This window comes from Vicia villosa, unplaced genomic scaffold (assembly GCF_029867415.1).
Source record: "Vicia villosa cultivar HV-30 ecotype Madison, WI unplaced genomic scaffold, Vvil1.0 ctg.001416F_1_1, whole genome shotgun sequence".
Taxonomy (NCBI): Eukaryota; Viridiplantae; Streptophyta; class Magnoliopsida; order Fabales; family Fabaceae; genus Vicia; species Vicia villosa.
The window spans coordinates 137,391-209,479 of record NW_026705610.1 but is presented as its reverse complement, the minus strand read 5'-3'; the positions used below and the strand labels follow the sequence as shown (position 1 = coordinate 209,479).

Here is a 72,089-nt window from a genome sequence, read left to right as displayed (position 1 = left end):
CTATTTCACCACGTTTAACTGTTGCTTATGTGCTTTTCTATAAACTAACATGTGCAAAATATTCGCAAATTTTCAAAATTTGATCACATTTTTGTGACATGCCATGTGATGATTTACCATAAATGGAAACCAGTTTCAATCAACGTTGTATTTGTTTGTATTATCTGTTTTGTGTCATTTTATAGACCACAAGTTTTTGAGTTTGGAAAGGTTTTGTGATGTGCCAACTTTAGCATTTATTCTTGTAAAAGATTCTAATACGTCCATTATCAAGAATTCAAAAGTAGCTTCAGCATTTCAAAAGTATCTTCAACAATTCTTAGCTGGATACAGTCTATATGTTGAACTCTTACAGGAAGTTTCTTTGAATTGATCTATCAAAGGTATGAATCGAGGTGGAAATGCATTAATAAGTGAAACCATAATTAGGTCATAAGCCCTAAGCACTTATAAGTTGTTTTCATAAATTAAATTTTCATGGAGTAAATTGAATTATGCAGCTGTCAAAATCTAGCATTCAACATGTAGGTGACAATTAATATAAATTAGGAGTTATAGAATAAATTGCGTTGTTATCTATAAACTCAATTAAAATGACACAATATTACTATATTTTGCATGAGCTTCTAGACTCTCAGTAACAGATCAAATAGTATGAAATTATTTTAATTGTTCAAATGCTTTTTTCATATTTGACCACTTATCTGAAGTAGTTTTGAGGACAATCTATCTTACGTAGAATCGTCTTTTATCGCGTAAAAAGCCATCTACAACACAAAACCTCACACTTTTTTTATAATTAAGTTATGACAAAAAGAATTTTCATAATTTACAATTATATAGCCCCTTTTAAAAAAATGATTTCATTATTAAAATTTTAACGAGTATTAAGATACACTCTTTTCATACATTTTCTCTAATTTAAATTTATATAAATCTCACTAAATTATATAAAGCTAAGATAACTATTAATACTTTTTGGGGGTGGTATTGCTATTGTCTCTTGTAATCAAGTCAAAAAAAAGAAAAGTTGGAAAAGTAATTAATTAATTAATTATAACTTGGATTAATATAAGTTTGATATTATGGATTAGATCTTATTGAAGTACACCAAACTAAGTAACTAACCTAGCCATGGCTACGACCTATGTATGTACGTATGTCCTAAGCTTATAAAAGTGTGCCATAGAATTCAGAAAATAATAATGTAACTAGAAGACAAAAAAGTTACCATTTAACACTAAACATAAGAGATTGAGATTCTGTGGTTGATACAAAGTGAAAAAAGTTACAAGAGTTGTAATACAACAAGTACTGTTAGGCAAGAGTGATGTTATTGTCAAAACATTTAGGTACTTCAATACAAGATCATCAACTCCACATCTATCTTATCTCTTGTCTTCTATCATAATCAACCAAAAATAAAGAGAATTTCTTTATTGAATCCTACGGGGTGATCTCCAGCGAAATTTCCAACTTGCCCCTGTTTCGAAGATATATCTCTAAAGTAATTTTTTTAAAAAAATTTTCAGACTTCGGAAATGCATCTCTGAAAACACCAAAAAATTAGTGTTTTCGGAGATGCATTTCCGAAATGCATGAAATTTCAAAATAATACGTTGGTTTTAACAGTCAGGTATTATTTCAGAAGTACATTTCCGAAATAATGTGTTCATATACCATTTTCCCTCCACTATTTCATCATTTTTCTCCAAAACAAACGTAAACCCTCTCCAAAACTTCCATCAATATCAATCCATTTTTCGTCTCAAAATCAAGTTTCAAACCGTTGATCACGTTAAAGGGAGCATAGAAAGCTACAATTTGAGGTAAACATCTCTCATTTCATCCCCTATTTCACTACATTGTTGCTGATTTTTGTGATGAAAACTCTGCATGTTCAGAAGTTCATTTCTGAAATAAGTCACCTAACAAATTTCAGAAATGTACTTCATAAATAATGCCTGGCTGTATTAAAAAAACAGTTTTGACAATTTTTGCTAATTTTTGCATATGTTAGGTATGGTGCATCCGGACAACATTGTCGCCGATGACGTAGTAGTTCCGGAAGATGTCAACGTTGATAACGATCCGGTTAACGATGTTAAATCCATGATCGATGCGGTGGATGTACGACAATAATTTACAAATGATCGGAGCTTCGCTTGTCGTGAGCAATTGCTTGATTGGATTCGTAGTGAAGCTAGTAAACTTGGATTTGGCATTGTTATTTTAAGGTCCGACAATGGAAATAGTAGACGGAAATTTTTTGTCGTTTTGAATTGCGAGAGGGGTGGGAGATATGTACCAACAAACCGGGTGTTAAAACACGAAGACACGGGATCGAGAAAGTGTGGATGTCCGTTTAAGTTGTGCGTGACTCGGAGGATTGATGATTTGTGGCGTTTAAGCTTCATTTGTGGAATTCATAATCATGCCATGGATGCCAAGCTACACGGGCATCCAACGGCGTGTCGGTTGTCCCGCGAAGAGAAGAATGTTATTTCGGATTTATCGATAATCAAAGTGGCGCCGAGAAACATACTTGCCGATTTGAAGCGAAAAAAACCGGATAACGTTTCAAATATCAAGCAAGTATACAATGAACGTCACAATCTTAAAGTCTTGAAAATGGGTCCTCGGTCGGAAATGCAACAACTTTTGAAAATATTAGGCGATAACCAATACGTGTCAAGCTTCCGAACGTGCGATGACAAAGTTACGGTGCGTGACATTTTTTGGACTCATCCCAAAAGTATCAAATTGTTCAACACATTTCTAACCGTTCTTGTGATGGATTCGACGTACAAGACCAACAAGTATAGGAAAAATTTGTTTGTGCTTGGACGGATCGAGTAAGACATTTTGGTGTGACCTCGACGGACAAGACATTTTCGGTCGGATTCCTTGACAAAGTAAAGGAAAAATTTGTTTGTGCTTGGACGGATCGAGTAAGACATTTTGGTTGCACTACAACTAACCGAGTTGAATCCGCACATGCGGCATTGAAGAAATAGTTGGGTGATAGCAAGGGGGATTTGTGTCGGGGATGGGACACCATGAACCAAATGCTCGAAAATCAATACAATGAAATTCAAACATCTTTCGGTCGGAGCAAGACGATTATGGAACACCGGTTTAAGGGCCAAAATCTATTCTCGCAATTGATTTACAACATATCCCGTTCGGGATTGAACTTTATGTTTATGAAGCAAAGTGGACGGAAACAACGGGTCCAGATAGTTCTAAATGCGGGTGCACAATTAGAAAAATATATGGGCTTCCATGTGCTTGTATACTTTCTAAAAAAATGAAGTTGAATTCACCGATATGCATGGATGAAGTAATCGGCCATTGGAAGAAGCTCCGTTTTGATGATTTCGAGCCGCCGAAAGAAAATGATTCCAAAATCACCATCTCTGACGAGTTGGAAGTGATAATGGATAAGTTTATTAAAGCGAATGACACAATGAAAAATGCACATAAAAGAACAATTGCGAAAAATTGCATTTCCGGAGACCACCGATTTGAAACCGCCATCTCAATCATTTAAAACGAAAGGTGCGCCGAAAAGACCAAAAAATACCCAAGAAGACACATCAATAAAACGATATCCTTCCTACTTTGAACATGTTGATGCATTGATCTCAAATTCACCAACACCAAAGTCCAAGTGTAGTGGTAACAAAGGAGCGCGTATTTCGAAGCCGCCTCGCACACCTCCAATCAAAAAATCTCCCATGATCTACATTGATGAGATGCCGCTTTTTATGCACAAATATATTGATAATGTAGTTGATGTTGGCACCGACGGCAATTGTGGATATCGGGCCGTTGCGGGTTTGCTCGGAAAAGGAGAAGAAAATCACACTCTAATTCGACGGGCACTTATTTCGTAGTTGACTTTGCATAGGGACATCTACGCCCGACTCTATGAAAATCAAGAAAACTTTGAGAAACTTCATGATTCACTTGTTCCATCACTAAACGGTATCGCCCCAGTTTCGAAGTGGATGTCATTCCCCGATATGGGCCATCTCATAGCAAGTGCGTACGATAGGGTGTGTGTCAATTTGATGAGATTTGGATTATGTGAGACTTTCTTTCCACTTCATAGTCGAACGCCTTTGGACGCGTCGAGCCGCATCATATGTATCGGGTATCTAAGATCGCGCCACTTCGTGCAAGTTTTTTTGAAACCGGGGTGTCCTATACCGGCTACTTCTTGTCAGTGGACGGCACATCATACAAATGAGGCGAAGAATTGGCCGGATCCTTTCGTTGAAAGAATGACGGAGTTTGAAGAAATGATGAAGCAAGAGCGTGAGGAAAATAGAGAGCAGTCGAAGAACATACCGATTTTAGATCTAAGCGCCACCGATTGGTTCGGCGAATTTTAGTTTTAACCGGATCGTTTTTGTTTGTAATGACCGGTGCGTGTCATTTTTTGTATGTATTATCGTTTAACATGTAAAATCAAACCGATTCAATACATATATAATATAAATATTATGTGTATTTGTTATGGTTATCTCAAAATAGAATGCAATGCACAAAATTTGGTTTTTCACCTCTGTTTCTGCAAAATTCGGAAGTTCATTTCCGAAATATAGCTGTTTTTGGATTTATTTAGGAAGTTCATTTCCGAAACATCCACTGAATGCAAGATAAGGTTTGTTGGGCCATTATTGCTCCAATAAGTCTATAAATACAACACAATCTTTTTCATCCTCATCACACCACAAAACACCAATGACACAAACCTACCCCCATCTAGCATTCGTCTACTTCACCAGTTGCTACCCGATACCGTTCCAATTCCGCTTCTCGCGCGACACGCCGTTTGCGGAATTGATAACGTCGATCGACACGCTATTGCAATATCCGGAAAATCGGAAGGTTGTCAAGCTTGAGTACCGCTCGCCATCGCTAAACAACGAGGGAGACGTTCAATTCACCCCATTTGAAGTCAAGAACGACAAAGATTTAGCAGTTTTGTGGACAACTTTCGACCGATTTTCTTCGAAGGGTCCGATCGAGTTGGATGTGAAACTTCAAAGATCGGGGGCCGACGTTATCAAAATGTTGACTCGTCCTCACCTACCCGTGTTTAACAATATGTAACTTTAATTTTATGTAATGTGATCTTTGTAATCTTCATCCTTTAAATAAATCGAATCGTTGTTGTTTGTTATTTTTCTTCTGTCTCGGACTTTATTTCGGAAGTACATTTCCGAATTCTTCCAAGGGGGTGAATTCGGAGATACACTTCCGAATTCACCTATTTTTTGGAAAAAAATATTATTTTGGATGTACATTTTCGAAATCAATTTTTTCATAAAAAAAAACATGTTTTCGGAAGTGCATTTCCGAAACCACTTTTTTCTCATTAAAAAGTGACTTCGAAAATACATTTCTGAAATAAAAAGGCATTTTGGAGTTTTTGTCACATTAATTTTATGTAATGTGATCTTTGTAATCTTCATCCTTTAAATAAATCGAATCGTTGTTGTTTGTTATTTTTCTTCTGTCTCAGACTTTATTTCGGAAGTACATTTCCGAATTCTTCCAAGGGGGTGAATTCGGAGATACACTTCCGAATTCACCTATTTTTTGGAAAAAAATATTATTTCGGATGTACATTTTCGAAATCAATTTTTTCATAAAAAAAAACATGTTTTCGGAAGTGCATTTCCGAAACCACTTTTTTCTCATTAAAAAGTGACTTCGAAAATACATTTCTGAAATAAAAAGGCATTTTGGAGTTTTTGTCACGGTGACCAAGAAGGTAGAGTGGTCAATAAAAAAATTCTCAAAATAAATGGAACTCTAAAATGGACACTATTTTAAAGGTACAAAATAATCTTTACACATTATTTTATATGTTTTTTCTAGACCAGTATAAAAATTTCCCCTATCCCTCTATTTTATTTATAAAAAATAATTTTTTTTTTAGAATTTATTAAATAATTGATGTATTTGACTCGTATATTATTCATATATATTAATTATTTAATATTTTTAAAATATAAAAAATTTATAAACAAAATAAAAATAATATAAAATACAGTTTTACATCAATGTAGTAAAGATGCACTTCTAGTAGGAAGTTTGTACAAGATTTTGGCTAAATTAATGGCGGCTAGACTTAAGAGAGTGGTTGGGAAACTTGTTTCGAAAAACCAAACGGCTTTTATAGAAGGAAGGAATATATCGGATGGTGTTCTTGTGGTGAATGAGGTGTTGGATATAGCAAAAAGGGAGAAAAGAAGTTGTGTGGTTTTGAAAGTCGATTTTGAAAAAGCCTATGATAGAGTGAGTTGGAACTTTGTTAGATATATCTTAAAGAGGATGGGGTTTGGTGATCGGTGGATGAGATGGATGGAGTGTTGCATATTTACCAATTCTTTGTCCGTTCTTGTCAATGGTAGTGCAACCAAAGATTTTAAGGTGGAGAAAGGTCTTAGGCAAGGTGATCCCTTGTCTCCGTTCGTGTTCGTTTTAGTCATGGAGGCTCTTACGGCATTAATGAAGAAATCTAAGGAAATAGGCGAATTCCGTGGATTTAGTTTCAATGGTGGAAAGGAGGTTGACAGGTTACAATTTGCGGATGATACGATTATTTTAGCCGAAGGAGATACCGCGAATTTATGGAGTGTGAAAACTATTCTTAGAGGTTTTGAAATGTTGTCGGGATCCCGTATTAATTTTCATAAGAGCAATCTTTATGGAATTAATGTGGGAGATTGGTTTTTGGAAGCGGCTTCGTCCTTCTTATCTTGCAAGGTGGGTTCTCTTCCGTTCAAATTTCTCGGTGTTAGGGTGGGTGACAATCCTAGGAAAATATCGATGTGGAAGGATCTCTTAACGATGCTAAGAAAAAGATTAAATGTTTGGCGAGGTAAATATCTTAGCATGGCGGGTAGGGTGGTGTTGTTAAACTCGGTTCTTAATGCTATTCCGATTTATTCCCTCTCTTTCTACAAAGCCCCAAAGAAGGTGTTGAACGAGATTAAGTCTATTCAAAACAAGTTTCTTTGGGGAGGAGTAGATCTCAAAAAATCAATCAATTGGGTGTGTTGGGATACGGTGTGTAAATCGCGGAAAGAAGGAGGCTTGGGTGTTAAAAATGTGGAAATAATGAATATAGCTTTGCTAAGTAAATGGAAATGGCGAATCCTAACGGACAAGGAGGCGGTTTGGCAAGAGTTGTTAGAAGCTAGATATGGTAACACGAAGCTTAAAGTCTTGATAGGGGATGTTTCGGTTTTGAATAAGAAGGATTCCTTTTGGTGGAGAGATTTAATAGTCTCGGATAATTATGAGAAGCTTCTCTTTGATAATTTCACGGGTGCAATTAAATGTAAAGTTGGTAATGGGGCTTCTACTCCATTGTGGTATGTGTCATGGGCGGATCAACAATCTTTAATGGAAGGCTTCCCCGATCTTTTCTTTTTGTCTGAAAATTATTTGGAATCTATCTTTAATGCAGGAACTTTCGAGGGAGGAAGAGGGAGATGGGTTTTTGAGAAGTGGTTTGGGGAGGGGAGCGATGCTACTGCTGCTGCCATGAGGGAGTATACTGCAACACGGGTGGAAACAGTGGAGGTGAGTGCTGCTGCCATGAACCTTGCTTCCGGCGCGGACAACATTTCTGATACGGGCCAAGTTGCTGGCCAGCTGCTGCAAGCTTCTGTGCAGCGTTTATTGGAGCTTCTGCAGCAACAGGCGGTGCACGAGTATATTGAGGACAGCTTCTCGTGGTCTTTGACATCGAATGGTTGTTTTTCGGTGAGATCGTGCTATGATCGCTTTATGGCAATTCTTTCCGGGCCCCCTATGGATGATTATAAGGTAAAGGCATTATCCTATCTTTGGAAGTGCAAAGTTCCTTCAAAAATTTTATTTTTTGGATGGAGATTTATTCCTAATAGAATAGCAACTAGGGATCAATTGGTGAGAAGGGGAATTTTGATGGAAGGTATTGATTCCTTATGTGCTCTTTGCTCTTTGGAGGAGGAATCTATAATGCACTTAACTCGGTCATGTAAAATTACTTCAAGTATTTGGAGAAGGGTTTATATGTGGCTAGATTTATCCGAGTTTATGTCGCTTGAGGAGTTTGTGGAGTTCTTCCATAATTGTGGTAATGTTCTTTGCTTGAACAAGAGAACGATAGCGGCAATAGTTTGGCTCGCTACGGTTTGGTCTATTTGGCTAAAGCGTAATGCGGTGATATTTAAAGAAGAGCTTTTTATTTTTACCGAGTGCATGTCGGAGATTGTTGATAATTCTTGAAGGTGGCTTTGTTCTTCTTATAAGAAGGTGTATCTTTGTAGCTTTTATTATTGAAATATTCTTTCTCTTGAGTACTTCGAGAGGTAGGAGCTTTCCGTTTTGTTTCGGGGTGGAGCATCCCTTTTGCTCCAATTAATACCATTGCTTATTTAAAAAAAAAAAACATTAATATTTAGTGAGCACAGTGTATTCTACTAAATTATAAATTGATAGAGGAAAATATTAGATTTTAAGTTTAATTGTGATTTAATTGGACCTTAATTTGATTTTTTTTTATATATGTATTCTCGTTAAGAGATTTAAAATCTATCAATTAAATCAAATGAAAATTTTTAATTTTATTAACTAATTTTGACGGTGCTCTCTTTTGTGCCTAGCATAAACAATATTTTAAAATTAGTTGTATAATAAAACAAAGTGATATTGCGTAAAATCTGTGCAGATCTATTAAATTTATACTTTGTACTTATCAAAATTTTAGATTTTTAAATAATTATCAATTAATTTTTTTTAAGCTTTGAGTTAGCTGACAATTGTCTTTCAGACTAAATTTGCCAAGCACCTAACCAATAGTAAAAACATGAAGGATTTTGGTGTCTTAATAAGAAACTCATAGTCAAGTGATAGATTGAGCTTAAAAACACAATCAAATTTAAATTACACCATTCATATTTTTATTTTATATTATAAAGATTATACATAAATATTCGGTAAATGGACAATAAATTAAGTAACTACTTTTTTTAATCTACTTTTTCTTAATGGTAAAATAACTTCTCTTAAAAACAATATTTATTGTCCAATGAGAAACAATATTACTATATATGAGTCATTGAATTTTCGGTAAAAGATACATTATTTTTGGTGTTAGAGAATTAAAAGTGACGAAATCAAATGGTATAAAAGCATGTTGATTGTCAAAGCACACTTTCTCATACTTCACCATTTTACTTGAAGAGGTTTGAAAGTTGATCGTCCCACAATAAAATCTCCAATCCTCAGTTCTATCAGTGGAGAAACTCCAGTTAAATCTACACATGCATGTCTCGCTCTTACCCACCCTTACACCATAACATCGGTTGCCGTAAGTGTCGATCTCCATTCATGTGGGTCAGTTAAGAAATTTATAGGTGCCTCTTTTTTCACAAATACCCCATCACACCAAAATATATCCAAAAAGACATCTGTAATAAATTCATGTCGGTATTTAAATCCTAGAAGCTCCTTACAATGAATGGCTTGTTCCACAAATATATATAAGTACGCCTTGCGGCAAATAGGGAAAACCTCATCAATAAGAAATAAGGGAATAATAAGCCGATATTTAAGAATGGCACGGTACTCTACCAGGGACATATGTTGGCCTAAACCATTAGTAGGGATAATAAGGAGGAAATCTTGAGCATGTGTTGCTTGCAAAAATCGAAAAAACTACTTTTTGTCTTGTGGTCGTGTCAAACTTTACATCCATGTCCTGAAACACTTTTACTAAAAAGAGCACTCACCAAAACATGTTGTGCTTTGGGAGGGACAATATCACTGCTAGTAAAACTACTAAGGTCAAAATATGGAAGCACAACACTAGGATTATCCAAAGCTCTATCAAAATCAAGGTTCACATTATATATCCCATGTACTTCAATATATGATCCTATAACACCCAAGATTGAGTCCTAGAAGGCACAAATGCGTATAAGGCAGCCTTTGCTGTCGAATACAAACTCAATCCCCCAACTGTAATAAGTAAAGAAGACACCATCCATTGAAGGTTCTCGAAGAAAGGATCTCCACCAACCACATTGTCTTCAAATATAAAAAAAAAGGTGTCTAATGGTTCATAATTCTTTAAAATGTTACAATTTTTTTAAAAAATAACGTGTTTAATAGAGCATGAGTACACTCTTAAATTTTTGGAAGTTCCCTTTTTTCTTAATTAAGGTTTTACACGAAAAAATAAATAAGAACTCTATTTAACTATAATTTAATATTAATTGATAAAATGTATTTTTCACATTATTCATCCAATCTCTCACTCTCACAATTTATAAAAGTTAGCTACAGTCATACATGCATATGCATGACAATCCACTCATATTGACATACATCAATACATATGTAAAGCTATCTAACTTTTTGCCTAAACTAGCCTCCTAATACTCCCCCACAAGCTCATGGAGGGGTGTGAGCTAAGCTCTTGAAAGGAAGTAGTTCCCAAAGGCTTGGTAAGATGATCTGCGAGTTGGAGAGAGCTTGACACAAGTTAGATCTTCAAAATCTTTGAAATAAAAAGTTCACGAACAAAATCAATGTCCAATTCAATGTGTTTGGTTTGAGTATGAAGAAACGGATTATGTGAAAGCAGAAGCGCGCTAAGATTATCATAAAGTAGAGTATGAGATTGAAATGGCACATAAGGTTTTGAAAAAGTGATTCAAGCCAAAGCAACTCAAGCTTAATATATGAAAGAGCACGATATTCGGCCTCCGTGCTAGAACGAGCCACCAATTACTGCTTCTTCGTGCTCCATAAAACAAGATTCAGACAAAGACATATACATGATCCACATGTGGAGCGCCTATAATTGAGATTGAATGTTTAGAAAACACTTAGAAGGGGGGTTGAATAACTTTTTCCTTTTTCATTCGCAACACCAACAGACAAAACACAATTATTTTTATCCCGGTTCGTTTGCAACTCAAACTACTCCAGTCCACCCGCCAAGGTGATTTTGCCTCTCTCAATCGAGGATTTAATCCAGTATAATCAAAATTGATTGCAAATGCACAGCCAACTGTTGTGACTAACGATACAATGCATAAGCCAACTGCAAGTGACTAACACCTCTAAGACAAACTAGTCTTAGTCCTCTTGAGAAATCTGACCCAACTGGTCTCTCATGGAATAATTACAAAATAACTTTAAATAATAGTGTTTCAGATTGCTTCTAATAAGTTTTAATCACAACTGTGATTTTTCGCTAAGTTTTTGTACAAGGAGTATGAACTCAGAATGTTGACGTAAAAATATTTTCAGCAGCGTAAGAGTTCAAGTTGGCTTTGATGATGTTCGTCGTTACTCCTCTATTTTATTTTTCAAGTGATCTTATATTTATAGCTTCAAGTATTTGTCCGTTATCTTGATCTTTGGAGAGAGCATTAAATGCTTGCGTGTTTTCTTTTTTTTGTTTCTCTAACGAGTTGTATGTGCGTTGCTTCTTCAATCAACCTTGGGAATTGTTCCATTTGAGTGCTTCAGCCGTCTTTTAATCATTATGTTTTTAACGGCATCTTATCTTGATTCAGAACTTTGCATCTACTCATAACTTCTGTTCTGACTTGAATATAACTTCTATTAGAATATGTCTACAACGGTTGGTGCATTCAGAAGTTACTTCATTAGAATTTCAGCGGCTTTTCTTTTCAGCGTTTGTTCAGCTTTACATAAAGTTCATGTTCTGATGGCACTTGTATTAGAACATCTTCTGAAATGAGAAATATATAATTAGAGTACCACATTTAATTATACAAAATTTATTTACTTGTTATCATCAAAACACTAAGATATGATTAGAACCAAACTATGTTCTAACCGAGATCACTCGCCCAATCCGAATCGCTATAGGCACAAAGTGAAAGCTTGCACGAGGGTGGTGTCGGAGAAATTAGAAAGCCTTTATCAAGAGTGCCACTAAGATTACATAAAGCATGTTTAACAGCTGCCCAATGAGTGTCAAGAGGGAAAGCCATGTATTGATAGGCTTTATTGACACTAAAAGCAGTATCAGGGTGAGTAAGAGTGACATGCTAAAGTGCACCAACCATGGATCGATACATGAATGTATCATAAAGAGTAAAAGATCCATGTTTGTTGAGTTTTCATATGCTAATCATGGTTATGGTGACACCATTGGCATTGCTCATATTGACTTTAGCAAGAAGATCACGAATATATTTATGCTAAGTGAGAAGAAGATTTCCTGAAGCTAAACACTTGATCTCAATGCCTATGCATGGAGTCTATGAGCTTGTGAATGATCATGGAGAAAGAGCCTACGATCATAATTTCATTCACATATACTGAGGCATAAAGAGTAACTCCTTGATGTGATTATATGAAAAGAGAGTGATTACATTTGTTGTGACTAAAACCAAACTGAATTCGGGCCTGAGCTAGCTTCTCATACTAGGCACGTGGTCCTTGTTTGAGCCCATAAAGAGCCTTTTGCAGTTTTCAAACTAGAGAAGGATCATGCTTCTCAAAACTGAGAGGTTGAACCATGCAACTATCCTCATTCATGGAGCCATTTAAAAAGGCATTGTTAATACCAATTTTTTGAAACTCCCATTTGGAAGTAATAGCTAAAGTGAGAATAAATCGAATTGTTACATGTTTAACAACAGGAGAAAAAGTCTCTTTGAAATCCAAGCCAAACTGATGATGAAACCCTTTAGAAGCCAATCGAGCTTTGCACTTGTTCACTAAACCATCAGGATTTTCTTTAACTTTGAAAACCCACCTATATACCATAGGTTTTCTATTTGATGGAATAGTGGTGAGTATCCAGGTCTGATTCTTTAGCAAAGCTTCATACTCTACTCTCATTGCCTCGAACCAATGTGGATTGAAGAGAGCTTGTTTAACTGACGTAGGTCCAACATGGGAAATAAGAGCCTTAGGCTTGGAGTGACTTGTCTTGGCACGAGTCAACATGAGATGTGCATTAAGCTGTTGAACTCAAGGAAGAAGGAATAACATGGGATTTTGACTCAGTCGAGGGACTCATGGTAGAACTCATTTGAGAATTAAGATGGGCCTGAGGATTGAGAAGAGGAGTTATCAAGGGTGACACGAGAATAGGTACGGGTAAATGAGATGAATTAGTGGGAACAAATTGAAAAGAGAGGGATGACAATTACTCACAAGCTAACTCCTTAGTTGTACTTGTGACTAAAGGATCATTATAATTCGAAATTGAAGGGAAAGGAATGAACTCATTGTGACGTCACGGTCAGATGGTTCACAAGTGGCAGAGGGAAACAATGTTGGATAAGGAAAAATGTCCTCACAAAAAATAACGTCTTTGGAAATATAAATTCAATTATACCTACTTAGACACTTGTAATCCTTATGCTGAGGAGAAACCCCCAAATACACACACTCATGACTCTTAAAGTCCAACTTATATTTGTTGTAAGGATGAGTGAATGAAAAACACAAGAAACCAAACACTCTGAGTGTGTCATAGCAAAGATACTTGCGATACAAGGCAAAGAATAGGGACTAAAAACAAGCAATACATGAAGTAGGAAATTGATTAATCACATGAATTGTAGATGCTAAACTATGTTCCCAAAAATGAAGAGGAAGGGAAGCATGAGATAGCTAGGTATGTGAACATGTGGGCCTATGAGACACACTTAAATCATTTAAATAATTGGTGAAGGATCAAAATTATCCCACATAATAAGATTGAACATCTTTATTGGTAGTTTTGAATTGAGTTTGAACAAACTTGTGAAATAATTTTAAGGCATGAAGTGTTTCCGACTTGTTAATAATAAAATATGTCCAAGTGTACTTGGAATAAGCATCGATAAAAGTACCATAGTAAAGAAAGCCTGAAGTCAAAGGGAAGGGTGCATGACACCAAAGATCTGTGTTCACTAATTCAAAAGGATAGTGATACGATGTTATAGATGTTAGGGCATAGAATCGATGAGAATTGCCAATACAACAAGATTTACACGACCTAGTCAAAAATGCCCTAGTCAAAAATGAAATATTACAATGCTTGAGAGCCTGTCGAATAGCTAGATAGTTGGCATAACCTAGTCAAAAATGCCAAAGAAAACTAGAGCTAATTTAATTACACTAGATATCGCAGAACATGAAACAAACATGGCATTGGTGCAGATAGAAGGCGAATTAGTGCATGACATAGAGGGAGGCCTTGAAGGCTCCACAACCAAGCAAGGAAAGAAATACAATTCACTTGAGTCACTAAAACCTTCAAGCAAAGTGAGCCTAAAAACCTTAGATTTTATGAAGCATTTGTCATCCAAGAATTCAAACACAACATTGTTATCACCTGAAAACTTAGAAACGAACAATAGATTCCTTTTAATATAAGGTACAAGTGTGGATGAAGGACACTAAGAGGAAGAAACAAGTGTACAAATGACACAGGTTATTTAGAGGGATTAGCCATTAGTAACACTAACACGACAAGTACCTGAAACTACTACGGAAAACATAAACAATGACAGTTGTGAAACACATATAATGATGCTAGAACGTGTATTGTTAGGTAGCATGTGATTGTATGTATGCTAGTTACCACAACGAGCGTGTGATCATTGTTATATATTACATAGCGTGCTACTTATAACTACGATATATGGAAACAACCATTGTGATGTTATTTCTAAACAATTCTCAATTATATCATACCAGAAACAACAATCCACATATTTTTGAATTGAAAATTTTATTACACCAATGATATAATTCCATTAGGAACCAAATAACCTACAAAGATGTAATGATTCAACAGCTCGAGATTAATTTCAAATTCCAAGAGAAGAAAATGTAGGGAATTAAAGAAGAAATAATAAGTAAACTTGACATGCGTGAAATCTTTTGGCTTTTAGACTTTCAAAGTTTAGAGAAGAGGAAGAATCATAATAACCAATATAAAAGCCAAATTCTTCTTTAAACCAAAATTAAAAAGAACTTCATCCAAAGTAATCAGAGATGAGGAAGAATCAAAATGAGTACTTTTGTTGAAACTTTCAACAATGTTGAGAGATTAGAAACTGATGTGGCAGTAGAGGCTAGAGCTCCTGTGCAAAACCCTCCTCAGAATCAAGAAGATGTCCAAGAACCTTGAGACTCAAGAGAGCTATCAAAAAGAGGAGATCAAAAAGAAGAAGGGTGAAAAGGCCAATCATCATCGATTCTGATGATGATGATGATGATGAAGAGTATACTTGGTCAAACTTTCTCTAAGCCAGAGCATTTAGATATGATTAATAAAAAAATGACTGACCTTTTTGTAAGTTTTCAACTTAAGGTTTATTTAATGAAAGTTGTATTCAAGAAATTCTTTAAACGTTTCTTATCTGTTAGTTTAATGAAACTTTGAGAGAGAGAGAGAGAGAGAGAGAGAGAGAGAGAAGGTCACTGTGTCGGACTCAAAGGGAAGGGTGGTGGTTATAGTTGTCACCAGAGGTGGCGGCTACGTAGAAAGGTGTCTGGCGTGTGAGAGGCAAAGGTTTGATAGTGAACAACTAAAAGGAAGATAGTTACGTGAAAACATATTGAGGAAGGAGATGTGGGTTTTTTTGTTAGGTTACTTTTGCTTTGTTTAACCTATTATTGATTTGGCCTGCTATTTACATTGTTTGAACTAAATTATGTAATTACCTAAATAAAAGAAATTTTGAAGCCTTTTTTTTTTGAGACTCTAGGTTGTGGGCTTATTAATTGCCCTTTCAAGCGATGATAGTCGATACTTATTTTTTTCGTATGTGCTGTCAAAGATCAATATCAAATAAAACTTGTTTATCAACTTTACTTAATTAGAAGGTGTCCAAATATGTCGCACAAAACATTCGAGAAATTAACTTGCCACCCCTAAAATTATATCTGGTACCCCCCCAAAATAAATGAAATGACCTAAATATCCAACAAAAATTCATTATCATATTTTCTAAAATTTGCGTGAAACACCAGATTTTTCAAATATTTGGGCGATACCAAAAATTTAAGGAGCGTACCGGAAATTTGGCGAAAACAAGTATGTTTCCTGTAGATTTATGAAATTTCCAATATTTTTTACTGGAAATTGTAAAATTTCCGGTATTTTGTACCGGAAATTTTAAAATTTCTTGTATCTTTATAAAATTATAGAAATACTTGAAATTTTGAAATTTTCGGTATTTTTTCCCATACCGGAAATTTTGAAAATTCCGGTATTTCTATTTTTTTTAAAATGCTATTTTTATTATATTTTTTAATTTTTTCAGTGAGGACTAGAGGCAGAGATGGTATTGTTGCGGGTCAGGCCTTTGATAAAGCCGATGCTCGTGCTCGTGCGGCTGCTGATGAGGCTGGTACCTCAGTCTTACATGCTAGACGCGTTCCTCTGACCGGTTCTAACCGAAAATGGAGGACTGAGTAGGCGGGTAGGGAGTTCTGTGCACCTCTCCGACGGGGTGGTAGAGCATCCACTACTGTGGACGAGCAGGTGCATCAGGATGAAGTTGCTGAGGTTGAGGCGGTGGTTGTTGTTCGGGAGTCCGTGGCTGTTGCAGAGGAGCTGGTGGTTGTTGCTGAGGAGCAGGTACCTGTTGCTGATGAGGAGGTGCCTATACTTGAGGAGCGGGTGGCTGTGGTTGAGGAGGGGGTTGCTGAGGAGCGGGTGGTGCATGATACGGACACCACCACATGTGCATCTACGGAGCCATCAGTACACACTGATGGAGATCTTCCAGGAGGACCTTCTGACAGGTTTGTATTGACAGGATATGCTGACCATGTCGCTTATAGGATATGTCAGGGCGAGGTATGTAACATTGCTTAAGTGCTTAATTTTTATTATGCCATTTTTATTACGCACTGTGTTTTAATTGTATTTTTTGTTACAGAAGCGTCCAATGATGAAGATCACTTCTCACGGGTCGAAGTTGAAGAATTTCCCCGAGAAACCGATGCTTAAGCAGGTGGCGAGCATAGTTTGCGACTTCCATTTGATGGACTTTGCTGGATGCTCCGTGACAATGTTGGACGCCCCTATATTATTAGCTTTTGTTAAGAGATGGAACCCGGAGACCACATCCTTCCATCTTCCATTCAGGGATATGACGATGACTCTGGATGATATGCATTCCCTATTTCACCTTCCGATTACTGGTACGCTTTTTACACCACTTCATAGAGACCAGGCGACGGCGGTGCACATGGTGATGGATGCTTTAGAGGTTGATGAGTTGGCTGTGCTTAAGGAGTTTGGTGACACTCGGGGATTTCACCTTAGGATGTCTTGGTTAAGGAAGGTTTATCAGGAGCTTGTCCATGTAGAGAGGTACCAGGCTTCCGCTATGGCGTACATGCTACATCTAGTGGCATGTACTCTCTTTGCAGACAGGTCTGGAGTTTATATAGATGTCCGCTATCTTACTCTATTCAGCGACCTTGAGACCCAATGTTGGGCTTGGGGAGTGGCTTTATTGACGATGTTGTACATGACGCTTGATGCCGCATCTCGTCCTGACACCAGACAACTTGTTGGTTATCTGAGCTTGTTACAGGTATATATTATTACATGGTTTTTTGTGTTTTTTTATAATTTACCTGGGCTTGATTATTTTTATTTATGCAGTGTTGTGCAGTTATTGACCCTTGTGCGAGGAGGTGGAAGGCCAGACATACCCATCCAAGAGGGGTGATTGAGTACAGGCGGAGGCTAGATGCTCTGATGCTGGATGATATCATTTGGACACTGTATACAGGTCATCGCGATCATCTTCCTTTTAACGTATCTTCTTTATATTCAGGGTATGTCAGATGGGAGAGCCATATGGCTAGACACTTGCCTGAGAGGTGTCTACGCCAGTATGGTTATATACAGGGCATCCCACGGCCGATCCCGAGACTACAGATAGTGGCATTGATCGCTGGTTTCAGAGTCACATCCTCAGTCCCCCTGTGAGATCATTGATATAGTTGTTGCGGTTCAGCAGCCTGGGCAGTGTAAGGATGGTTACCTGTAGTGGTTCCTCAGTGTGTCACACCCTAGGGTCATACCACCTGCCGAAACATCAGATGTTCCAGGGCCTTTAGGGACCAGGGGTTATTCACCACCACCACCACCTCTACATCCAGCTGGTGACCAGGACAGCCGCCTGCAGTACATCGCAGTTCACTTGGATAGCCTCATGGGTTTGGTGAACCCTGATGGTGAGGTTCACACTATTTTAGCTAGGTTGGCGGATGTTTCCCGTGGAGGACCTATGTAGATTTATTTTGTTATGATTGTATTATTTGTATATTTATATATTTTGTACGAACATCTTATGTATGAACATCTTTTTTATTGCATAATCTTTTTGGCTAGTACATGTTTTGAGTAGATAAAGAAAATAACACCAATAACAAACAAATATAGTTAACAAACATCAGATTAAAAACAACAAACAACAAACAAGCATAAACAGTACTCCGAAACATGAAAACCTAGGCACTACCGGAAGACTCTGGACGAATCAGTCACTTCATTATGTCGTCAACGGATCTTTGGATATGAGCATCCAACACGATCAGACCTTTCGTTATCCTACGGCGAATTGATTTCCATATGGCCTTCACATCTTCACTATTCTTCAACTCGATTAAGTCGTATTTCACCCTTCCATTTGTATCAATTCAGTCCTCCTGAAACTCGATCTTTGTCACCCTTCTGTTATCAGAATCTGGCAGCAAATTGTTCAACGTTTCTTTCAATGTGGCAAAGGGTTCAGGCCCATCTAGAATCTTGGTTTGAACAACAGGGTTGCGGCCATTGAAATACACTTCTACATTAATAAAATACTGAGTAAGAGGTATTTTGTTGAAATGATGTGTTGTCCAATAACCCTAAGACCCTATTTATACAAATGGTGGTGCATTCTAGACCACACAAGTATATCGGTGTAATCAGGACCCTCCAAAAGTGTCGGCAAAATCTCATCCGTTTAAAAAACCAAAAATTACAACATACCGGAAATTTAGTTAATTTGAAAATTCTGGTATACCAGAAATTTCAAATTAACTAAATCTTTGGTATGTTGTACCGAAAATTTAAAATTAACTGAATTTCCGGTATTTTGAACCGGAAATTTTAAGGTGCATACCAGAAACTTGTTTTGAAAATTCTTTGTTTCTCACATTTTTTCAACAAAAATAAAATTGAATTAAATAAAAATAGGAGAGGTGGCAAGTATAAAATAGTGGGTAGCAAGTAGATTTCTCTAGAGTCCTCCCGTTATCTTGCCCATTACACATACCTTTCTGATAACACGATTTTATATCGTATATTTAGCTTAAAATCCATAGATATTTATAGCATTTTCCGTTTATTATGTTAATTTATTATGATATTACGCGTGTATTTGCTTTGTTTCAGGTTTTACACTTCAATTACGACTATTTGCGAAAAGGAAAGAAAATTGAGCTTAAATGACCAATATTTATGCCTAAAAGATGAAAAGGGAGTGCTGAAGTGAAAGAAGGGTGCAATTAAGGACCCAAAGGCCCAAAAGAGACGAACCAGCCCACAAAGGAACAAAAATGCGTAGCCCAAACCATGCAAGCAAGTGGAGACGCACGTCTCCACGTTCTCTTCTGCCACGTCACCAAGAGGAGACGCCCGTCTCCAACTGCCCCTAGATTCTCTCCACTTGAGACGCACGTCTCAAGTCTTCCTGAAGAAGCGGAGACGCACGTCTCCAAGTCCCAGTCAGAAAAGCTCCCTCAATTCACGGATTCCAACTGCAAAGCCTCTCCTATAAATAGGACCTGCTATCTCACTTCCAAGGAGTCCGATTTCCTGCCAACGAAGTGCTGCCGAAATTGTACCGCGAACCGCTTTTCTTTATTCCGCTCTCATTCAACCGTTTATTTTCTCACAACGATTTCTACACTGGAAATTGTTGTGAACTTTTCGTAGATCTAGCCTTACGTTAGATTTATCGTTTTATTTCCTTGTTTTTATTTTCTGCCATTTAAATTCCGAAGAACGATCCAGCCAACCTGTGGTGGAAGTTCAGTACTTGAAGATCCAGTTACCATTTATTTAATTCAGGTTTTTATTTACCGCCTTATTCATATTTGTTTGCATGATATATTATATGCCATTTAATATGCTTATTATTATGAACCGAGCCGATTTATGCATGTTTAATCGTATTAATATGTCTGGCTAAATTACTAAAGGTGTCGGTATGTAAAGTAAGTTAACCGTAGGGATCCGAAATAAATTGGCTTAATTATGTTTTATTAATTATCACTTATTTTTGGTTTATATGTCTAATTTAATTAGTAAGTCTTAAAACCAATAGAGCGAAAGTTTGAGGGGTTAGGACGGTCAAAGGTTAAAATCAATAGAGCGAAAGTTTGAGGTCTTTAACCAGATAGTAGACATAGGACATTAGTTTTAAGGATGGCGAAAGCGTATTAAAACTAATTGGAACTTATTTATGTAGCGCCAAAAAATGCTCGAGGTGCTACACACTCGAAAAAGAACAGAGTCGCCACCGATCTTTATTTGTTCCAAAAAGGAAAGGGAAAATATCGAATAAAACCCATGAATAAAAACAAATGGATAAGATGGTCATTGCAACCAAATTAGGGTTCGGGAGTCGGTTAAGCAAGGGGAAGGTATTAGCACCCCTCACCTCCATCGTACTCGATGGGACCCACTTAGTTAGTTTTATGAATGGGTGTTTGCGTGATGTTTGCGTTCTTTAGTTTATTAATCAATAAAAGAAAAGGGGTTTTTATTTTTTTATTATTGTGCTCGCCAAGACGCTTGTATCTTGTGCCTACGTATTCCCTCGTGCAATGGGAAAGTCAGAGCAATCGTAGTTCGAATTAAAAAACTACGAGTTTGTTGGTTAATCTTATGAAGGATGTTTTTGGTTCAAAGGATAAAAGGTATTCAAGAGGTGTGCACCCCTTGTCACTTAATCAACTTTGATTTAATTAAGAAAGATGTTAATATTCAAAGGATCAAAGGTATTCAAGAGGTGTGCACCCCTTGTCACTTAATCACTTTGATTCAATTAAGAAAGATTTTTATCCAAAGGAACAAAGGTATTCAAGAGGTGTGCACCCCTTGTCACTTAATCACTTTGATTTAATTAAGAAAGATTTTTATTCAAAGGATCAAAGGTATTCAAGAGGTGTGCTCCCCTTGTCACTTAATCACTTTGATTTAATTAAGAAAGATTTTTATTCAAAGGATCAAAGGTATTCAAGAGGTGTGCACCCCTTGTCACTTAATCACTTTGATTTAATTAAGAAAGATTTTAATATTTGATTCAAAGGATCAAAGGTATTCAAGAGGTGTGCACCCCTTGTCACTCGATCACTTCGATTTAATTAAGAAAGATTTTTAAGTTTGATTCAAAGGATCAAAGGTATTCAAAAGGTGTGCACCCCTTGTCACTCGATCACTTCGATTTAATTAAATGGTTTTTGGAAAGAGACTCGACGTTGGATCGAGAGATTGTTTAATGAAAATCATTTTTTTTTAGATTTAATTTTATTGGTGAAATTTAATTAACCAAATTGAATATATTTAACTAAGTAAATTAATTTTAAAAATTGACTAACAAGAATTAATTAACTAAATAAATTTAATTAACTAATTAAAACAATCAAAAGTTGAATTAATAAAATTAGTCAAAACTTGTTCAGCTAATTAACCTAAAAAAACACAATAAAAGTTAAAATTAAAAGGTGATGTTATAGATAAAAAACAGAATGTTTGGGCCTGAGAGAAGGCCCATCCGCTGGTTAGAAAAAAAAACGCAAGGAGGGTCTGTTTTTGGAGAGTAAATTGATGGATAACACTCAGGTGGGCCGGATACAAGTTATAACCCGGTTTTCCTTTCAAACAACGCAAAACGGGTTAAGAAACCCTAACAAATCAAAACGACGCTCCCCTTGAAACGTTCGTACTAAACTCGTTTTTTCTGGAAACAAAAACTGGGCAAACACTCTTCGCTCCGATCCTCCATGGTTATCGCACAACAACAACTTTGCTATACTCAAATCTCTCATCTACCGAGTTCACTCTTCTCAAACTCTTTCGATCGCTCGATCATCATCTTTCCGACTCTCTCCTCTCTCGATTTCGGTTCACGAAAAATAAACACAAGCAAGTAGCTTATGCAATCAAACACAAACAAAACCCTGACCCCTAATCTGAAGAACCAACGAAAGGTACAATCATGGTAAAGGGCTTCCTATCACTCGTTTGGGTATTTATCAACAAAAGAGGTGAAACCATGGCCTTGTCCTCACGGTGAGCTCGGTTTCTACCTCTGTTTCGTCATTATCATTTTTATTTGAGAAAGTTCTTTGTGTTGATGTACTCATAGTTTTATGTTACTGATTTTTATTTCTCTTATGATTTATTCGACTATGGCTTATGCAGGGAAAGCAGAACAAAGAAAATATGCAAAAACACACTATATCAGTAACTCGGACGTAATCAGTTGCATAATATCACCTCAACACCATGGGATCAACCAAAAAAGGCTTCTCCCTTTTGTGTTTTTCATTGGTGAATCGGTTATGTGCAAGCATGACATTAGGGAGATACTAAACCAAAGGATACAAATAAACAGAGCTAACACATCATCAAAGTTTCAAGGCTATGCAGAAGTTCAAAGGAAGTACCTAAATGGAGTCTCTGCTGTGTCTACAAAGGTATGAATAGAAACTTAAAGGAATCCCTTCTGTGATAAACTTTGTGCTTTCCTGAATGAAACTTCACCCTTTCTGTAGATTAGGAGAGAGCGATGATATTGTTCTCTGGTGTTGGTGTTGAAACTCTGTATGCAGGGAGGGGTTCAGCTCAAATATCTCAGAGTTCAATGTGAAACTCTGAGTATTTCTATGTGTATTCTTGAGCTTTAAGTATTAGGTTAGGTTTTTGTTGAAGTGAAGATGGGGGCTGCCGAATGGGATCCCTCTTCTTAATGAAACAGTCAAATATATAGTGCTTAGGTTTGGGGATAATTCTAGGGTTGGATGGATGTTTGTTCAGGTTTGGAAACAAATCTGGAAAAAATGCAGTACTCCTTCAAAAGGCAGTGTTTTGCTTTTTGCCATTTTCATGCTATTTGTCTGATTCTCCCCATGTGCTTTTGCTTCCCCTTCATGAAATTTGAATTTTCCTTTTTGTTTTGTCCTTCTATACGCTCCACACTTTCTCCTAATTTTTGTGTGTTTCTTGAATTGGTGCTGCAAAAAGAACTTAATGGGCCTGTTTCTTTTTGTGTTCTGTTTGTGTAGGTCCTCATGCCATATGGAACAAGGCCTTTGGAAGCATATATGAAAAATGTTTTGGAGAATGGAAATTTTGAGGACCAAGATTGAAGCATAAATTCAGAACCGCTTTTTTTATTTTACGTGACAATTTGTGCAATTCAGTTGTAATCTCTCAAATCAAATGATCAAGGATTAGAATAAGTCTTGTAATGTTCAAGTGAGGCTGGAATGAAAATTCTATATTTTTGTATGACTTAATATTAATTATAGGTGAATGAAACATGTCATTGGAAATTTGAATGAATTTGGCCTTATGAGTTTTCGTTTATGGCTTTAGGACCTTGCATTTGAAAGATAAATATTCTTTACAATTTTAAAGATATTATCTTGTAATCTTGTCTAAAATTACATGAACTGTCTTTTAAATCATTGAATCAAGCATTTGCAAATTTAACACTTAATCTTATACTTTTAATGTAAAAAGAAATAGATGAATTAATCTTTATTCGATGAACATACTCATAAAATCCTAAATTGCACGCGGGCCATTGCTTAAGAGAAAAGAACCAGATGAATTTGTTTTGTTTGGTGAGAAAGTCCACCGTGAAACCCTAAATTTCACAAATGTCATTTATTTGAAATCATATTTTAGTGAATAAATGAATGATATGCAAATGGTCTAACGGAACAAAATGCATGGGTCAAAAATTGGGGTACGACAGATGCCCCTATTTAAGTGTCTTCAAGCCGGAGATATGTTGATTGAAATCTTCGTCTCGACGTGATTGAAGGGACTTAAATATAAGAATACACAATTTTTGGCCCTGCAAAGGTGTATATGATATGATATGCATGATGAAAACTAATGGAATAAGATGTCACAAGAGGCAAACTACCACTTGGGAAACCAAGTAAAGGACAAAGGAATTCCAGGAGGGAATATTGACAAAACAAACCAATTGGAGAAACGATTGCAACAAAAGGATGTCCAAGTCCACTAGGGAATGGAATCTAACTCCACTGGAGAAGAGATTACAAATTTACTGGGGATAAATAACACACTAGTAGAGAAACGAAGGATATACCAACGTTCATTGAAGGTGAACTACCAACTGTTACTGATGGTAAAGAAATTTGAACATGCATGGGTGCTTTCATCTGAACACCAACTTTCACTGAAGGCACAGGAATTTTCATCGGGACATCGACTTTCGTTTGAGGATGCAGGAATCTTCATCTGGACATCGACCTTTTCTTGAAGATGCAGGGATCTTGTCATCTGGATATCGACTTTTTACTTGAAGATGTAGGGATCTTGTCATCTGGATACCAACTTTTACTGAAGGTACAGGAATCTTCATCTGGACATCGACCTTTTACTTGAAGATGCAGGAATCTTGTCATCTGAATACCTACTTTCACTGAAGGTACAGGAATCTTCATCTGGACATCGACCTTTTACTTGAAGATGCAGGAATCTGGTCATCTGAATACCAACTTTTACTGAAGGCACAGGAATCTTCATCTGGACATCGACTTTTTACTTGAAGATGCAGGGATCTTTGTCATCTGGATACCAACTTTTACTGAAGGTACAGGAATCTTCATCTGGACATCGACTTTTTACTTGAAGATGCAGGGATCTTTGTCATCTGGATACCAACTTTTACTGAAGGTACAGGAATCTTCATCTGGACATCGACTTTTTACTTGAAGATGCAGGAATCTGGTCATCTGAATACCAACTTTTACTGAAGGTACAGGAATCTTCATCTGGACATCGACCTTTTACTTGAAGATGCAGGAATCTGGTCATCTGAATACCAACTTTTACTGAAGGCACAGGAATCTTCATCTGGACATCGACTTTTTACTTGAAGATGCAGGGATCTTTGTCATCTGGATACCAACTTTTACTGAAGGTACAGGAATCTTCATCTGGACATCGACTTTTTACTTGAAGATGCAGGAATTTGGTCATCTGAATACCAACTTTTACTGAAGGCACAGGAATCTTCATCTGGACATCGACTTTTTACTTGAAGATGCAGGAATCTGGTCATCTGAATACCAACTTTTACTGAAGGTACAGGAATCTTCATCTGGACATCGACCTTTTACTTGAAGATGCAGGAATCTGGTCATCTGAATACCAACTTTTACTGAAGGCACAGGAATCTTCATCTGGACATTGACTTTTTACTTGAAGATGCAGGGATCTTTGTCATCTGGATACCAACTTTTACTGAAGGTACAGGAATCTTCATCTGGACATCGACTTTTTACTTGAAGATGCAGGAATCTGGTCATCTGAATACCAACTTTTACTGAAGGCACAGGAATCTTCATCTGGACATCGACTTTTTACTTGAAGATGCAGGAATCTGGTCATCTGAATACCAACTTTTACTGAAGGCACAGGAATCTTCATCTGGACATCGACTTTTTACTTGAAGATGCAGGGATCTTTGTCATCTGGATACCAACTTTTACTGAAGGTACAGGAATCTTCATCTGGACATCGACTTTTTACTTGAAGATGCAGGAATCTTCCATCAAAGGTGTAAAATAAATACACTCTTGATCCAAATTTCATTGATTTGAGAAGTCTCAATGATTAGAGGCAAAAATCAATCCAGGAACAAACGGGAGAGAGACGGTCAACCAGGACTCTTCCTCACGAGGAATAAGCTCATGTAAGGATTTATCCTATCCAAAGTGGAAAGGAAAGCTAAAGCAAAACATTCCCACGAGGGATAAACTCAGTGGGGAATTTAGAAAGGATACACACTTTTCTGCTTAGGGCTGACACTCTATTGGAGAGAGGGAATACACTACTTAGTGATAAACACAACCAAAATGGATTTAGGATCATTAGGAAATGCAAATGTGCATGAAAGGTGTAAGTATGAATGTATGAATGCCATGCATATGCTGACAAAACGAACCAAACAGATAGACTGGAGATCTTCAAAACATCATAGTACAACGGGATACTCGACCAATCTCGACTGAATGGAGACTTCTACACAGAGCATGTCTTTTGTAACATCTTTTAGAAGAAATAGGCTTATGCTGGAAATGAGAGAAATCCGATGGGAATTACATCCATTGGGGAAATAAACCCTAGAGGGATACCATACTTGTCGGAGAAACTTACTAGCAGCGGAACCACGCCTACTGGGGTAACCCAAAGCGAAATCTATTGGGGAAATTAAAGATCAATTGGAAAACCCCAAAAACTCTTAAGGTTTCAAACAATCTCAATACTGCAACAAATAAACCAGCCGGAGGAGAACCACCATCAACTAAACAAATCATGATTCACAAATCACTGAAGAATCTTATGCACTATTATAAATGAGGATCTGAGATTTTATGCCCCTATGCTTGGTACTTGGGAGGAGATTTCCCCTAAATGAAGAGCCCTTTAAGTAACTTGCTTCACTATTTCAGAAATGTAACATGCCCCAGTGTGAGCCTTTGAGAGACTTTGTCTCGAGGTAACTGCCCCAGATCAACTAGATCTTGAAATAACTTGCCCCAAGTTGACTATGCTTGGGAAGAATGTGCCCCTGATTGAATCACTTGCAGATACCTAATTTCACACATCTGCAATTCCTTTAATGCTAAGTGCTGACTTGCAAATAAATCAGTTCATTCAAAATGGTAATTTTAATGCAACATATATGCAAAATTTGAAACCAAATCATTTATTGGAACGATAAAAGGTATAACAAAAAGGCGAACCCTATGAGGATTTATTTTTTTTTTAAAAAAAAAAAATTCAATCTGTGAAAGATAATGTGACAGCATGATGTCAACACAAATGATTAGCAAATAAACTAGGAGTTAGGTTAACACAACCTTACAGTAGTATGCTTTCAAAAGAAACCTTGCTTCAATTAGGTCTTTTTAGGGTTGTAATGTGGTCTGGTTCACGGTTTATGAAACAAAGGATATAAAGCTCAAATTTTGATTTTGACCCACCCCATTCTCCGTGATGTTCTCCAGTCCTATGTTCAGTTACTTGACACATATATTCAACTTCCAAGAGGATTTGCATATGGTGGTTTGAGAACCAATTATCTTTAAGGCGACAATCACCTATTCTTCTTTGGAAGTCACACAAGCTTATTCTTACTTTTCTTTTGACAATGATCTTTTATGATCTTTCAATCCAGCGGGGTGCCCTAATTTTTGCCTAAGTCTCCTTTTTAGGTTTTGACTTAGCGGGCCTTTCTATTTTTTTTAACACTCTTTTTTTGGAACAACTTGTGTGACGTTTGTCCATTTCATTTGAGAATTTATAGATTGTGACTGCCACATTGATGGTTCAAGAGGGCACAATCGTCGTAAGCTTTGGATTTTCACTACTTCTCCGATATTGTGTACGAAGAGGGGATACGACGGAACCTCTTGTTGGAAGGTAAATGGTATGGTTCCTTGAAGTGATTCTCTTGGAAGTCGAGATAATTAGTCGCTTTGACTGAACAACTACCCTGCCCCAGGTTAAAATTTAAGGGTTCTAATTTTTTTTTGAAAATAAACACCAACTTCTAGGCTCAAAAGGGTTATCGAGGGATTATCTTCCTTATAACTCCAGTGTTTGGGGATTTGAAACAATGCCTGTACATCATCAACAAAGTTTTGTTTGAAAGCACACTATTTCAATTTGGGTATTTTATTTTCATCATTCTCCTTCCAATACTTGCTTAAACAAAAGTACGATAAAGAAAAGGAAATGGGAGAAACAAAGACTTTTTTTTTTTAATTTTTTTTGTAAATAAAAAAGAAAAATCACAGAGTGAAACGAATGGATTGGTTCAAAATTTGCATTTATTTCATTAATATTACCATTAAGATTGACAATGTTCAAAAGCAAACAAACACTTAGTAAACAAAAGAAAAACACAAATGCAAATGATAAAAAGTGGCTCAATGATCTGCTTTGATCCATTGGCATTAGGGATGTTATTGGTGTCTCAGCACTGCTTATGGCATATGACCAATATCCTTGAAAGAGAGTATCTTTTTTTCAACCAGATCTTGAACTTTTTCTTTCAGGACATTGCAATCTTCAATTGAGTGACCTGATATCCCACTATGAAAAACACACTTGACGTTTGGATCGTATTCCTTGGGAAATGGAAACTTTGCAGGTTGGGTTGGTCTGGGAGCTACCAATGAGTTATGAATCAACACAGGATACAACTCGTTATAAGGCATAGGAATAGTATCAAAGCGGCGAGGCCTCTTTTGTTGTTTCCTCAATGTTTTATTCAGCTTCTTGCCTTGCCACTGATATCCTTGGCTTTGTCGAGGGACAGGCAAAGATTGTTGATCAGGAAGTTTTGAGAAGGAAGGTTGAGGAAGATCCATAGGAGACGGGCCATAGGCTTCCACTTGAGCAACCACTGGATAATACTGCCCTTGGGCTATAGGAGCATGCACTTCTGGTGCAATGATCAGTGGAGAGATTTTTCCTCCTTGCTGTAAGACTTCCAGAATTCCCATGATATGATTCATTTGCTCCCTCAAATGGCCAACTTCCACTCTCAACAACTTTTGGTCTTGTTGAAGTTCTTCCATAGTCTTCGGACACATGCTTCTAGTCCAATGTGTCGAGGAATCAGATTGTCGATTGATAGTGACTCTATGAAAGAGACAGTTGGAATGAGGTACTTGCATGAAACAAATGATATGCAATGTCATGCAATGTTGGATGCAAAGCATGATAATGAAATAACCCATTGAAGAAGCTTCCTTAAGTTAGGACAGTTCTAAGTTATTTACCCAAGAATCCCCTCACAAGGTTAGCTCTAAAGTTTTTGGATATAAAAGTTCCTAGAGGCATCCGAGCATGATCAGAATTTCATCATGCGACAGGTGAACCATCTTACAACAAATTTCATGAATATGCAACCTCTAGGCGAGGTTATTGTACCAATCAGACAAGGAGTGCACCTTGGGGATCGATACATAACTTCTTTAGATGGAACGGGTTCTAAAGGTCCTTGAAGTTAGCGACGAAATCAGATTTCTACCATGCGATGGGCGAACCATCTTATGACAAATTTCATGACTAAGTCTCCTCCAAGTGGGGTTCTCGTATTAGCCATTCAAGGTGTTCACCTTGGGGACTAGCACTACACAACCACCTCCTAACTTATGTTTTTCTCTTGTTTTTCAAAAGCTCGGGTTGAGAGCTTCACTCAAATATCAGTCCCATACCCACAATTGAGTTTATACAGAAATAAAATAAAAGCGACAAAGCAAGAGTAAAGAAACATAAATAATACAAGAGTAAACATAAATAACACATGAGCACAAGAATAAGCATAAAGAACATAAGAATAAACATAAAGAACACAAGAGTAAACAAACAAAGGCAAACATTTAAACATAAAACAAACTAAACTAGGGTTGACTCTCTTAAGATTTTTTTCACACTTCCCCAGCAGAGTCGCCACTTCTGTAGCGCCAAAAAATGCTCGAGGTGCTACACACTCGAAAAAGAACAGAGTCGCCACCGATCTTTATTTGTTCCAAAAAGGAAAGGGAAAATATCGAATAAAACCCATGAATAAAAACAAATGGATAAGATGGTCATTGCAACCAAATTAGGGTTCGGGAGTCGGTTAAGCAAGGGGAAGGTATTAGCACCCCTCACCTCCATCGTACTCGATGGGACCCACTTAGTTAGTTTTATGAATGGGTGTTTGCGTGATGTTTGCGTTCTTTAGTTTATTAATCAATAAAAGAAAAGGGGTTTTTATTTTTTTATTGTTGTGCTCGCCAAGACGCTTGTATCTTGTGCCTACGTATTCCCTCGTGCAATGGGAAAGTCAGAGCAATCGTAGTTCGAATTAAAAAACTACGAGTTTGTTGGTTAATCTTATGAAGGATGTTTTTGGTTCAAAGGATAAAAGGTATTCAAGAGGTGTGCACCCCTTGTCACTTAATCAACTTTGATTTAATTAAGAAAGATGTTAATATTCAAAGGATCAAAGGTATTCAAGAGGTGTGCACCCCTTGTCACTTAATCACTTTGATTCAATTAAGAAAGATTTTTATCCAAAGGATCAAAGGTATTCAAGAGGTGTGCACCCCTTGTCACTTAATCACTTTGATTTAATTAAGAAAGATTTTTATTCAAAGGATCAAAGGTATTCAAGAGGTGTGCTCCCCTTGTCACTTAATCACTTTGATTTAATTAAGAAAGATTTTTATTCAAAGGATCAAAGGTATTCAAGAGGTGTGCACCCCTTGTCACTTAATCACTTTGATTTAATTAAGAAAGATTTTAATATTTGATTCAAAGGATCAAAGGTATTCAAGAGGTGTGCACCCCTTGTCACTCGATCACTTCGATTTAATTAAGAAAGATTTTTAAGTTTGATTCAAAGGATCAAAGGTATTCAAAAGGTGTGCACCCCTTGTCACTCGATCACTTCGATTTAATTAAATGGTTTTTGGAAAGAGACTCGACGTTGGATCGAGAGATTGTTTAATGAAAATCATTTTTTTTAGATTTAATTTTATTGGTGAAATTTAATTAACCAAATTGAATATATTTAACTAAGTAAATTAATTTTAAAAATTGACTAACAAGAATTAATTAACTAAATAAATTTAATTAACTAATTAAAACAATCAAAAGTTGAATTAATAAAATTAGTCAAAACTTGTTCAGCTAATTAACCTAAAAAAACACAATAAAAGTTAAAATTAAAAGGTGATGTTATAGATAAAAAACAGAATGTTTGGGCCTGAGAGAAGGCCCATCCGCTGGTTAGAAAAAAAAACGCAAGGAGGGTCTGTTTTTGGAGAGTAAATTGATGGATAACACTCAGGTGGGCCGGATACAAGTTATAACCCGGTTTTCCTTTCAAACAACGCAAAACGGGTTAAGAAACCCTAACAAATCAAAACGACGCTCCCCTTGAAACGTTCGTACTAAACTCGTTTTTTCTGGAAACAAAAACTGGGCAAACACTCTTCGCTCCGATCCTCCATGGTTATCGCACAACAACAACTTTGCTATACTCAAATCTCTCATCTACCGAGTTCACTCTTCTCAAACTCTTTCGATCGCTCGATCATCATCTTTCCGACTCTCTCCTCTCTCGATTTCGGTTCACGAAAAATAAACACAAGCAAGTAGCTTATGCAATCAAACACAAACAAAACCCTGACCCCTAATCTGAAGAACCAACGAAAGGTACAATCATGGTAAAGGGCTTCCTATCACTCGTTTGGGTATTTATCAACAAAAGAGGTGAAACCATGGCCTTGTCCTCACGGTGAGCTCGGTTTCTACCTCTGTTTCGTCATTATCATTTTTATTTGAGAAAGTTCTTTGTGTTGATGTACTCATAGTTTTATGTTACTGATTTTTATTTCTCTTATGATTTATTCGACTATGGCTTATGCAGGGAAAGCAGAACAAAGAAAATATGCAAAAACACACTATATCAGTAACTCGGACGTAATCAGTTGCATAATATCACCTCAACACCATGGGATCAACCAAAAAAGGCTTCTCCCTTTTGTGTTTTTCATTGGTGAATCGGTTATGTGCAAGCATGACATTAGGGAGATACTAAACCAAAGGATACAAATAAACAGAGCTAACACATCATCAAAGTTTCAAGGCTATGCAGAAGTTCAAAGGAAGTACCTAAATGGAGTCTCTGCTGTGTCTACAAAGGTATGAATAGAAACTTAAAGGAATCCCTTCTGTGATAAACTTTGTGCTTTCCTGAATGAAACTTCACCCTTTCTGTAGATTAGGAGAGAGCGATGATATTGTTCTCTGGTGTTGGTGTTGAAACTCTGTATGCAGGGAGGGGTTCAGCTCAAATATCTCAGAGTTCAATGTGAAACTCTGAGTATTTCTATGTGTATTCTTGAGCTTTAAGTATTAGGTTAGGTTTTTGTTGAAGTGAAGATGGGGGCTGCCGAATGGGATCCCTCTTCTTAATGAAACAGTCAAATATATAGTGCTTAGGTTTGGGGATAATTCTAGGGTTGGATGGATGTTTGTTCAGGTTTGGAAACAAATCTGGAAAAAATGCAGTACTCCTTCAAAAGGCAGTGTTTTGCTTTTTGCCATTTTCATGCTATTTGTCTGATTCTCCCCATGTGCTTTTGCTTCCCCTTCATGAAATTTGAATTTTCCTTTTTGTTTTGTCCTTCTATACGCTCCACACTTTCTCCTAATTTTTGTGTGTTTCTTGAATTGGTGCTGCAAAAAGAACTTAATGGGCCTGTTTCTTTTTGTGTTCTGTTTGTGTAGGTCCTCATGCCATATGGAACAAGGCCTTTGGAAGCATATATGAAAAATGTTTTGGAGAATGGAAATTTTGAGGACCAAGATTGAAGCATAAATTCAGAACCGCTTTTTTTATTTTACGTGACAATTTGTGCAATTCAGTTGTAATCTCTCAAATCAAATGATCAAGGATTAGAATAAGTCTTGTAATGTTCAAGTGAGGCTGGAATGAAAATTCTATATTTTTGTATGACTTAATATTAATTATAGGTGAATGAAACATGTCATTGGAAATTTGAATGAATTTGGCCTTATGAGTTTTCGTTTATGGCTTTAGGACCTTGCATTTGAAAGATAAATATTCTTTACAATTTTAAAGATATTATCTTGTAATCTTGTCTAAAATTACATGAACTGTCTTTTAAATCATTGAATCAAGCATTTGCAAATTTAACACTTAATCTTATACTTTTAATGCAAAAAGAAATAGATGAATTAATCTTTATTCGATGAACATACTCATAAAATCCTAAATTGCACGCGGGCCATTGCTTAAGAGAAAAGAACCAGATGAATTTGTTTTGTTTGGTGAGAAAGTCCACCGTGAAACCCTAAATTGCACAAATGTCATTTATTTGAAATCATATTTTAGTGAATAAATGAATGATATGCAAATGGTCTAACGGAACAAAATGCATGGGTCAAAAATTGGGGTACGACAATTTATTTTCAAAAATTGTTTTTACACTCGAGCGGGATGGCGAAAGCGTACGTTAGGGTTATTAGCTTGCTCCGAGTCAACAGAGCGAAAGTTTGAGATTAGGAGATTTAGGTAGATAACAACCTCGTAAAATAGGCATTTTATTAATTACATTGTTTCCAAAAAGCTCTTCTAAAATCTAATGGGATGGCGAAAGCGTACATTAGGATTAGGATAGTAGTCTGAATCAACAGAGCGAAAGTTTGAGACGAGGATTTTTAATCAATGGAATTAGTAAAGATTTTTAATTTAATTATGCAAAAGCCAATGGACCTTCGGATTACCTTTAGTTAAACGAAATACATACTGATACCTGTCTTTTATTATTATTCTTTATTTTCTCACAATCACTTTCCCTTAGGAACAATCGAAATTTTAGTACTCCTAGCTTTACATAGTAACCTTAGATAACGGTAGATCGATTCATAGTCCCTGTGGATTCGATATCTTTTAAAACTACACGACACGACTGTGCACTTGCAGTTATCAGATTTATAGACACGTAAAGTCGCGATCAAGTTTTTGGCGCCGTTGCCAGGGACTATTTTAGTCGATATCGTAACTCACTGTTACACCGTAGAGACTAGGACTATTCTTCCCTTTCTTTCTGAACGATTGTATGCCAAATACTCGTTCACAAGGAGGAGGTTTAATACAACGAATTAACGAGATCGAACGTTTCATTAACGTCAAACGTCGAGCTCGCAATCTTCCCGAAGTAGCAGAAATTCCGATTAATCAGGAATTGATTTTTACTGATCAAATCAATCAAATCACCCCGAAGTTAGAGATGGCTGCTATTCGTCCTCTTAGAGACTATGCCGCTCCTTCGCGCGCTGAACCGCATTCAAGTATCGCACCACCTGCGATTGAGGCGAACAATTTCGAACTGAAACCTTCACTGGTCCAAGCTGTTCAACAGAATCAATTCTCTAGAAGCCCTGTAGACGACCCCAATCTCCATTTATCCGTGTTCGTGCAATACGCCGACACTATCAAAGCCAACAACGTTAGTTCCGAAGCTATTCGATTACGCCTTTTCCCTTTCTCCTTGAGAGATAGAGCGAGAGCGTGGCTTCAATCCCTGCCTTCCAATTCCATAACTAAGTGGGACGAATTGAAGAGAGTATTCTTAGCGAGATACTTTCCGCCTAGCAAAACTGCTATGCTTAGAGGTCAAATCAACGGATTTACCCAGAAAGATAACGAATCGCTCTTCGAAGCTTGGGAACGTTACAAGGACATGCTTAGAATATGCCCTCATCATGGACTCGAACCATGGCTGATCATCCATACTTTCTATGGTGGTCTCTTATATAACACTAAAATGACTATAGATGCCGCTGCTGGCGGAGCATTAATGGACAAACCCCATGATGAAGCATACAAACTCATAGAGAACATGGCACAAAACCATTACCAATGGGGTGGAGAACGAGCCGCTCTAGAGAAAGCCCAAACCAAAGGAGGAATGTACGAAATAAGTGGTATAGACCGCGTTAACGCTAAAGTAGGCGCTTTAACTCAAAAGATCGAGAACTTAACCATCACTCCTTCAGCCACCGCTGCCGCTGTAACACCTAACTGCGAGATTTGTGGATTGACTGGGCATGTAGTTGCTGAATGCCAACTCTTGACTGGAGTCCCATCTGATCAAGTAAATTACGCTCAAGGAAACCCTTATTCTAACACGTACAACCCTGGATGGAAAAACCACCCGAACTTTTCTTATAAGAACAACAATGCGTTGTACGCGCCTGGACAAGCACCTGCTGTACCACCTGGCTACCAAAAAGCGCCTGTAGCTGCTCAAAACACCCCTAGGAAGTCAAATCTAGAAATCATGATGGAGAACTTCATAGCTTCCCAACAACAAACCAATAAGGACTTCCTGAATCAAAACATCCACAATAGCGAGCAACTAAAACAACTATCGAACAAAGTAGATGCTTTAGCTACGCATAACAAAATGTTAGAAACTCAAATCTCACAAGTAGCTCAACAACAAGCACCTACCGCTGCCCCTGCTGGCACATTTCCTGCTCAACCTCAACCCAATCCTAAAGGACATGCGAACGCGATAACACTACGAAGTGGAACGAATTACGATGGACCCATAGATCCTAGAACCCAAAACATACCCATGTCACAACAAGAGCCAAAGGAAACCCAAAAGAAAACAACTGATGAACAAACTGCTAAGACTGATGAGAACAATAACGAAGTGGAACCCGAAAAAGAGAAACCTTATGTTCCACCACCACCTTATAAGCCACCAATTCCTTACCCTCAGAGATTAGCTAAATCAAAAACCGAAGGGCAATTTAAAAGATTTGTAGAACTTCTGAAGCAATTAAACATAACCATACCGTTCACAGAAGCCATAACTGAGATGCCTTCGTACGCTAAGTTCTTAAAAGAAATCTTATCAAACAAAAAGAAACTCGAGGATAACGAAACTATAACGCTTACCGCTGAATGTAGCGCTATCATCCAAAATAACATGCCTCCAAAACTGAAGGACCCTGGTAGTTTCTCTATACCCTGCGTAATTGGAAAAACCATCATAGAGAAAGCCTTGTGCGACTTAGGAGCTAGTGTTAGTTTGATGCCTCTTTCGACCTGTAAGAAACTCAATCTAGGTGAGCTTAAAGCAACGAGAATGTCTCTTCAACTAGCTGACCGTTCAGTTAAATACCCTGTAGGAATGTTAGAGAATATCCCTGTTCGTGTAGGTCAATTCTACATCCCAACTGACTTCATCATTATGGATATCCAAGAAGATTCTAACATCCCGATCATATTAGGAAGACCATTTTTAGCAACCGCTGGTGCAATTATAGATGTAAAGCGAGGAAAGCTTACTTTCGAAGTAGGAGAAGAGAAAATAGAATTTATCCTTTCCCAATTCCTAAAAGCACCTTCTATAATTGACACATGCTGTTCTGCTGACATAATCGACGAGTGTGTCAAGGAAATAAAATCTGAACCAAATAAGGAAACCGAGATCCTAAGAATTCCTATGCCGCCAATTCTTGAAGATGACAACTGGCGTGAGGAATATCAAGATAACCACCTGAGTGAATGCTTAGCTTTAACTCCCGATCCTATACCTGGACCTAAGAAACCTACTATAGAGCTAAAAACACTTCCTACCGATCTTAGATACGAATTTCTAGACGAAGAACTAAACCGACCAGTTATAGTGAACGCCAACTTAGGACGAACCGAGACTGAAAAATTACTTAATGTCCTAAGAAAATACCCTACCGCTTTAGGATATAACATATCAGATCTGAAAGGTATAAGCCCTTCTCTGTGTATGCACCGCATTATGCTCGAAGACGATAGTAAAACCTCTAGGGAACATCAAAGGCGAATAAATCCTATTATGAGCGATGTGGTTAAAAAGGAAATCCAAAAACTGCTAGAAGCTGGAATAATATATCCTATATCCGATAGTAAATGGGTTAGCCCTGTTCACGTCGTACCAAAGAAAGGAGGAGTCACTGTAATCACTAATGCAAAAGGAGAATCTGTAGCACAACGTACCCAAACTGGATGGAGAATGTGCATTGACTATAGGAAGCTAAATAAAGCTACCCGAAAAGACCATTTCCCTTTACCTTTCATAGATCAAATGCTCGAACGCCTAGCTAAACACTCACATTTCTGTTATCTGGATGGATACTCCGGATTTTTCCAAATTCCTATCCACCCTGACGACCAAGAGAAGACCACATTCACCTGTCCTTATGGTACATTCGCTTATAGACGAATGCCTTTTGGACTCTGCAATGCACCCGCGACCTTCCAAAGATGCATGATGGCAATATTTGCCGACTTCCTAGATGGAATAATGGAGGTCTTTATGGACGACTTCTCTGTCTGTGGAGGAAGTTTTGAAACATGTTTAGAGAACCTTGAAATGGTGCTTAAACGATGCGTAAGCGTAAACCTAGTCCTTAATTGGGAAAAATGCCATTTCATGGTTCGACAAGGAATTGTACTTGGACACATCGTATCCGATAGAGGAATCGAAGTTGATAAAGCAAAAATCGAAATTATCGAAAACCTTCAACCTCCCAAAACCGTTAGAGAAATAAGAAGTTTTCTGGGACACGCTGGTTTTTACCGACGCTTCATTAAGGATTTCTCTAAAATAACCAAACCCTTAACTGAACTACTTATGAAAGACGCCGACTTTATTTTCACCGATAAATGCACTGAAGCATTTCAAACGCTTAAACGAGCATTAATCTCTGCGCCAATTATGCAACCTCCCGACTGGAATGAGCCTTTCGAAATAATGTGTGACGCAAGTGATTATGCTGTAGGAGCCGTTCTAGGACAAAGAAAGGATAAGAAACTACATGTCATATATTATGCGAGTAGAACCCTAGACGAAGCTCAGATGAATTATGCCACGACAGAAAAAGAATTATTAGTTGTCGTATTTGCATTAGACAAATTCCGTTCTTACCTGGTAGGAGCCAAAATAATCATATACACTGACCACGCCGCCATTAGGTACCTCCTAACCAAAAAGGACGCTAAACCAAGACTTTTGAGATGGATCTTGTTACTACAAGAGTTCGACCTGGAAATTAAAGATAAGAAGGGCACTGAAAATGTCGTAGCAGATCACCTCTCTCGATTGGAAAATCTGAAACCCGAACAAGTACCAATTGACGATGATTTCCCTTATGAAAGACTCATCGCCCAATTAGAAGCAAACGAATTCGAACCGTACCGTCCAAACTCTGAAACCGACAAATTAGCAGAAATAGCTTTAGCCCGATCTGACGCACCTTGGTATGCAGATTTCGTAAACTACCTAGCTGCTGGTGTGCTTCCTCCTGATCTAAGTTACCAACAGAAGAAGAAATTCTTCCATGACCTAAAACATTACTATTGGGACGACCCACTCCTGTTCAAAAGAGGCCCGATGGAATCTTTAGACATTGTGTACCCGAGGAAGAGATAAGAAGCATAATAACACACTGCCATTCTGCACCGTGTGGAGGAAACCATAGCACATCTAGAACCTGCGCCAAAATCCTTCAATCTGGACTTTTCTGGCCTAACCTGTGGAAAGACGTTTATTTTGCTGTACTAAGCTGTGATAGATGCCAACGAACTGGAAACATTTCAAGACGCGATGAAATGCCTCAAAAAGGCATTCTTGAAGTAGAAATATTTGACGTCTGGGGAATAGACTTCATGGGACCGTTTCCGTCGTCGTTTGGAAATCAATATATACTCGTAGCCGTCGATTACGTTTCAAAATGGATAGAAGCTATTGCTTCTCCTACAAACGATACACGAGTAGTTATCAAACTTTTCAAAAACGTCATCTTTCCTAGGTTCGGTGTGCCAAGATTGGTAATTAGCGATGGTGGTTCCCATTTCATTTCAAGAATACTTGAGAAACTCCTTCGAAAATATGGAGTGAATCATCGAATAGCCACACCATACCATCCACAAACAAGCGGACAAGTAGAAGTATCTAACCGCGAAATAAAACAAATATTGGAGAAAACTGTTGCTATATCTAGGAAAGATTGGTCAACCAAGCTAAATGAAGCTTTATGGGCTTATAGAACAGCTTTCAAAACTCCAATAGGAACTACCCCATTCAAACTCGTTTATGGAAAATCATGCCACCTACCGGTAGAGTTAGAACATAAAGCCTATTGGGCCATTAAGAACTTAAACCTAAACTACACTGCCGCTGGTGAGAAACGACTTCTGGACATAAACGAATTAGAAGAACTTAGACAAGACGCTTACGAAAACGCCAAAATCTATAAAGAGCGAACGAAAAAATGGCACGACAAGCGTATATCTAGGAAAAATTTTAGCATAGGCGATAAAGTACTCTTATTTAATTCTAGACTAAAATTATTTCCTGGTAAGTTACGATCTAGATGGTCTGGCCCTTTCGAAATAACTAACATATTTCCAAGTGGAGCGATAGAAATCAAAGGAGAAACCGTCAAACCTTTTGTCGTAAATGGGCAACGTCTTAAGTATTACCATCATCTCGAATACGATGAAAACATCGAAGTTTTTAAACTTGACGAACTGCCCGCTCTTTCGAAAAAATAGCTTTCTATTTTAAAATCGTCGAGCTTACGACATTAAACAAAGCGCTTGGTGGGAGACAACCCACATTTATTTATTCTTTTTATTTTCATTTTATTTTATTTTTAAAATTTTAACCTTTAATTTTCATTTAATTATTCTATTTTTAATTATTCTAGATTTTAATTTTCTTATTTTTTTTCATACATCTTATAATAATTATTATAATTATAGCTGCTATCTTAATTCGAGAAAATACTTCCTTTTTATAATTATAATTATTATTATAACTTGTTTTATTTAATTTTATTTTTAAAAAAATGAACACTAGCCTAGTTCTAACTTAATCTTAATATTTTCAACTTCTAGGTTTTTCATTTAACTACTAACTACGATGCAAGAAGTTGATAATATGGAAGTTGTGTTCCGTGGTAGAGGACAAGAAGCAAGATTTAACAAGCTGGCTGAAAGACACATGGAGTTGACTTGCTATCCTCACCAACCAACTATGGTGAAACTTGGTATCGAAGAAAGCATCCTACACCTGCTTAACCAAATTGGTTGGACTGGTTCTCACTTGTTCCGCAAGTTTAGCACTTACCGGAAGCTCACTCTGGAATTCTTGAGCTCCCTGACCTATCTTCCAAACTGTGGACAAGGGCTGAGAAAAGGAGTTATTCTCTTTAGACTCTTTGGTATGGAGTTTAATTTCTGCATCCGAGATTTTGCTGAAATGTTAGAACTACCTCATGGACCTGATGCATACGCCAAAGTAGCTGAAGAAAATCTTCCATACTGGGAGTTGGAAAAATACTGGGGCAAGATCACTAGAAACGACAACCCTGAAGAGAATGAATTTCAATCTGAGAACATCCACAATCCTGCTTTCCGCTACTTTCACAAGATCCTTGCTCACTACATTTTTGGTAAACCCGATAATGTCACTGAAGTCTCTAGAGAAGAGTTGTTCATCAAGTTTTGTACCTCTCAGAATCGCCCGGTTAATGCCATCGCATTCATGCTAACAAACTTCGAGCGCATCACGCAAGACGAAGTTTCACCCATTAGGATCGGCGGATTTGTCACTATGATTGCTAATGCCATAGGAATGAGAGTGCCTTTGCTTAGATTGACACCTTATGGTACCCATACCTCTATGGACATCAATTTCTGCTTTAATCGAGGTATCATCGGTAACCTTGGACCTGATCGGTTTGAATTGCTCATTGATAACAAAGTTTGGTATCAGTTCACCTTACCGAATCCTAGGACGAGTGTGCACAACCCTGCCAACTGGCTTTACTATGGTCAGATTCCTGAGAGAGAGCCATCACCTGAAACCCCTCAAGCTTATGAACATTTTGATGAGGAAATGCCTGCATCTGAATCTGAACCTGAAACACCTCCTGGTTACTATGAACCTAATCCTGAAGATGAACCCATTCCTGATTACGAACCTCTTCCTGTTGATGAACCTATATCTGAGTATGAGCCTGAAACTCGTTCTGAAGATTCCGTTGATGATTACACTGTTGATATGACTGATGTCGAGCTCGAGCAACAACAACCCGCTACATCTACCGCATCGGTGAATCAAAGAATGCCTAATCTGAACACGCACGAGCAAGCCATCACTGCGCTACAACAAGATGTACAACATGTGCGCAACGAGCTACACACTTTGCAAATGCAGTTCTTCGATTTTATCGACACCGTAAATGCTCAGTTCGACGAAGTTTTCAAACACATTCAGTCTAATGAGCACAACAATAGACGTGGCTAGATGTTACCGTATTAGACTATTAGATTTTATTTCTAGTTTTAGTAATTTCTATTCCTAGTTTAGATTTTCATTTTTCTGCACTTTTACTTTCTGCTTCTGTTAACACTCAGTACTGGTTTAATTCTTAATGCAATGTTCTTTTGATTACTGCTACTGTGTTATATTACACTGCTATTGACTGCTATATATTTGCCTGTTTATCACTTTTTGCTGTTAATAGTATTAAAATTCGACACTGTTCTGAACTGATGGACAAATTTATGGTATCTGTCAGCACTGTCTGGTCACTTGCATGCGTGACCCACTTGCCTGCAACAGGAGACGCCCGTCTCCATCTGTGTGGGACCAGCTGACACGAATCAGGGGACAGGAGACGCACGTCTCCATGCTCTGCCCCAGCAGACTGACTGCCTGAGACGCACGTCTCCCAAGGCCAGCAGTCTGCATTTGACCACGCAGACCATTTCTCTTTCCCTCTTGAATTTTGAATTTGAATTTCAAAATTCACTCTTCCTCATTCTTCCCCTATTTATTCCATTTAAACTCCATAAACCTCATTCATCCTCCATCATTCACCTCTTAAACTCCATTCATTTCCCACTTCTCTATTCTATTCAAACTTCAAACACCACCATTAATCCATTTTAATTTTCCATTAACCACACCATTTTCAAACCTCACTATAAAACCACACCACCACCACTCTTCTTCTTCACAACTTTCATACCATTCTCTATTCTCCTACACTACATTTCTATTTTTCATTTCCATACTTACCATGCCTCCACGTTCATTCATCCTTAGTAAGCGTCCCGAGCGACCACCTCCCGACCTTTCAAACATTATCTTCCGAGATGATGACAATGATGCTCAACGAACAAAATATGTCGCCTTCTACGAACGTTCGGTTGTTCCCACAAAATTTGTGAACACCGAGTGTCTAGAAACTTTGGGTCTCATTGATGGTGTTACCCGTCTGCTCACTAAATCTAGCCTCCACCATCTTTGTACCGAACCCGTACCTACTTATGAGCCGCTCGTCTTAGAATTTTTTAGTTCTTTCAACTACGACACTCCCTCTAATCAACCACTCTCAACCGGTAGCATCCAATTTCGGATGTTCAACCGTGAATATGCTCTAGATCAAGATGTCGTAGCTTCATATTTGCATTTTAATCATGCACCAATTGCTCACCGCTCAATCTTTCAAGAACTCAATGGTCGATCTTGGGAGGAACTCGCTTTTGAATTTTGGTTCAATCTCACTGGAGAAAATCCTACCGGTTGGAGAGCTCTCCATGCTTCTCACATTCAAAACCCCGCTATACGTTATTTTCAACGTATTTTGGGGCATACTATTTTTGCGAGATCTAACAACCACAAGGTAAACCAAAATGAATTATTTTTCCTTTACTGTGCGCTTAATAATATCTGTTTCAATGCCGCACCGTTTATGTTCCAACACATCCAAGGTTTAGTCAACGCCCCCGCTACAAATCCATTCTTGCTTGGCGGCATTATTACTTCCTTGGCCTGTGCTTTAGGTCTTGGTGACGAGCTCCTCTCACTCTCACATCTCATGAAGCCTGCTCAGTCACTCGATCTCACCTACTGCCATGACTCCCACTTGGTTTCACCCCGCCATGATGGCCGATACACTTTGGTCGTCAACAAAGTTCCTATTCCTTATGTCATCCTTCCATGCCCTGAAAGAATCAACATCCGTTATGTTCAACGTTGGAGGCTTATTGAAGACAACCCTCAAGATAACCAACAAGAACATCCTAATGAACCTATGGATGCAAATGAAGAAGAACTCAACCAAGGGCAAGCTGATGTCAACCAACCTCCTCCAAACAACCCTCCGCCTATCACTCTTGAAGCCATGTATGCTGCTATTCAACGCCAAGATCAACTCGTTCAAGCTATGCAGACAAACCAAACTGAAACAATTAGGCTCATCCGAGAGATGCAACAGGAGCACCGTGACTATGCTATTAGGAACGAAAGTCAATACACTGAAATTGCTACATATTTGCATGATCTTGACATTCGTGTGAATGACTCTCCTCCTGATAGACGTTGCCGTGTTCGTACAAGAGGCGCGAGCAGTTCTCGCAACCGCAACAATGAGGAGTAGTTCTTATGCACTGAGGACATTGCATCGTCTAAGTCTGGGGGAGTCGTATTATTTCTATTTCCTTTAGTTTTATTTTTTTTCCTTCAGTTATTTCCCTTCCTTGTAATGTTTTTCTAATTCAATAAAGAATATTTATGGAATTTAAGTCTTATATGTATAATTCCGTAGTTATTTCAATTTCTTCCATTTTCTTGAGCCATAACAAAAATTTTGCTCCTAAACGATAAACGCAAACCCCACACGTTCGAGAAATACAAAGCTACTCAAACACTCAACGCATTGAAACTGAATATAGTCAATATCCTTATTGTCCCAACACTCTAAAACCCCCGAGTATGCGTAACCGATTTGAATACCCGTTATACCAAAACCATCGACTTTAAGTTTTGAAATAACCCTTAGTAGTTTATTCTAGCAGTCGGCACCGTCTTAGATACAAACTACGCAGAGAGTCGATGAATATAAGTGTATGATCCTCATAATAATAATTATGTGCTTAACCATAAGAAGAAATGTGCCTACTAAGTAAGGTGATCCTCACAAGATCATTTAACCTAACGGTCGCAAATCTCAAATACAAAGAATTTAAAAACTCACTGTCGATTGGTTCAGAAGTCATCTGGTACTGAACTTGGTAGGAAGGACTATTGTCCGATTCCCCACAATCTACAAGTGAATGCTAAGGAGTATACCACTTATTGTGCCAGAACTCCATGAGAAGGATCATAGTCACTAACCGACTACTCTGCTATGTGCGTGTCAAGATAATGGGCTTAATGTGATTGCGCGCGAATGAAAAGGGTGAAACATGATGACGAGTCAAAAAGGTCGAGCTATAATGGCATGATTCGGATTGGTATGCATACTGGGAGTTGTTTAGTGTTGTTACTATAAGTCTATTGCTAGGATCATTATCATTATTTTCAAATAAGAACACTATGTAGCTGAGTATGACCGAACGACGTGGTGGAAGTGTGTTTCATTTATCTTTATCTTATTATTTTGCTTGAGGACAAGCAAAGGTTCAAGTCTGGGGGAATTTGATAACACGATTTTATATCGTATATTTAGCTTAAAATCCATAGATATTTATAGCATTTTCCGTTTATTATGTTAATTTATTATGATATTACGCGTGTATTTGCTTTGTTTCAGGTTTTACACTTCAATTACGACTATTTTCGAAAAGGAAAGAAAATTGAGCTTAAATGACCAATATTAATGCCTAAAAGATGAAAAGGGAGTGCTGAAGTGAAAGAAGGGTGCAATTAAGGACCCAAAGGCCCAAAAGAGACGAACCAGCCCACAAAGGAACAAAAATGCGTAGCCCAAACCATGCAAGCAAGTGGAGACGCACGTCTCCACGTTCTCTTCTGCCACGTCACTAAGAGGAGACGCCCGTCTCCAACTGCCCCTAGATTCTCTCCACTTGAGACGCACGTCTCAAGTCTTCCTGAAGAAGCGGAGACGCACGTCTCCAAGTTCCAGTCAGAAAAGCTCCCTCAATTCACGGATTCCAACTGCAAAGCCTCTCCTATAAATAGGACCTGCTATCTCACTTCCAAGGAGTCCGATTTCCTGCCAACGAAGTGCTGCCGAAATTGTACCGCGAACCGCTTTTCTTTATTCCGCTTTCATTCAACCGTTTATTTTCTCACAACGATTTCTACACTGGAAATTGTTGTGAACTTTTCGTAGATCTAGCCTTACGTTATATTTATCGTTTTATTTCCTTGTTTTTATTTTCTGCCATTTAAATTCCGAAGAACGATCCAGCCAACCTGTGGTGGAAGTTCAGTACTTGAAGATCCAGTTACCATTTATTTAATTCAGGTTTTTATTTACCGCCTTATTCATATTTGTTTGCATGATATATTATATGCCATTTAATATGCTTATTATTATGAACCGAACCGATTTATGCATGTTTAATCGTATTAATATGTCTGGCTAAATTACTAAAGGTGTCGGTATGTAAAGTAAGTTAACCGTAGGGATCCGAAATAAATTGGCTTAATTATGTTTTATTAATTATCACTTAGTTTTGGTTTATATGTCTAATTTAATTAGTAAGTCTTAAAACCAATAGAGCGAAAGTTTGAGGGGTTAGGACGGTCAAAGGTTAAAATCAATAGAGCGAAAGTTTGAGGTCTTTAACCAGATAGTAGACATAGGACATTAGTTTTAAGGATGGCGAAAGCGTATTAAAACTAATTGGAACTTATTTATTTTCAAAAATTGTTTTTACACTCGAGCGGGATGGCGAAAGCGTACGTTAGGGTTATTAGCTTGCTCCGAGTCAACAGAGCAAAAGTTTGAGATTAGGAGATTTAGGTAGATAACAACCTCGTAAAATAGGCATTTTATTAATTACATTGTTTCCAAAAAGCTCTTCTAAAATCTAATGGGATGGCGAAAGCGTACATTAGGATTAGGATAGTAGTCTGAATCAACAGAGCGAAAGTTTGAGACGAGGATTTTTAATCAATGGAATTAGTAAAGATTTTTAATTTAATTATGCAAAAGCCAATGGACCTTCGGATTACCTTTAGTTAAACGAAATACATACTGATACCTGTCTTTTATTATTATTCTTTATTTTCTCACAATCACTTTCCCTTAGGAACAATCGAAATTTTAGTACTCCTAGCTTTACATAGTAACCTTAGATAACGGTAGATCGATTCATAGTCCCTGTGGATTCGATATCTTTTAAAACTACACGACACGACTGTGCACTTGCAGTTATCAGATTTATAGACACGTAAAGTCGCGATCACTTTCACTTTGTATAAAGTTGAATAATTGTGGCGTTTATAAATTTGGGTGAGACATATTAGATTATCTTTGTTTTGATCTTTCAATAGATCTAAAATGAATCTCGGAGTACTTTCTCATTTCTTTCAAAAATTACATTTTTTCCTCATTTAACACTCAAGGATTATTTCCAAAAAAAATAAGATACATGGACGAAAATCAAAATCACGACAACTTTACTGATACCAAAAACTATTTAGTCAATGTTTGGAACTACGTTTGTGTGACATTCTCGCGTCCCGAGGCACTTTCAATGTGGAAAATGAGAAGCTGGAAAATAGAGCTTTTGCGTTAACGTGGTCACTTGACGCGATTTTATTAAACTTGATGAAAATCCAAACATACACTTAATCCTTAATTTTAAAATCAGGTCTTTAGATATGTTATGTGCATGAGACATTTGAATATCAACTTCAGACATCTATACCCCAACTTTAGATATTTTAGTATAAACTTCATTCATATTTAGTTTAATTTAAAGAAATAAACTACAAATACAAATTATTGAACTGAATATATAAGAAAATTAAATTTATATTCTAGGTTTAGGGAACGTCCAAAATATTTATAACATAATTTGCATTCCTTTATTTAACCTATGCAAATATGCGGTGATATTTTTTCTGTATGTTTTCTTATCACCCAAATTATCTGAAATAAAAAATATATTTCAGATACTTTGATCTTTAAAACACATGGAGCATTTTGTAACTAAGAAATGTGTGGTAGCAAATTTTTTATCGTAGAATTAAAAATTTTTTACTTACTATTTCGCGTTTTTTATCCATTGATAGTAAAAAAATAAAAAAATAAAAATTCTGTAAAAGATAATTGCAATGTGATAAACTATGAAGAGAAAATAAAATTCAAGCATTTTAAAGGTAGGAGAAGGTTTAGAGTGGGGATGGAGGGTAACGATTAGCTCTTTCTAAAATAACAGGCGAGAGTCAGAAAACCCAAAATGGAATTGAAGCCCAAGCCAAATCTGCTTTATAAAAAAAAAAACCAATGAAAAGAAAAAGAATAAAGACAGAATGAATTAAGGGAATTTCTTATTGAATTCTATAGAGTAAAAAAAATACTCTATAAATATCCGAAAAATATTCTTTAGATTTCAAAAATATATTTTTGAATACATCATTAGTCATTTTAAGACACTTTAAAAATGTATTTTCAAAATAAATTTAATTATAAAATTGGAGCTCAAAAACCAATAAATTATGTATGTTTGAGATAAATCTGAAAATATATTTTCAAAATCTAAAACTATTATTATGTTTTTATGAGGTATTCTACTAATATATAAGACGCATTAAAAAAATCTCTCTCATACTGGCTTTATAGCACAACATTTTTTATAAACTCTAATTGTTTCTTCACTTTTTTAAAATAAATATCTAGATTTAAAAATATATATTACAAAAAATAAATTAAAATTATTCAAAATTTCATATAAGAAAATTTTGAAATTCTATTTTTTCAAATATTACATATTAAGAGCTTAAAATTATTTTTTTTTAAATAAAATAATTAAGGTCAATTTGACCAATGTTACTAGGTTGGGCAACAAAATTCGTATTACAGGTAGAGGTGAGAATAAGCTGGGCCGAGTTAGGTTTTGTCAAACCTGAGTCTGACCTGCTAAATTTACAAAGTCTAAGTCTGACATATGGCCTATCATAGACTTATTTTTTTAGCCTGAGTCTGGGCTTTTCGAATGACTATTTGGCTATTAGCCTACCTAAAAGTCTATTTTATTTGAACATTTATAAATAAACAATTCAACTAATGTTTAAACAAACTAACAAATTTAAATATCAATGAGACTAAATACTTATTTTCATTTCCATATTCAAGTTTACCTATTAACATAAGTTTCGCAATACTAGTTGTTTAAAAGAACTTATTAAAATAACTAATGACATTGTTCGTAAGTTTTTTACAGCTTATCTTCAAAATAATTAAGATTTATTTTTGTATTTTATTTCAAAGTGTAAGTAAATTTTGATAATAATAATAATAATAATAAATTTATTTTTATTTGCTTAAATAGGTCAGCTTGATAGGCTTAAATGACTTTTTTATGGTTTTGGGCCTAGTCTTTTTAACTAAATAGACTTATAAAAAAACTTAGGTCTTTTCTATTTAAAAAAAACCTGGTCTGACCTGAGTCTGTGTAAGTTGGGTCGTAGGCCACTGTTAGTGGTCTGGCCTATTTCCACCCTACTTGCAAGTACCCACCCGAACCACCCCGAAATTGACGGAGAAAATCCTCTTTGACTGAGTTTGAGTTTAAGTTCGAGTTTGGGTTTTTCTCGATTACAAAACATAGGGACTAGTCGGGTAATAGAGACACTAGTACCTACTCTGAATCTGCCTTCGAACCCGTCCCGTTCATTTCATTAAGTAAATTATTATTTATGTTTGATAATTTAGAATATTAAATATGTAGTCAATATGTTTATAATTTGAAATGTATGTATACAATTTTTTGAGATTGTTTTGTTTTATTATTTATAATGTAATTTAATTTTAGAAAAAATAAATATTTCTATTTAAAAAATTGATTTTATTAAATGGATGGTGGTGGGACGGGGATACCCGAACTCAACCCGAACCCGTTTGAAACGGATTTAAATTTTAATTCTTCATTCTCATTTAAGTTTGGGGTGGAGAATGAAGATTATTTAGGAAATCGACTTTAAATTTGGAGAGGTAAAAATCGTTCTCAACCCACCCTATTACCATATCTGAATGTTATAGCCTAAAACTAATTTATATATATATATATATATATATATATATATATATATATATATATATATATATATATATATATATATATATATATATATATATATATATATATATATTATAAATTCAAATAAGTCATGCTACGGAAATTCTAAAACTCTAATAAACATAAAATTCTAAAGTTATCCTTTCATTTTAATAAATTTTCATAATGTTTCTATTTAAATTATTTAAGTTCTGATTTCAATAAATTTCTATAATATTTTTGTTTGTTAATCTATTATTATTCTATTTTTAAAATCTTAATCATTATAAAATGCATTAAATATTAAATAATTTTAATATTTCTTATTAATTTTTGCATTTTAATCTTATTTAGTTTTAGAAACAATCAAGTTGTTTTTCAATTATAAATGAATTTTTACCTTTATATATATATATATATATATATATATATATATATATATATATATATATATATATATATATATATATATATATATATATATATATATATATATATATTTTCTGGGTTAGCCCAATCTTCAGAATTGGCCTATTCCACTCCTATTTATAAATTCGGCCCAATAAACATTGGTCCATACACTTGGGCAAGCAAGGGTTGCGCTTCCCTCTTGCCCACCTACCGAACACGCGTGAACGATGACTCCTTCGCAATATAGGATCATCCAAGCACGCTCCCGTCCTCGCCAACGGCTAGTTCACTTTTCCCGGATGGACGAGGACTAATCTAACCATCATCCACATTTTAGGCCCTAGAATCGCGCTCAGCCCAAAATATCGGGCCAAATAGTTAAACTCTAAGGAGAACATTATAAATAGACCTCATCTCCTTTAGGGCAAGGTATTGAACTCTCTCTCTCTCTTAAACCTACTTTCTGTCAGAAGATGTACTGTCTCTCATCTTCAAAGTGAGGTAACTCTTAAATTTCAAGCTTGACAACAAGGCAAATTCTTTTAGAAGGATTAAAAATGGAACTGATAGGATAAAAGAGGTTGAAGATACAAAAGTTACCTATCCATCTAGTTATCAACAAAATAAAAGGCCTGTAGAAAAGTGTTTTCCTTCTAAAAAGAGGAAAATGATCACCATGTACAACCACATGTTACAACATCCTGGCAGATATAATGTAACTTCAACCAAATCTCAATCATCAACTTGAAGATGTCATTACTGTGGTGAGTATGGCCATATAAATCATTTTTGTTACAAATTGTATGGAGATCAAAAACCTTCAGACCATTCCAAGGCTAATCAAGTAAGTAAAAAGAGAAGTGTTAAAAATAGGGATGTTATCTTTATAGCTCATACTTCTTTTAGAAACTCAACTAGAGAAGGCTGATACTTTGAAAGTGGATGCTCTAGACATATGACATGGTTTCAGAAATTGTTTGGAGATATCAAATCTCAACCCACTGGTTCTGTCAGATTCGGTGATGGATTTAAAGGTGAAATTAAAGGAGTGGGAAAGTTGGAATGTGCTAGCTCTCCTAGTCTAGAAGATGTTATTTTTGTGAAGGGACTAACTGCTAATCTTATCAGCATTAGTCAGTTGTGTGACCAATGATTGCTAGTCAATTTCTTAAGTCAAAATGCTTAGTCGAAGATGATATTCTGATAAAGTGTATAAGGTCTAAAGACAACTGTTATCTATGGGAACCTCAAATAACTGTCTATTATTCCACATGTTTAATAACTAAGGAGGGTGAAGTGAAGCTATGACACCAGAAGCTTTGAAACCTTTATCTCAGAAGTCTTCGAACAGGCCCAAAAGTGCAAAATGAGATTTAATCCCGAAAAATGCATGTTCGGTGTCCGAGCTGGTAAATTCCTCGGTTTCTACTTAACAGAAAGATGAATTGAAGCGAATCCGGACAAATGCAGGGCTTTCTCGGACTTCCCTACACCGAACTCAAAAAAATCTATCCAATCCTTAAACGAAATGCTCACATCACTATCTAGGTTTATGGCCAAGTCCGCCCAGCACGCTCTCCCCCTCTTCAAACTTCTACGAAAGGAAGTTGCGTTCGAATGGACGAACGAATGCGAACGTTCCCTCTCCCATCTCAAACAGGTTCTCTCGTGTCCACCGGTCCTCTCCCAGCCCGATGTCAGAGAAATCCTGTACCTATACCTGGTCGTCGCCTTCGAGGAAGTCAGCGTCGCCCTTATCCGAGAGACGCCTGAAGGATAGAGACCCATCTATTTCACGAGCAAAGCACTCCAAGGCCCCGAGGTCAGATACCAACAAATCGAGAAAGTCGCCCTCGCGTTGATCAACACGTCCAAGAGGTTAAGGCACTACTTCCTGGCACACACCATAGTCGTGCGTACCGAGCAACCTATAAAACAATTGCTCGGACGTCCCGATATGGCTGGAAGGATGCTCCGCCTTCGAGGCATTCAGCGCCGCCCTTATCCGAGACACGCCTGAAGGATAGAGACCCGTCTATTTCACGAGCAAAGCATTCCAAGGCCCCGAGGTTAGATACCAACAAATCGAGAAAGTCGCCCTCGCGTTGATCAACACAGCCAGGAGGTTAAGGCACTACTTCCTGGCACACACCATAGTCGTGCGTACCGAGCAACCTATATAACAATTGCTCGGACGTCCCGATATGGCTGGAAGGATGCTCCGCTGGTCACTAGAACTTTCAGAATTCAACATAAGATATGAGGGGAGGAAGGCTCTGAAAGCGCAAGTTCTAGCAGACTTCGTGGCCGAAATGGCTTTCCCCGAAACATCAGCCTGTAACGCCAAAAAATGGACTTTATATGTGGACGGATACTCGAGCTCGTCTGGAAGCGGAGCAGGTATTATCTTGGAAATTGGAGAAGGGACCCTGATAGAAGTATCGCTCTCCCTTTCCTTCCCCACCTCCAACAACCAGGCAGAATACGAGGCACTTCTTGCAGGTTTACACCTCGCCAATGACCTCGAAGCCGAGGAGATCGAAGTTTTAACTGATTCCCAGCTGGTAGCATCCCATATCTCGGGTGAATATCAAGTCAAGAGAGACCATCTCGCTGAATACCTGACTCTCGTGCGTAAAAGAACGGCCAAATTCAAGAATGCCATGGTAAGACATATTCCACGGGAACATAACGCCCGGGCGGACGTTCTATCAAAACTGGCCAGCACGAGGAAGAAAGGCGGCAACAAATCCGTGATCCAGGAAATATTACCCAAGCCCAGCACAAAATCTCCGGTCGGAATAACTCACGTAAACGCGATCGGAGACATGTCCTGCTGGATGACCCTGGTATACAACTATTTGACGAGCGAACTCCTGTCGGACGATCCTAAGGAAGCCGCCATAGTCAGGAGAAGGGCTTGCTCATACGTCCTGGTCGAAAATCGATTGTATCGACGAGGATTTTTCATTCCCCTCCTCAAGTGCATTGACGAAGGCACGACCCCTCACGTGCTTAGAGAAATACACGAGGGAATCAACTCCCAACACTTGGGAGGAAGATCCCTCGCCAGGAAATTATTACGGGCAGGATACTACCAGCCCACCATGCAGCACGATACCAAAGAATATGTGAAAAGATGTGACAAATGCCAGCGTTTCAGGGACATGCACATCACACCCCTCAACGATCTTAGATCCCTATCATCACCCTGTCCATTTGCCTGGTGGGACATGGATCTCCTCGGACCATTCGTGACCAGAACAAACCAAAACAAGTACCTCATAGTCTCCGTCGACTATTTAACTAAATGGATCGAGGCCGAACCATCGGCTAAAATCACGTCCTTGAACGTACTGCGTTTCTATAAAAGAAACATCCTTGCCCGGTTCGGAATACCCCTGACGTAGGCCCTCAAAAGGTGAAGTCTGTTTCATAGAGCTGCCCTATAAATAGCCCTCCAACCCTAGAGGGCAAGGTAATCACTTTCTTACCCAAAATCTCTCACTTTTCTGTTGTACCTTGTTGTCTAAATACTTACTTTGACATCAAAGTGCCTTGCAGGTACAACCACCTTTTTTTCCTCAACCGTTCCGAAATTCAAGCTTCACCGTTGCTGGCCATTTGTTCTGCTTGTAAAGATCATGTTGCTTTTTCTAGATGTGGTTGGAATGATACATACGTTAAATGTGAGTACTTTATCAAAAGTCATTTATGTTATCTAAAACAATATATACTTTTTCCTTTTATTAGACCAATAGTCCACCTACTGGTTTGACAATTAAATTGTCAAAAGTCCTTTCACTTTATTTAAAATTTTAAATAGATTTTTTTTCATGTCAAATTAGACTTTTATCTTGAAAAATATTTATCCTGTTGTACAATTTCACAATTTAAAGTTTCAAATCCTTATAATTTAGTTTATTTTAACTTAGAACCTAATTTTCATGCTACTAATATCTTATTAGTAAAACTTTTTTTTTAATTGGTTAATTTTCATTTTGCATATGCAATTTGGTCAAACTTCTTTACTTCACATTTTTCGTATCGTTCAAAAAATACTACACCATAAATAATGCACCCGGGCAACAACACGAGTCTCATACTAGTTCCTATGAAAATCTTCAAATTCAGTATTCATTCATATGAATTATATTATTTTGAATTTTCTCCTCTCGTTTTTCTCTTCATTTTTCTCCTTTCTTTCTATCCCTTTTTTAGTTTCACTTTTTCTAAAACAAAAATGATTTTATAATAACAAGAAAAAGTGAATTTGAGATAGAGAAGACCGAGAAAAATGGAAGGGGAGAATCCAAATCCAAATTATATAGTCTTATTTGCAGCACTTTTAAGTTAATTTTAATATATATTTATTTTTGAAAATTCTTTAATGAGGAATAACTTATAATGAATAAAATGAGCATTTTAATAATATCTCAATCCACCTATTGATACTCTTAGCCACCCGGCAAAATTCTAATTACGCCCCCTGATTTCGAAGATGCACATCCGAGAGGAGTTTTTCTTAACAAAATTTTGTTTTTTCTGGAGGTGCATCTACGGAAGCATTAATAACTAGTGAACGTTGGGAAAATTCAAATTAATTGAGTTCGGGAAATCTTTCGTAGATATATCTACGGAAGGTCTTAAAAACATAGTGTTACATAGATATACCTATGGAACATTATGTTATATTTTAAAATCAACTACATTTCAATCCAAAACTCCATTTTTTTGTACATCAAAGTAGTGTAATTTAAAGGCAATGTAATATAGTACACCAAAAGAATATATTGTATAAATCATCCAAATTGTGTCATATACATAAATTAAAATAAAGTACATAAATTTAATAAAAATACAGCCATCAAAATAATCAGTACAATCACTATTGTGTGTGCCAGACAACATCCTCATCCTCTCATTTGTCTCTCGCGCCACCTCTGCGTCCACCGCCTCGTCTATCGGATACTTTGCCTCTATTGTCAAGTTCCCCGCCTGTCATGGAACGATGTCTACTATACAAAAATGCCCCAATCTGCCACCCTAATGATATCATCCAGTATACGCCTGTGATCAGACCCCTCGGAGAAGAAACCACCGCCAATGTCTTCTCGCGCCATCTCAAGTATCTCACGACAACGAGGAAGAACATCATGTGTGTGGTCCAACTGAAATTGATGAGTCTGCAATATCTCTTGAGGAGCTAGCCCAGACGGTGATCCCTCTGCAGTGGGGATCATGTAGGGCTGTGACACCGTGAAGTAATAAGTGATGTACCCGTCGGTGCAGCTCCACTCTACCACTGCCCTGGTCGCCCGAGCTTCATCCGGAACCATGTGATGCTCAAAGTCTGTAAAAGCCTCATCTATTTGTCAACGGGTCATCAAGGTAGAAGCGGAGATAGAAGGGTGGCGAGGTATTGTCTGACAGTAGCCAAACTGTTGCATGACGCACTCCGGAAGATAGCGAGTAGTGATGGTCGAACTGCATGCCAACCATCTAGAATATAGTGCAACTTCATCCCACGGAACCGTCTCACGGTGATCAGCGTAACAGGCATATCGGATGTCCTCGGCAGCCAGGCGATCCAGATAGTTTTTGTGCGGAATCGGCACCTGGTTCCCTCTGAGGAAGACAAAGGCACTAGCACGCGACATGACCTCAGTGTAGCCAGACACCTCTCCCCAGCCAATGATCATAGGGAAGTGCTGTAATATCCAACCTTGAAATGAAAATAAAAAACACGGGGATCAAACATTACCACGACAACAGAATGAGCAACTTTGAGAAAAAGTATAAGGATATAAGATTGTTACCACTAAGAGTGCACAACTGCCTGCCACAGTCCTTTCCTTCTACTAACATCCCTCTTCGAGTCTATAGTAGTTGTACTCATGGATCCGTGCGATATCCGAAAAGTACCTCAGGTAAATGAAATTTGTATAGGAGGAGCTCGTGTATGCAAATAACTGAGTGCCTACCAAAAATAGGAAGTAACACCTCAGCCCTTAGTGTTTGTGTATCTCCACCTGAAGTGGATCACCAAGTAGCTCGGTATCAAATCTCTGCTTCAAGAAGGAAAACCTCACGTGCGCGCCGCAGGTCCTCTCCACTTCCTCAAGCGCATCCTCTAGATCAGCCTCGAGCTCCTCAATCAGAGCCTCCCTCGCTTCCTCCTTCGTCATCCTACTGTGACAAAGGAGGGTACCTCATATATGTATATGTAAGAGGCATGCGATGTCGTCCAAAGTGACGGTGATCTCACCAAAAGGAAGATGGAATGACAATGTCTTTGGGTGCCACCTCTCTGCAAATGCCATCAGCATGTCGTTGTGTATAGTGGAGTATCCGATTTGACAGCAGTCCTTCATTCCAGAAGCTGTGAGGATATCCTTAAACCACAGCTCCATAGGCTGCTGTCGTAACACCCGTATATTTTAATTTTGATTTAATTTGAAAATTGAATTAATATTAGAATTATTTTGAATTATGGAAAATAAAATTAGAAAATAAAAGATTTAAGGCATTGGGCCAAGGTACGGTGTTAGCAAGTAAGGAGGTGTGAGTTAGTAAAGCCTTTTTCTAATTAAAGTTATTTTTCATAAAGCAAGAAGGAAATTGGGAAAAAGGATAGAACGTGAAAGAACTGAGAAGTTGGAACACGAAGAACGTGAAGAAGAACTGTTGAGGGAGAGACCAAGATCAAGAATTTGGCTAAGGTAAGGGGGGACTCTTCCAATTATCATCTCTTATTGTGGTTATGAATAATAGTGCATGTTTGGTTGTGTTGTTTGGGTTGATTTGGTTATATGTGAGAGTTAGGTTTTGGGGTTCTAAAGAATTGATTAGAAATTGGGTTTTTGGTGTATAATTTGATATAGAATGATAGTCTAATAAGTATGAACAAATCCTATGAATAGAATTGTGAAAATGAACAGATTTACACTTAAAATCGTAGACTGATAGGAGTAGAAACGAGTGAGAATTGGACTGGTACGAAATTGCATGTTCTGGAAATTTACTGGTGTTTCGCGTATGAAACAGTGTCATACGCGTATGGGATGAGGCCATACGCGTATGAGGGACAACCCCAGGGGCAATACGCGTATGATACGCAGCTGCCCTGTCCCAAAAACCATGTTCTGGTGGATTGCGTATGAGGAGCATATGGGAGTGGTCATACGCGTATGGGAAATTTTAAGAAGGATTATGGTTCTGCTGATACGCGTATGAAGAGGCTGATACGCGTATGGAAGATCTTTCTGGGAAATTTTGGTCCTGGTGAAACTCGTATGATACGCGTATGATGAAGCGTGATACGCGTATGGGCTAGGCCATACGTGTATGGATGTTGTGTGTTAAAATTCTGTTTTGTGATTTTCTTTGAAAGTTCAATGGTGTGTAACTTTTGATCTGTAGGCCTATTTTGAGTGCCGTTTGGAAAATGATGAACCTTGTGATATGATCTTGTGTTTAATGATGTTTTGAATTATGTTGAATGATGCTAATATACGTATGAACATACTTAATGATGATGATGATGATTATGATAATAATGATGATGATGAGGAGGAGGAGGAGGAAGATGATGATATAAGTATGTTGTGTATGTTGCATTCATTCATAGTCATTGTTGAGGGTTGAATCCTAATGATGAGAGGATTCAGTGAAGGGCATAATTCCCATTGTGTGGAATTTGTGCTGGCAGGGCCGTATCTTGATGATGTTAGATCGGTCGCTGGGTTATTCCCATTGATGATGTTTGGTACCACATGCATAGAGTCAGTTGCATTCATATGCATGAATTTGATAACATGACTGAATGTACTTCATTGTTATAATTGGTATTGTGTGTTTTGTGTGATGATGGATTATCTGAATATAGATGAATCAGGTGAATAATATAACTATTGATGTATAATTATTTATAATGCAATAATATTTGTTAATTGCGAATGAGACTCACCCTTACACTATATTTTTCAGATTGAGGATAACGGCTTCGACTTGGTGAGGATTAGCTCATGAGTCAATATGTTAGTTCGCGTTGGGTGTCATGCTCTGATAGATGTAACACTGGGGAACGCAATGTTTTAAGTTTATGATAATAACTCTGTTTTGTTTAATTTATTTTGACGATTAAAGCATTGATGATGTGATGCTAGTTGATGATTATTTCCGCTGTGTAAACATGAGATTTTGAATTATGAGTTATGTTAAGATGTTTCTTGGTGAACGCATGACAGTGACGGATAATGTTATTTTATTATACAATTGTGTCACCCTTATTTGCATGTACTCTGATTTAATTATTAATTTCCGTGGGGGTTTAGAAGGGTGTTACAGCTGCAGAGAGGAAATCTTCCGCCAGTGGTTGTAGAACTTCTGGGAAGCTCTTTTCTGAAAAATATCCAAGGAAAACACTATTAATAACAAGAAAAGTTAGAAATAATAAATTTCCACAAAGAACATAAAAGTAATAAGTAAGAATTTTTACCTTTTTGTTCGAGATATGGTTGTATGATTTGCATACCCTATCAATAGGGATAAATCTAAAGGACTCCATGGGTAGCCCACAGGCGGCTCAGGTGAATCAACCTCTTCGTGCAACTAGTGAACACCATCAGGAGGTGGAACGGGAGATCCAACATCTGCCGGAGGTGACACAGGAGATCCAGCATCCGTCGGAGGTGACACAGGAGATCCAGCATCCGTCGGAGGTGGCACAGGAATGGCAGAAGTACAGCACAGACATCTGCGGGTGGAGGGCGTCTGTGTGGAACCCTCACCATCGTCTCAACGCCTCCGGGATGAAGAAGTAGATGTGGAAGGCCCCTGTCCACTATGCTTCGGGTGAGTTTACATCGTGGCCCCATCCGTCACCTCTACTGGCACGGAGGTGTCATGTACATCTGCTAGAACAGAGGATCCATCTGTCACCTGTGAGACCACCGACATCTGTGCACGTCGAACAGGGGCATGTTGTGCAATACTCCCACGTATAAGTTAGTCTGACTGGTCGGCCATAGCGTCTGCATTGTATTAAATAAAGTCAGATTAGACACAATTAACTTATAAAGAAAAAATAAAATAATAATAATTTTAATTTCGTAGGTGCGAATATGGAAATCTTCCGTAGATACATCTACGAAACTACCTAACGTTTCATTTGTTCTGTAGATGAACCCACAGAACGTTTTGATCCTCCAAATATGCAACAATGGCGTCTCTCACTATTCCAGCATTCTAAAAAGCAATTTCTGGTGGCTTGATCATCCGTTTTACACATAAAAAATATCTACATTATCTCTAAACTATGTTTCTACAACTACCTAATAATTTCTACACCTAAAAGTGTATCCAAATGAAACTACAAGAAATACTCGAAAACTTGAAAATTTACCGATTAAATTGAGTTTTGAACGAGTCGGAATGTGTTGATCATTGTTGTTGATGTTTAATACCAAACTTGAGAGAAAACAATGAAGTTTGGTGGAAGTTTGATAATTTTAGATTAGAGAGATTGAGAGAGTAGAGAAGATGAAAAGAGAAGAATGAGGGAGGAGAATAGTCTTATGCATAACTAGAAGGATTTTGTAGATGCACCTACGGAACATATGCACTTTGAACAAAAAAAAAGTACTTCTAGAAATACATCTTTAGAAGCAAGGAGAATTTTTGACAATGCGCATGGTGCATAACAGACCCAAAGGATAGATTAAAAGTTTTCTTGATTTTAACATATAATGTTGTTTTTAATTTAAAAAATGTATATGTCATTTGGTAAAACAGTTTTACATAATCATCTTATAGAAATAAAAAATTCTATAAATTTTTGCATTCATAAAATGCACTGATAAATCTTTTTTATTTTATAATCGGATATTCTATGCATGTAAAGAAATTAATTTTTTGAATTTTAACATTTGATTAGGTTGGAGGAGATCCCACCGTCTTATTTAAATGCTCTTTGATAAATAAATTAGTTTTAAACGATACATATACTTGATTTTTATTTTTAAGTGTACTATTCTTAAAAGTCCTAATAACTTTTTCTATTGTAGATTCTTTACACGTCTATTTTTCTTAAATATTTTCTAGCAATTGTGTAGTCGTAGACATTTTAAACTTTTTTATTTTTTTAATTAGAACATTATATTGAATATTCATAGTAAAAGATTTAAGTTAGAAGTCAATTTTAGATATTTGAATAAGTTAAATTTTTAATGATAATTTTTTCGAATCATTTTTTCTAGAAAGAAATTCATTATAGATATATAAGGAAGTCGGTGACTAATTATATAAATTTTAAAATAAAACAAAATATCAAATATGACAAGTTTTTAAACTTGTGTGCCTAAGAGGTATATGATAGACTACTCAGGCTAAACCAGATCTATGGTTGCATAAGAAGAGAAAACAAAAATAAAATAAAAATCTTTCTGAATTTTCATTGATTCTCAACATAACTTGATCATTACATTAAATAGCTAGGATTTGCCAAACGTAATGGGCCATGGGCCTCTTTGATTTAAAATAAAACAACAAAAATAAATAATAGTACTAATTGCACCCGTCTATTAAAAGTAGAAGTTTGAGTATAACTGGTCTTTTTCTTTCTTGTTTGGCTTCAAATTGCTTTCCTTATCAATACTCATAGGCCCGTTAAGAACCTTGTCCTCAATGTTCAAGGTGGAGATGACATGTGGCAGGCTTGGGTTGGGTGTAGTGATTTTGGAATGGTGTGTGAGGTGTGGAAGAGGGTCATTTTTGGCAAATTTGTAAACAGTGCAAACATTCCATGAACATAAATGCCATTTGACTCTAAACATCACCTGATCATACATACACCAAGTCAGCCCTGCATTCATATTCCATACTAACTCAGTATCCCAAACATAAGCTAATGTACCAGTTCAAAAATAAAACAAAAACACAGTTCAAGCATGCACCATTCATCTCAAACAATCCATCACTACAACAAATAACGCTTTTCACGACGAAACTTTCACGTCAACCAGAAAAAAAACGAGGTGCTAAGCCTTCAAATCCCAACCTTCAAATAACGCTTTTTTATAATAATAAAAGTAACAACTTACCTCGGTTTCTAATATATCCGACGGGTAAAATTAATCAGGACACGATTCAAATCCCAACTTTTGCAGTTTATGTTTTTATTTGATTATAATTGTAAACTAAAATAACTAACCCTTCAGTTTGTAGATATAACCGAGAGATCAAATTTGATATAATCGAGAGATCAAATATTCATACTTCACTATAAAATAAACATATTTTACCCTAATCCTTACTTATTTGTAGCCGCCCCAAACTCGCAAGCATCATTCTTTGGGATGAATCGCAAGACCGAAAAAATATCCAATTTTCTTATCAAACAAAACATTTTTTCCATCCTTGCATTCTATCTCACATAATGGTGTTGATGTTGTTGTTGTTATATTTTTGCTCATTTGATAGATTGCAAGTGCAGAAAAATCATTCTTCCTTCAAGGAGACAATAATTCACTAACTACAAGCCCAACTATCAACTAACTAACCTTATATTCTCCAATTAAACTCTACTAACCACCTCATAACCACTTGCAATTAACACTAACTGAACTAACAGTAATATCGAGCTAGAAAGTAACAACAATAACTAACTCTTAACAACCTATGCCACGTGGGGCAGAGGCAAATTACCATCCTACCCTTGTTTTCACATTTCCCTCTAAAATTGCTTTCAAACATCCAAAATCCTAAACTAACACACCTCAAACTTAAGTTTTACACTACAAAACAGTTGAAAAGAACACAAACTCTCAATTTCTCATCAAGCTAAAATAAGTCTCAACTAACTTCTCATCATCATTTCTCCAACATTGATTAAAGTGGCACATAGATTCATATCTAAGGGCTCACATTCAATCATTCATCCCTAACAAACTTTTCAATTGAATTTCCCTCTCAACTTCACCCTCACTCATCTATATAAACAACACCCTACTTACTTCATTCTCAAGCAACATTCACCTAAGAAAATTCTGCCAAAATTACTCACCAAACCTCTCACTCAAAGCTCTCTCTTATTCATCCTCCATCAAAGCTTCACCTTGAATCTTTAATGGAGTAGAGCATAAACCCCAATTTGTGACATTATCTCTCTCAATCTCTCTCAAGCAAGAAATTCACTTCACTATCATATCTCTATTCATCAATAATCAACAACAACAACACACTCAACAATCACCAAGACTCAAAAGAAATTCACTATCAAGATTCTAAAAACTTCAAGAAAATAAAACTGGGAAGAGGACTGAAGCGGTGATCAATGGAACTTTGTACTTGTATTCACATAATATCTATGTGTTTCTTTAACCTTTCTTCAGATTATTATGCAAGAAATTTTGGAACACTCCTTCGTTCCGTAGGTAAATGCAACACATCTCAATTCTTCATCTTTTGGCCTTGTTCTTGTTACTAAGTTATAGAACACACCGTGTAAAACTAAATCCCTAGGTTGATGGTGGGAATCACCGTACAAACACCATTTAATTTATGTTCAAAGCTTTTTAGGGTTTTGGTGTTTGCGCAATTTGTAAGATCTTGCTAGGTTTTGAGAGAAGTGAGATTTGGGGATGGATGGAGTGTGAATAGAGGTTCAAGATGATGGTGAAATTATTAGGTTCGGGGAAGCCTCGATGCCTCCGGTGCAACGGGGTGGTTTCCAATGAAAGGAGGTTTGTTTTAAGAGAACGAGAGAGAATGATGAGAGGACCTGGATGCGAATGAGAGTTGAACCTCTCTTCCCCTCTAATTTCCTCGTTGGGGCCTTTGTCCATTCAATTCCAAAAGGGCCCAATAACTTTTATTGCCCATACCAGCCTTTTTTTGTTTTTTTTTGAAATTACCAAAAACAACATTTGGGCCTTCAAAAGGTCTCAGGCCCAGCGCCCTTATTTAATTCCACACACCGTTGTTTCAACTTCAGACCCCCTGGGAGGTTTCTTATTATTTTCTTTTCAATTCCTCTTCCCTTCTTTTTCTTTATTCTTTTAGTCTTAATTTTACATTAGAAAATAATTAAAAAAACAACAATAGCATGAGTTATGATGTTGTGTTTTTAGACTTTTGTGGATTAATTTTGATTTAGTGTATTCTGGAAATTGGAATTTAATTATTTTTTATCTTGTACACTTAATTGTTAATTCTCTCTTAATGTCCATAATTGTGATTTTTGCTTGGTGATGTGTGCTAGAAAAGTCATAGTATTGACCTATAATTCATATGCCCCCTTAAAGCATTTTGGTTTAATTGATTAAGTGTCAACACTTGATTAACTAAAGGATTAATACCACTCTATCCCCTATCATGTAGGCGATTTTGACTTTATCCCCTGCAATATAATTTTTTTTGGATCACCCCCTGTAATATTTATTTTTGATTCCCCCCTAAGTGTACAAATTAAACACTAAATTTGGGGGGTAAATAAAAAAATATTACAAGGGGGTAACTTGTGCACTTATGGGGAAAAGGACATAGACTTTAACATTTCAAGGGGTGATATTTTTTTTACAGGGGGTTAAAGCGAATTTCGCCTATATTACAGCAAGTATTGTAAATTTAATCCTTAATTAAATTAGAAATTAGCATTTTATTGGCCTAAACCAATTAGGCCAAAAATTACAATTCAAAACCCTAAAAAATTGGTATCCATCTTTGCATATAAACATTAGGTTAGCCTCCCTTTTAACCTTTTTTCCCTTTTTATTATTCTCTTATCAAATTAAAACAAAAACTTCTCGTGTTGCAAGTCAAGTTCAAAAACACATAAAAATACGAAATGATTTGTACGATATGGGATTTAAGTAGATCGATAAGAACGAGAGGATGTACTCCCAACCTTTTTATGAATATTCTTGTGTGCGGGACGCATGATCCAGTCGTTCAATATATTTGCTTCCATTCATAGTCTTTAGTAAAAATCAAATCACAAACAACTTTCACAAATAAAGGTGGAAAGTAGCTAAGTGCCCCTTGTGTAACAACCTTCTAAAACCCTGCGGCAATTATATAAATATTTCAAAGTAAACATGAAAACAAGGGTGCCACAACTCAATAAAACAATTTATTATAACTCACTTGTCATGCTTTCGCTAAGGAACAATCATCAATTTAATAAAATCATGTTTCTACACAACGGAATATTCATCATACGGATAAGCATAACATCATCTATGCAATATCCCACAAAATTAATACAATAACAACATAATAGATTATCATCATAGACTCTAACTAGCGTTCCCCAGTGTTACAATATCAGAGCATGACATCAACGCTAAACTAAACGCACTGACTCATGAGCTAATCCTCACCAAGTCGTAAGGGTGAGTTTCATTCACAATTAATAAGCATTATATAATTTTCAGCAAAAAAATATCATAGCTTATAATTCACCCAATCATACATACATTCACATATCCAGGTTATCAAACATCATCAATCGCATAATAACATCAAGGCATCACACTGGATTTCATCCAATCATGTTATAACAAATGCATATGATTCAACTGACACTATGCATGTGGTACCAATTATGGGCTGAACCCATCCAAATGATCTACTCATCATCGAGATACAGTCCACCGACACAAATTCCACACAATGAGAATTATGTCCTACAAAATCCACTCATCATCGGGATATATCACCAATGAAAATGATTCATGAATGAATGCACACATATCACATACTTATATCATCATCATTACGATGCTTAACATCGTCTCATTTCATCTCATCACATCAACATCGTAAGTATGCACATGTCTAAGCATCATCCACTCATTTACACATATTCATCATAATCAACATATTAATATTAACAACATATTAATATTCACAAGTCATCAATCATTCACCACAATCATACATTGTTACATCTATCATCATTGCACACAATGTAATAAATCACCGAAATGATCCAAAAGTATAACTACGAATACATGTATCATCTACGACATGTTATATACCAACATTCCTCAATGGATATCATACTCAACTCAGCAACACAAATACATGCATTGAATAGTTGTTCACAATTAATACGATTCACAACCGCATAACATATATTTATCACACAAACACATTGTCATATATATAAAACACAAATATACACAATATCTCAATCCACTAAAGCAATTAAATCGAGTTTTAAAATAAAGTCGGCCACTTCCCATTTTATCACTTTATTAAATAAAACATCTAATTAGCTTCGCAACGCCCAAAACGGCTCATAAAACGGACAAACGGATCAAAAGTTATGATCTTCAGAAGATTTCCAAAAAAAATGCATGTTGTGCGTCGACGCATGGACTCCTCCAGGTCGACGCATAGAACTTCTACCACTCTCGGGTAAGCGCACGCTGACACTATAGGTCGACGCAATTTCTTGAATGTGTTGACGCAACTGACACTCAAGTCGACGCATGCTGCGTTTTATGCAGAATTTTGCTGCGATTCTGACATCCTTCCTCTCTCAATTTCAGTCCAATCACACCATAATTATACCCACATCAAAACATCACACTAATCATATATGCATCACATAAATTATAATCTAACACAACACAACTCAATCACAACTCAATTTCCATGTTTGATTCATCAATTTCACAAAATTATCAAAACCTAACAATTCAATCTAAAGCATCATAATTGAATCAAACCACAAGATAATCAATCCTATCACCTAAAATCACATAATACTTAGTAATAGGAAGAATCTCCCCTTACCTTAGCCAAGAATCTAGACTTTTCCGCTTCTTCTCCATTCAACCCGTAAGCCCTTTTTCTTCAAATTCAACAAGAATCTTCAATTTTCAAACTCGTTTATCTCCCTCATCGAGAACCTCCCTGACACGAATTAATATATTAAATCAAAGGAAATTTCGTGTAGAATCCGTATCTTCAAGAATTACATGATTTGGAGTTACGAGCATAAAGTTATGGCATGATTTGTGAAGGCTGGCAAAGGGTTGCGAAAATAGATGTTGCCCATGAGTTCTTCTTCTCTCCCTCTTAGGTTTTCCTCCTCTATTTCTCAATTTCCTCCTATTTCCTTGTTTTATTAAAACATAACATAATTTAGCAATGGGCTCAACAACTTAACACCCCCTCATTGCTAAATACCACACTTGGCCCAAAGACCAATACTCCATAATTCCTCCAATTAATTCAACGAAAATATTAAATAATTCTAAATAATAATTTAATTTCCGATTAAATTAAAATTAGAAGATATGGGGTGTTACAACTCTCCCCCACTAAAAGAGTTTTCATCCTCGAAAACATACTTCAAGTGAAAAGTTCCGGATAGGAGTCCTTCATGCGTTCAATCTCAGCTCTCACGTCGCATTCGACCACCCCAAATGTGTACCACTCTCTGTAACTCCAAAGGTTAACGACAATGAAACATTGAGGTGCGACCCATACAATACGCTCAACAACTAAATAATATAATTACACAATCCATGGTATGATCACATCTGCTTTTTATAAAAATATTCCCCTTTTCTTTGAAACAACAAGTTCCTTACTATTGATAATAACGAAAAGATGCATAAAGGAAAAGAACAAGTTATTTTTATACTGTTTCACTTGAGAAACCCTCAAGCTAGTCTAGTCCACCCTTCTGAGGTGATTTCGCCTATCTCAATCGAGGACTTAATCCACTATAACCGAACCGATTACAATCGCACGGGAAACAACCGGTGACTAATGTTTGCACAAACAACCCCTTTGACTAACGACCTGCACAAGCAACCCTTGTGACTAACAACCTCAGACTCTCTAGTCCTAAAATTCTCGAGACAGCTGACCTTCACTCGGTATCTCAAGGAATGTTCAAACAACCTTTGATCACGGTTTATTTACAATATAAATTCTTCTACACAAGCATGATGTAAACTTTCTTTTTCAAATCTAAGACGAAAAGAATAATGAAGCTATTAACATTATATATAGAGTGAGTGTTGTTAGAACAAGATTTGTTCTGATCAATATTCTTAGTTTTGATGATAACAATGGATATGAATTTTGTATGAGATAATGTGGTACTCTAATACTATGCAATTTCCATTTCAGGAATTATATAAAGAGTATACACAAAATCAGCGCAAGAAGCACTGTCTCAGAAGGTTCAGCATGCAACATCAGAACATGGTTTGGCAAGACATCAGAAGATGGTCAAGCAGAATCAGAACATGGTCTATGGAAGCATCAGAAGGACTTGAGATCAGAAGCAGAAGCACTGAAGTTCTCATGGTATCACGCTCATAAGTAATTCAAGGTCAGAAGACAAGAAGATGCTCTGCACCAAGCTGTTTAACTCTGATGATATTCAAACGTTGTTTATACAAACATCAGATCAGAAGCAAGTACTAACTGGCAGGCTACGCTGACTGACAAAAGGAACGTTGAAAGCTATTAAAGGCAACGTCAGTAGACACAGCGAAAGCAAGGCTCGAGGTAGTTGACAAAAGAGTGAAACATTAAATGCAATGCTGTACGGATCACGCAAAGCATTAAATGCTCTCAACGGTCATCTTCTCAAACGCCTATATATTGAAGTTCTAATGAGAAGCTATGTTACGATTTCTGAATACAACACTTGCGCAAATATACAGAAACTCTGTAAAATTCAAAAAGCTCTCAAACTTCATCTTCAACCTCACTACATTGCTGTTGTAATATATTAGTGAGATTAAGCTTAAACTTAAGAGAAAATCACAGTTGTGATAATAGCTTTATAAGAAGCATTGTAACTCTTAGAAGTTGTTTACATTAAGTTGTAAGAACTAGAGTGATCAGGTTGTTGATCAGTATACTCTAGAAAGTCTTAGAGGGTATCTAAGCAGTTTGTTCCTAGAGTGATCAGGTTGTGATCAGTATACTCTAGAAGACTTAGAAGTTGTCTAAGTGGAAAACCATTGTAATCTTGTGTGATTAGTGGATTAAATCATCAGGTGAGGTAAATCACTCCAAGGGGGTGGACTGGAGTAGTTTAGTTAACAACGAACCAGGATAAAAATCATTGTGCAAATTGTTTTTATCTTACAAGTTTTAAAGCTACACTTATTCAAACCCCCCCCCCCCTTTCTAAGTGTTTTTCTATCCTTCAATTGGCATCAGAGCGCGGGTTCTAAGGTGCAAGCACTTAACCGTTTTTAGAAAAGATTCAGGAAGAGAAAAACGCTTAAGTCAAGATGTCTGGTGAAATTCCAACAAATACATCTACATCTGGCTCAGCTGAGCAAAACAATGGAAATGGTAACAATGGTTATACTAGACCACCAGTATTTGATGGTGAAAACTTTGAATACTGGAAAGATAAACTTGAAAGTTACTTCCTTGGTCTAGATGGTGACTTAAGGGATCTGCTGATGGATGGTTACAAACATCCAGTGAAAGCTACGGGTGTAAAGCTTACAAGACAAGAAATGAATGATGATCAAAAGAAGCAATTCAAAAATCATCATAAGTGTAGGACTGTTTTGCTGAATGCTATCTCTCATGCTGAGTATGAGAAGATATCTAACAGGGAAACTGCCTATGATATGTATGAGTCATTGAAAATGACCCATGAAGGAAATGCCCAAGTCAAGGAGACTAAAGCCCTTGCCTTGATCCAGAAATATGAAGCCTTCAAGATGGAGGATGATGAAAATATTGAGAAGATGTTCTCAAGATTTCAAACGCTAACTGCTGGATTGAGAGTTCTTGACAAGGGATATACAAGGGCTGATCATGTCAAGACGATCATCAGAAGCTTGCCAAGAAGATGGGGTCCTATGGTGACTGTTTTCAAAATTGCCAAGAATCTGAATGAAGTCTCTCTTGAAGAATTGATCAGTGCTCTGAGGAGTCATGAAATTGAGCTAGATGCAAATGAACCTCGGAAGAAAGGTAAGTCTATTGCGTTAAAATCTAATTATAAAAAATGCACTAACGCTTTTCAGGCTGAAGAAGTAGATTCTGAAGAATCAGAATCAGAAGAAGAAGATGAACTGTCCATGATCTCTAGAAGGGTAAACCATCTCTGGAAGAGCAAGCAAAGGAAGTTCAAGAGCTTCAGAAGTTCAAAGAAGCCTGAAAGAGGAGAATCTTCTGCAGGAAGAAGATCTGACAAGAAGAAGGTCATCTGCTATGAGTGCAATGAGCCTGGATGTAGCAACCTGCCCTAAAAATTAAGACTTAGAGTCGCCACCTATTCTGAAGGGCGAATAGGAAACCCTACGCAGTTAGAGATTCAGGGTAAGTTATTATAATCAGGTCGAGGGAAGGTGTTAGGCACCCTCAACCCTTTCCTAAGGTTTGATCTTAAAATAAAGGTTTATGGCTAAAATATTTAGGATCATAGCTAAAGAAGTGAAAAGGGCGATTTGAACTGAATGGAGATTTTAGGGAAGGGGACTCGCCTTGGTTATCCAAGTGCCTACGTATCTCTTTAGGGAGAATCAGAGTCAACGTAGTTCGGGCACAGGGTTGTACGCCTTTGAATTGATTATGGAGGTTTGAAGGCTTTTTGAATGGCCTGTCGTAGTTTGAATTTGATCTGAAAGGCATTTTGAATTGCCTAGGATAAAAATCCGTAGTGTCGTGGTTTAGTGTATTTTAAATGTTTGGGCGTACAACCCTGGTTTAATATGGCACCGTTAGATGCGATGACCAATAGATTTGGTCAGTATAGCTAACGGATTAAGGGGCATTGCTGGTTACTCAGATCGATAGATTGATCGTCGCGGGCAGCAAATTAAATGTGTTTTGAATTTTATGTATTTTTTATCTCTCGTCTAAAGCGACTAATAGATTTAGTCGGGTCGAGGAGAGAATTAATTAAGGGTTATTGTTTTGCCAAATGGCAGTGGGATTGGGACAAACCCTAATAGAGTAAACCTTTATAGATTTTATTGTGATTTTTGATTAAAGATTAAAATAAATTAAATCAATTAAGTCGAATAATCGACATAATCGAATAATCGGATGATTCTAAATAATTATAATCCTAGGCCTAGTTTACATCTAATCCTAATCAAATAAATTAACTAAATTAATTATAATCACTTAATATTTAATCTAACTAAACAAATAATAAAGTAAATAAAATAAACCTGGGCGTGATCCTATGTGGTGAAGCCCTGAGGTTCCATGGTGGTCTAGCAATTCTGATACGTCAGATCAAAGTAATGGGAGATCCTGTGGCTGGGCATTGAAGGTTCATTGTGAGCGCGTGGGGTTGTATGCACCTGATCTTTTGTCTTCAAATTCAGGATCGTGTTAGCTCCCTTCAACCTCTAATCTCTTTCTTCTTCTATCTGTTTGCAGGTACGAAGATGGAAAACTTCGCGGCGGCCAAGGTTTCAGCGTTCAGCCAAAAATTCCAAATCCCCCTCCTTTTTTTTATTTCTTTGATTTATAGTATTAGGGTTCGTTTTAACTTAGGAAAGATTAGATTTAAGTTTTAGGTTTTTTTTTGTATTGTCATTCATTCCAATTTGATTATTGTAAATGATATTTGATCAATAAAATCTTTTATTCAATTTTCAATTTCTGTTTGATTCCGATTTCCTTTTGTGTTCAAGATTTCATTGTTTGTTAAAATTCATTTATGATTTGATGCGTTTTTCTGGATCTGGGCTTTGGATCTGCATCTAGGGTTTGTGTGGTTTGCAGTGGCGGCTGAGAGAGATGGGGGCTAGGGTTTACGCGTGGGAGGGAGAAGGTGAACAAGACTGGGTCGGTTTGACCCGCCTGTTGACCCAACCTTTGATCCATGGCCCAGTTCCCTTTTGCTCGTTTTTGGCCCAAACAGACAACCAAACAAATCAACAAACCAAAAACCCAATAACCTTATTTTGTTTATTTAATAAAAAATATATTAATTAGTTAATAAAAATCAACAATTAATTAAAAATGGTAAGGTTAATTTTAACTAGTAGATAAATAATAAGATTAATAATGCACCCTTTTAATAATAGCAAAAATAAACCTAATTTAACATCAACATAAAAGTCCTAAAAATGATTAATTGATTTAAACCCCACTTTATTTTTACAAAAAAAATAATAGTAAACCTACCTAACATTACAAATAACAATCCCAATGATAAAAACAAAATTACATAATTTGTAGTAAAATATCAAAAGAAGAGTAAGAAAAGGGAATTTTTTTAGAAAGAGATATTGGGCCAACAATTTGGGCCCTAATATCTGCTAAATACACATATCTATTTACTAAAGAGGGTTTTATAAGAGAAAAGATTTAACAATAGCTATGTTAAATCCCATGGCTCCTAATTTTTAACACCCTTAATAAATTAAAAGATTTGAATCATGACTGGTAAATTTTGGGGTATGACAGCTGGACACTTCAAGAATGAATGTCCAAAACTTCAGAAGGAGAATCCCAAGAAGAAGTTTCATAAGAAGAAAGGTCTTATGGCAACATGGGATGATTCAGAATCAGAATCAGAATCAGACTCTGAAGGTGAGCAGGCAAACCTTGCACTGATGGCCACAGTGGATGACGGGTCAGAATCTACATCAGAATTAGATTCTGAAGAGGTATTTTCTGAACTTTGTAGAGAAGAGTTAGTTTCCAGTTTAACTGAACTTCTAGAACTCAAGGCTCATCTTAGTATCAAATACAAAAATCTGAAAAAGCTATTTGAATTTGAAACTAAGAAGCTGGAAGTGGAAATTCTGAACTGAAGGAAAAAGTTTTAAAATTATCCAAAGATATTGGATCTCCTTTTGAATCAGAAAAATCCATTCCTAGTCTCAATCATATTCTGAAAGAATATGACTCGAGCTTCAGGAAGTTTCTATCTAGAAGTATTGGCAGAAGTCATCTTGCTTCTATGATATATGGTGTTTCTGGAAACAAAAGGATTGGCGTTGGCTATGAGGGTGATACCTCACAAAAATTTGAACCTGTTGATGATTTGAAAATCACATACAAGCCATTGTATGATCAGTTCAAATATGGCCACTCACATGATATTAGGCTCACTTCACATGCCAAAAGTTTTAACACTTCACACACCAAGAAGCACGTGACACAACCTAAAAAATATCATGCTGCCAAACCTAAAGAATATCATGCTGTTCCTTCTGTTACTTATCATGCTAAACCCAAGTTCAATCACAACTTGAGGAAAACTAACAAGAAAGGACCCAAGAAACTGTGGGTACCTAAGGAGAAGATAATTTCTGTTGCAGATATCCTTAGCAGCAAAGAAGACAAAGCACAAATTGTCATGGTACCTGGACTCTGGGTGCTCGCGACACATGACGGGAAGAAGGTCTATGTTCCAAGACCTGGTGCTTAAATCTGGTGGAGAAGTCAAGTTTGGAGGAGATCAGAAGGGCAAGATTATTGGCTCTGGAACCATAAGTATTGGTAACTCTCCTTCCATAACTAATGTACTTCTTGTAGAAGGATTAGCGCATAACTTATTGTCCATAAGTCAATTAAGTGACAATGGTTATGACATAATCTTCAATCAAAAGTCTTGCAAGGCTGTAAGTCAGAAGGATGGCTCAATCCTATTTACAGGCAAGAGAAAGAACAATATTTATAAGATTGATCTTTCAAATCTTGAGAAGCAGAAGGTCACTTGCCTTATGT

General features: G+C 36.9%; 1 protein-coding gene and 1 non-coding gene across 2 annotated transcripts; one reads left to right on the top strand and one right to left on the bottom strand.

Annotated features, from left to right (window-relative positions):
* Positions 1-34,539: 34,539 nt before the first annotated feature.
* Positions 34,540-34,646, bottom strand: LOC131635055 (small nucleolar RNA R71). Its single transcript, XR_009293705.1, has one exon. It is a non-coding gene; the product is annotated as a small nucleolar RNA R71 (small nucleolar RNA).
* Positions 34,647-51,595: 16,949 nt separating this feature from the next.
* Positions 51,596-52,801, top strand: LOC131635050 (uncharacterized). The gene has a single exon (XM_058905654.1). The coding sequence runs from the start codon at positions 51,596-51,598 to the stop codon at positions 52,799-52,801; it is 1,206 nt and encodes a 401-aa protein (XP_058761637.1).
* Positions 52,802-72,089: the final 19,288 nt, after the last annotated feature.

Excerpts from the sequence above, each read along its gene's own strand:
- LOC131635050 (XM_058905654.1), top strand. The coding sequence starts at position 51,596 with ATGGCTGGAAGGATGCTCCGCTGGTCACTAGAACTTTCAGAATTCAAC.